The sequence below is a fragment of the Cebus imitator genome, unplaced genomic scaffold, assembly GCF_001604975.1.
Source record: "Cebus imitator isolate Cc_AM_T3 unplaced genomic scaffold, Cebus_imitator-1.0 Scaffold701, whole genome shotgun sequence".
Lineage (NCBI taxonomy): Eukaryota > Metazoa > Chordata > Mammalia > Primates > Cebidae > Cebus > Cebus imitator.
In genome coordinates this window covers 385,762-457,850 of record NW_016108016.1, presented here as the reverse complement: position 1 = coordinate 457,850, position 72,089 = coordinate 385,762, and the positions used below count along the sequence as shown (strand labels likewise).

General features: G+C 45.6%; 1 long non-coding RNA gene across 1 annotated transcript; it reads left to right on the top strand.

Annotated features, from left to right (window-relative positions):
- The first annotated feature begins 32,276 nt into the window (after positions 1-32,276).
- LOC119469541 lies at positions 32,277-44,656 on the top strand. The gene is made up of 3 exons (XR_005198365.1): positions 32,277-32,771; positions 39,742-39,941; positions 44,585-44,656. It is a non-coding gene; the product is annotated as an uncharacterized LOC119469541 (long non-coding RNA).
- The last annotated feature ends 27,433 nt before the right edge of the window (positions 44,657-72,089 follow it).

Here is a 72,089-nt window from a genome sequence, read left to right as displayed (position 1 = left end):
TAGGCAGTGGAATAACATGTAGAGCTCAGGAGAGAGGTCCCACACAGAGAAATAAACTGAGAGTTCATCAGCAATTGGAGGTAGCTGAAGTCCACAAGGAAGAAAAAACATGCGGGAAGAAGAAGACCCATATGGCATGATGAGAGGCGAGAACATGGGATCGAATCCTGGTTAATGCCAACATTTCATGGTTGGTCAGAGAGGCAGGAAGAGAAGCAGGTTTGTGATTATCTTAGAAACTAAAGGAGGAAGAGAGAAAAGGAGTAATCGTTACACATGTTCTATGTTCCTAAGACTCTGTGATTACACTCACTGCCTAAGAACTATGCAATTATGTGTAGAGAGCTGAGAACCTACCTACTTCTTCATTTCAACTGAACTCAGGGATAGGGATTTTCTCATTCATAACTATGTCCTGTGCTTAACAGAGACCTTGAAATATAAGTGCTTTATACATATTTGTTGAATGAGTGAATTAATTAATGATCTTTAAGATTTATTTGGAGAAAGCATTATGATAGCTTCAAGAGCTGAGCAGGATGATGGAAAGGATCAGGATAAGCTTGAGGACCATCTGAAACGTTCCCCAGAGGAGGAGATCAGCAAACAACGTGTCGACTCCCAGAAGACCCAGCAGCCCTGTCATGCCCCCCCCCACACAGGGCAGGACTTAGGAGGAGCCGTAGAGGCCAAAGGAAGCCAGCCCAAGTAGGCGTCATGCCTCGGATGCACAGCTAGACAAAAACGCATGGAACAGAGCCAACAGGAAATGGAAATTACTGGATGTAATTTCCTAAGAGGACCTAAAATAATTAAAATAGAAATTCCAAGTTGGGTCCTTACTTCGCTCTTGAAACTGTATTTAAGAAGGGAGACAGACAGCCCTGTAGGGAATGAATACTGTGAAATGCCAAATCGGCACCAGAGCCACGTTGCCCCTAAAAACCAGGCTTGCTTTCATTCTTTCGCTGACCCCACAAGCCAAATCTCAGCTTCAGTAATGTTTCCTTCTTCCAAGCAACCACAGGTAGCAGGAGAGACTTGTACCATGGTAGGCAAAGCTCCTGAAGGGGATGCCCATCCAAACCCTGCCTTGGCAGAACCTCTCGTACTCAAGGGCAGGAAGAGCACCCCCTCTGGAGCAGAAGATCACTGGCTCCACAATCATCAATTCATCCTCTTTTTTTTTTTTTAATGTAAAGTTGGGGTCTTGCTCTGCTGCCCAGCCTAGTCTGGAACTCCTGGGCTTAAGCCATCCTCCTGCCTCAGACTCCCAAAGTTCTGGGATTACAAGTGTGAGCCACCACACCTGGCCTTAATTCACTTTTTATATTATTACAGATAAAGAATAATAAAACTGTACTCTATGATTAGCTGGATAATAATTAAAATAATATTTATATATAATTATTTTGCATAATCCGAGAGATAAAGGTAGAGCTACAGCAGGCTCTTGTTTGAGCAGACACGGGACTCTAATGTCCACAAATGTTATTCGTAGGCCAAGTATGCAGCTAAGCAGTTGTTTCCCCTGCCCTATAACCCATTAAAGAGGCTAGAATAAAGGACTAATCGCAGCCACTAAAAATTATTATTTTGTTCTCTGATATGGATTAAATCAAACACTGCAGATCCTTTCTTTGGCCACATGTCTTCAGACTTCTGGGAGCAGCATGCTGAAAGTTGTCCCTTCCAACGCAACTTCCAAATGGTCTCAGCATGAATCTGAGCATTCTGATCACACATTTCTTGGCTTCTTTTCAGTGTTTTATCACTTCGCTTAGTTTTAGAAAGTGTTTCCCCCCATTAGATGGGTAACACTAAACTCTGGTATAGATGAGAACTCACACACACAAAAAAGGTGACCTCAACATTCCTGAAGAATGGAAGAGTATGGAACTGAATCAAAAGGGAAAAAAAGAAAGGAGGGAAATGAAACAGGAGAGAGACAGTCTAGAAGGACACAAGGTTTTAAATGTAGCTATGTCTAGGATAATGAATGTTTTATTTTTCCCCTTTTGGTTTGTCTACTTTTCTACTTTTTCTTCAATGAAATGTTATTTTTAAATAGTGAGACACATAATCAAAATTATTTTTAATGAAACAATTCAAATTAACAAGACCTAAATATTCTAAAATAAGATTTCTTACATGCATAAACATTTTTCCCTGTTGTGGTTAAATACATATAACGTAAATTTCACCATTTTAACCATTTTTAAGTGTACAATTCAGTGGCATTAAGCACATTTACAAAGTGGGGCAACCGTCAACACCATCCATTTCTAGAAAAAAACAGAAATTCTGTCCATTAGATAAGAACTTTCCATTCCCCTCTTCTCTCATCCTTTGGTGATCTGTATTCCGCTTTCTTTCTCTGCGAATTTGCCTATTCTAAGTACCTCATACAAGTGGAATCATACAATATCTGTCTCTTTGTGTCTGGCTTATTTCACTTAGCATAATATTTCCAAGGTTTGCCCATGTTGTAGCATGCATCCGAATGTCATTTCTTTTGTAAGCTGAATAATATTCCATTGTGTGTGTATATATATATATATATATATATATATATATATATATATGTCACATTTTGTTTATCCGTTCATCTGTTTCATTTGTTGATAGACATTTGGGTTGCTTCTACCTTTTGGCTATAGTGAATAATGCCACTATGAACACTGCAGTGCAGGCATCTGTGCGAGACCCTGCTTTCAATTCTTTTGGGCATATACCTAGAGGTGGAATCACTGGATCATATGGTCATTCTATGCTTAACTTTTTGAGAAGCCTTCTTCTGCTTTCTATAGGGGTGGCACCATTTTACATTCCCACAGCAATGCGCCAGGATTCCAATGTCTTCACATCCTTGTCAACACTTGTTATCTTCCGTTTTGGGGATAGTAGCTTCCTAATGCCTGTGAAGTGGCATCTTGTGCTTTTATTTGTGTCTCCCTAATGAATAACGATGCTGGGTATTTTTTCACGTATGTTTTGGCCATCTGCATATCTGTTTTGGAGAAATGTCTATGTAAGCCCTCTGTCCATTTCTGAATTTTTGTTTCTTTCTTTGTTTTTAAGTTGTCAGAGTTCTTTACATATTCTGAACATTAATCCTTTATCAGGCACATGATTTGCAAACATTCTCTCCCATTTCTTGGGTTGTTTTATCACTTTCTTGATAGTGTCCTCTGATGCATAAAGGTTTTTAATTTTGATAAAGTCCGGTTTATCTCATTTTTCTTTTGATGCTGTGCCTTTAATGTCATATCCAAGAAATCATCATCAAATCCAATGTCATGAAGGTTTTCCCCTATGTTTCTTCAAAGAATTTTATTCACTTAACTCTTACGTTTAAGTCTTTGACCCACTATGAGTTAACTTTTTATATGGTATAAAGTCAGGGTCCAGCTTCATTCTTTTTCATATGGATATCCAGTTTTCCCAGCACGGTTAATTGAAAAGACTGTCTTTTCCCAATTGAATGGTCTTGGGCACCCATGTTGAAAATCTCACATGCTTCTTACTTTGTGAATGGCCACAGATTTCAATGTACTCTGTGGCCAAATGTGAAAAATAAAATATCAACACCTTACACTTGTGTAAAGTGGAGGAAAGGTAACATAGTTGTGTGTTTATATAGTGCTTTTTGGTGTGCAGCAGTTTTGTGTAGATAAAACAATTCATGGATTTGGGAGTTGGGCTGTCTGGGTTTAAATTCTGCCTTCATAACTTCCTAGCTGTATAACCTCAGGCAAGCCACTTAACCTTTCTAGGCCTGAGCTTCCTCATCTGTAAAATGGGCATATCCTATCCACTTCATAGTATTGTCATGGGGATTAAATTAGAACATTCACATAAAGCACTTAATATACTTCCCAACATACAGTGACTGTGTGGTACATGATAGCTATTACAATCATTATTGTCACCATTAACATCATGCAGTAGACTGGCTTATACTCATTACTTCTTGTGGTTCCCACATTAACCCTGTAAAGTCACCAGGATAATAACAGTAGTCTCATTATAGAGACAGGTCAAATTGGGCTCAGAAGGTAGCTTGCTAGACGAAGGCCATATGGCAAGGAGATGGCAGGACAAGGTAAGTATTTTTACCATCACCCATAAAAGGGACAATATCAGAAATAAAGCAGGTTTTACACAGAGGTCTGGTTCCTGGGCCAACATTCCTTTTACTGAGAAGCTTGTCTGTCATCACTCTTTTTAAGATAGAGATGGTTTACTGTTTTCTAACAAAACAAACAAACAAAAGAAGCTATGGCATGGCAAGGGTCAGGGTCCCATGTACGGCAGACCCAGAAATCAGGACCAGACCAGGAACAGACAACAGATGTCCTCTATAGAGCTGCATTGCACAGAATCAGCATAAAGTACCATGGGCTCCTCGGAAAATTTCTTCAGTAATTATAAAAGTCTTAAATGTGCAATAACAAATTCCTGCAACACCACCTCCTGGCCATATAGACTGAATGAACCACTATAGGTAGGAACTGCTACAAGTGTGGGGCACTTTCTGCCACTCCAGACTTCAGAAAAGATAAAAGACTGAACCAAAATGAATACAAAGATGGCTGTTTAAATTCATTAAAGAGATAGTTACACATGCTTTGAAAACAGAGTTGTCAGGCACCTACCATGGGCAAGATGAGTAGAGATGTGTGGATGTAAAGATCATAATCTTTGAGAAGTTTCAAAACAGAGGAAAAAATGCAAATGAAAAAGAACTTCAGGCTGGGTGCAGTAGCTCACGCCTGTAATCCCAGCACTTTGGAAGGCAGAGGCAGGTGGATCACTTGAGGGCAGGAGTTCAAGACCAGCCTGGCCAACATGGTGAAACCCCGTCTCTACTAAAAATATGAAAAATTAGTTGGGCGTGGTGGTATGCGCCTGTAATCTATTTGGGAGTCTAAGGCAGAAGAATCGCTTGAACTGGGGAGGTGGAGGTTGCAGTGAGCGGAGATCTTGCCACTGCACTCCAGCCTGAGCAACAGAGCAAGACTCCATCTCAGAAAAAAGAAAAAAAGAAAAAGAAAGAACATCAATTTAAAGCAGCAAATATTAAGTGCCTTAACAGTTTCTTTTGGAACTTCTATAAAGCAATTTCTGTCGACTAAGTTGAAAGTCTTAAGTTCCTCAAATCCAATGTCCTCTTGATTACTTTCAAACAAAAAAACTGCCTGGTGGGTTTAGCCTCTCTGGAGGCTGCCAGTATGCAAAACTTCTTCCATATCTTCAAGCAGTAAAGGGAAACACAGCTGTCCTGATGTAACAATGGGATGGATGGGGAAGCTATAAATTTATTTGGATTTACGATTTGGCTGTCTCCCTCACCTCCATCTGTGCCAAACCATACGGGGACGCTCCTGATTAATCATCTGTGGAGAAAGTACATCACGGCAAGGTGCATGTTCTCATTCAAGTGCTTTCAACCAGACCCTGGGAAGTTAGCGAGAAGCTTTGGGACAGGAGCTGCACAGAGGATATCACATATTTGGCGTCTCCTGTACCTCGCTGCTGTCTAAAACTGGAATGGAAAGAAATGTTTTCAGGATCTGAGAGAATACAAAAGGGATGCAGGTTTGAGTCTAAACTTCAGTGTGAGGCTGAGCAGCTGTCAAGCAAGCCACCTGAACAGGTGAATCGGGGGTGGTGCCTCACCTGCCCTGTCCTGAAAGACTTCAGCCAGCCACCAGGGGCAGCCTGATGTCATGGAAAGAGGTGGGCTTTGGAGAACCGCTGGTTCTCATTCTGGTTCTGCCACTTGGTGTATGAACCACAGCAAGGCTTCGGTTTCCTTTTCTAAAAGAGACAGAATCCCTATTCTAGAGAGTGGTTGTGACAGTGAGCTTCTACATTGGCTCCCATCCTAGGATTCATGCCCTTATCTAATCTCCACCACTTGGGTGTGAGATGGACCTAGTGACTCACCTCTGATGAAAAAAATATGGCAGAAAGGATGGGGTGTCGATTCTAAGACTGGGACATAAGATGGCTCTAAGATGGCTATGACTTCCATCTTGCTTGTACTTCCTCTTGGCCCTTTCCCCCTGCTACTCTGATGATCAGGCTGCCTTTCTGGGAGCTGTCCAGCAGAGAGGATCATGTGGCAAAGAACTAAGCACCGCCTCTAGCCAACAGCCCGCAAGGAGCCCAATCCTCCCAGCAACCCCATGAAGGAGCTCAGAAGCAGATCCTCCCCCAAGTGGAGCTTTAAGACCATGTGGCCCAGGCAACACTTTGATTTAGCTTAGGAGAGACCCTGAGACAGAGGATCCAGCTACATACCCTACATGCAAATTCCTGAATCACAGAAACTGTGAGATAATATGAACATTGAGAATGTAATAAGGTACTGTACGCCACAGCTAGTGCATGCATGTTAGCTGTTATCATTTTCAAGAGATGGACTGTCTTCCATTTGTAGAAAGATGATGGCATGGAGGATGGGAAAGGGAAGGAGATTTTCCAGGAAAATTTTCCAGGAAGGGGAAAGGCATTTTCCACGAAATCATGAACTAAGCAGAAACTCAAAAGAGAAATACAACCAAGTGCCAACACCTTTTTGACAGGCGATCAACTCCCTTCTCCATAGTCCCAAAATATTTCCTTTGCGCCATGACTGTGGAACAGCATGGCTGGCCAGACACTACGCCATTGTCTCTTTCTCCCTGCTCCTGTCCTCAAAGGTAAGGATCATTTTCTGACTCCACCACAGTGCCAAACACGGTCCTCTGCTGATGAAAATAGTGTGTAATTGTTCTTTTCCCCATTTAAAAAAAATTTGGTATATTTTTTCTTCCGTCTTATTTCCTATTGGAATCCTCCTCTTCTCAAAGTCCAATTCACAGGCACCCTTCTCTCCAGTCTCCCCAACCTGTAGCTCTCCTTCAAGATTATTTACTCCTTCTATGTTTCCCTACAGATCAGCACTGCTGTTATCCAGCTCTTTATTTGAATGGCTGACAGCCTCCAGAACGGCAAGGGCAATCTGTCTTATTCATTCTTGGGAGCTGCAGTGGCCACTTCAAGTTCGAAGTAGATTCTCAGAACCAGAGACTGGAGGAATAAATTATTTCAAACACTTCTCTAAGATTCGAATACACAAACCTCTGAAGGCAAAATGAGGGGAAAAGCTCAAAGGACAGGTCACAAATTGCAACAGACTTTTTCAAACCCACAGGGGCTGTCAAGTCCCTTCCAAGCCAACCAAGTTTAAGAACTTGTGGGATCTTGCAGGTTTCTTTTCTAAGCATGTTGTGGATCCTGCTGACACCAGCCCCAGGGCAAAGAAAATGGCACTGTTAACACTGCACCTACAATGACAGGAAGACCAGGTGAGAGAACATGCACATACATGGTTAGAAACATAATTCAAGAGGGTACAATGAATAAGAACTTCTGGAATTCATTAGCAAAGTCAAAACCCAACTCATATTCCCCTGACCACTTCCCTGGATCCAGTACACAATTAATCAGAACCCGAGTCCAACAGGAATTGCACCTCCACACAGAACATGGTTTTGTGCTCAGAAGAGCAAAGCCTCTGGTGATTTCATGGTTCTCCCAAATTCCTTCTTTTGCAACAAGACAGGGGCAGCCAGTGATTCCATAAACAGGTGGGGAGGGGGAGTGCCAAGGATGAGGCCTGACAGCATTAAGGCCATTGATGAAGATGAAGTGGGACAATAACTCCTGAGAACTTGCTCACCAGAATGCCTGCTGCCTTGGCAACTCCTCCTTCCTGAGGGTAATGTCAACTCACAGCTGGCCCAGCACCAGGCTGAGAAGGACTCAGTGACTCAGTTCCTGGACATAGGACATAGGCCTGCCCTGGAGGAACCAAACAGACCAAAGATAGGTCTGAGCCTGGGCCTTGCTGCTTTAGGTGCCCGCATTTTGAAGCATTAGTCAGCATCCACCTGGTGGCAATTGGTAAGAATAACCCACACAAGCTGGTGACTGGTCATCACCTGTCTGCTTGGCAGTGGTTACTTAGCACCTACCTGCTTAATGGTGGTTGGTCAACATTTGTTTGCCTGGTGGCGATTGGTCAGGACCTAACTTCTTGGCTAGGACCTACCTATTGGGCAGTGGTTTGTCAGTACCTACCTACTTGGCAGTGACTCATCAGTATTCATGCCTACTTGGTAGTGGTTGGTCAGTACCTGCCTGCCTGGTGGTGCTTGGTCAGCTCCTGCTGCCTGGTGGTGCTTGGTCAGTACCTGCCTGCCTGGTGGTGGGTGGTAAGCACCTGCCTCCCAAACAGGAAGGTGATCAGCACCTTCCTGTTGCTGCTCAGCACTTGTCTGTTGGACCCAATTGGCCAATGCTGTCCATAAGCAGTTCTGTGATTTAAGTGAGGACACTTGTCAAGGGGATCTAGGTCTGGAAGAAGGGTGAGGCAACAGAGGAAAGGAACATTCATTCCATACCTTACATTTCATGGGCATTTTATCACCTTTCTTTCTTTTGATCTTTACCAAAACTCTATCAAATACATGCAGCCAGCCCACATTTATAAGTAATTCATTCGTTTATTTAAGAGATGTTTTGGGAGCACCTATTCTGGGCCCAACTCTTGGGAAGTTCTGGAGAGAGATGAATAAAATGCACCACTTGCTCTCAAAGTGCACAGACTCCAGTAGAGACAAGGACATCATCACGCCCGTCCTAATAACAGCTAACATCACTCTGGATGTCTACACACAGGGCACTGTTCTGAGCATTTCACGGGCAATAGTTCACTTCATCCTCACAAAAATTCTTTGAGGTAGATACTATTACGTCCATTTTACAGATAAGAAAACTGAGACCCACAAAGTTAAACTAAATTCCCCAGGTTCCCACAGCTAACAAAATGGCAGTGGTAGAATTTGAACCCAAGAGGTCTGGCTCTGAAGCCTACACCCTTGGACCCTGTATTCTAGCCATCTAGATAATCAAGACCAGTGTGACATGGTGAGTATCAGCTTAGAAATGTCAACCTTGCTATTATGAAGAAGAATAGGTATGGGAGAAGAAAGGATAATGTGGGAGAGCGGCTAATTTAAATAGGGCCTTTCCAGAGCACAAAAGACTCCTATCACTTCTATCTTTAAGGCTTAAAATAAATACATAATGTCAAAGTTATAAAATCTTGGTATATTTTGCATGTTTATATTTAACAAGTGATTCTGGTGCATATGTGATATAATGGAATTATAATTGTAATTGTGAGATTCACAAAAAAATTCCAAGATTACAGAAACATACGGATTCATTGTGCATTTCAGTGGTGATGGTCCTATGACAGAACAGACCACATTCCAAGAAAACATCATCCTCTTCCAGTCCTGTCAATGTACCTCTGTGACTGGGTGAAAGTTTTCACTTGGAGATAATGTCAAAATTTTACATTTCTTGCCCTCTGCGATTGATGGTCTGGGAGCTAAACGGTCTTCCAGGTCTCCTGTGACTGGCCTTGACTTTTAGCAATGTCATGAAGTCCAAGAGGCAATGCTGTGCACAGCAACGCTACATGGATTCAAGTCTCAGTTCTGTTGCTTACTAGCTGTGTGATCTTGGCCAGGTCATTTAAAAATGATCTTTGTCTCAGTTTCCCCATTCATAAAGCAGAGATAATAATACTGTCTGTCTCCTAGGTTTGCTGTGAGTATTAAATATGTGATTAGTATAGAAGGACATGTACACACAAATTGATTCCTTAAACATCTATTATCCTACCCTGAGCCATGTCCTATGCATGGCCTTAGGAGGTACAAAGAGAAACACAAGACATCAGCCCGGGGCAATGGTACCATCTAGCAGGAAGTCAGACTCTGCAATGAATTCCTCTGGAGCAGTTGATCCTAACCCCACCTGTGAGACTATCTATTGGATGGCAGAATCTGAGCTCCAGTGCGGCTGTTCCCCAACTCAGAGTGAGGTGACTGGAAAAGAATGGGAAGTCACCATGTGAGTAGAGTCACACACCACATAATACGCCACGTGACTCGGGACTCAGGCCCTACTAGCGAACTGCTCTGACACTTTCAAATTGCTTCAAAGCCATGATGCATTTGGCTCTCACTCCTTAAAATTATATGCAATCCCACATTCTACCTTGGAATTAAATTTAACTTAACAAATTTTCTAAAGCCACACTTTTTATCAATTGCAGGAAATTTGGGGAGAAAAAAAACAAATGGAGAAAATCGAAATCACCCATCACCCCATCACCCAGAGGCAACCACTGTTCACTTCCTTCCAATCCTTTCTGTATACATTTTTAACACAGTTGAGATCATACTGTATAATCAATTTTGTATCTTGCTTTTCAGAAATGTGAATTTAAAAGTCAAGCACCCAAGAACCCCAGCTATCTCATCAACACTTCAGATGCCTCAGAAACACATTGGAATTTTTAAAAATTGATTCTACAAATCTCCCCCCCTCCAGTTCTCTTCTGACCACGTGGGGTTTGCAGCAGAATACACACAATATAGACACATTCCCTGAAGTGTAATAGATTTGAATTGCACACAAGTTGGAGAATGAATGTCCAAATAATTAGGAGGTTAATTAATCTAAAATATTGGAGGATGAAAGAAATTTGAAGCTACAGATTCGACAGAAGAGGTCTTCACAACTGTCTTGCTAATGAAAATAGAGGGAGGTGGGAGACTGAGGCAATTGAGAATGGCTCAGAGCCAGCTGACCACAGTTGGCCACGCCCAATGTCCTCCTGGCTCTTTACAACCGACTGATTTGACTATATGATTCTTGTGGTCAAGAGGCCTCCTGGTGGCCAGGCACGGTGGCTCATGTCTATAATCCTGACACTTTGGGAGGCCGAGGTGGGCAGATCACCTGAGGTCAGGAGTTCAAGACCAGCCTGGCCAACATGGTGAAACCCCATCTCTACCAAAAATACAAAAAAAAATACAAAACAACAAACAAAAAAATGAGTTGGGCATGGTAGCATGTGCCTGCAATCCCATCTACTCAGGAGGCTGAGGCATTAGAATCGCTGGAACCCAGGAGGCGGAGGTTGCAGTGAGCCGAGATCATGCCACTGTACTCCAGCCTAGGTGACAGAGCAAGACTCTAGCTCAAAAATAAAATTGTATTAACAAATAGAAGCCTCCCTCATGGCATCTCAGGCAGAAATGTTAAGAAAGAGGCTAAGTGTGCAGGTGCTCTAATCAGTCAGTCTAGGTTCCACGTCAGGCATTGCTGCCTATTAAGTTTTGGACCACGGGCAAATTATTTCAACTCTCTGAACCTCAGTCTTCTCATCTATAAACAGGGATGATATTAATAGTGCCTATATCATAGCGTTGTAATGATTAATTCAGCTCATGTACTTAAAACACTCCAAACACATAGTAAAATCTTAGTAAATCTTGGTTCCTACAAGCTGAGAAGCAATGCATTCTAGGGCAGTGGCCTTCTCTTATTTTTGACTGTGACTGCAGTAAGAAATACGGTGTACATCATGACCCAGCACATAAAAATATACACGTCACTGTTGTATATATGTATATACATATGTGTACATAAACACACAATGCACAAACACACATATATATTTCATTAAATGCTAGTTACCCTTGCCTATGCAATGCAGTCATATTTTCCATTCTAGTCTATTTCACGTTTTGTTTGTTTTTTGAGGGCATATGATCAGATCTATGTCATCTTTGAAGATACTAGCTGCAACTTCCTACACTGATTTAATGACTTGCTACTGAGTCTCAGTCAGCAGTTCAAAAGATTCTGGTTTAATGAAAAACATATAGATGTTGGCACAAGAAAAACCTGGCGTCCAGTCTCAGCTTTGCCACTTTGTACCTATGTAACCACAGATGGAGTTTTATTGTTCGTTGAATCAGTTTCCTCATCTGTAAAATGAAGATACTGTCCGTCTTACCGGTTTGTAACACGGCCTAGGACCAGGCACTTAGTAGGTACTCAGCAAGCTGTAGCTTTCGTGATTTATCTGCTTTGCTATGCAGACAGGACTCTGAGACAATCTTGCCTCCATTACCAATGCCTTTGGGACCTCCAAATGCAATTACCACGAGGCTTTGTCTCAGGACTTGGTATGGAAGCAGCTTCGAGGTCTGTGATGCCCTGGCTTAACAGCACGCCTCCAAGTCCTGCTATTTGGATTTGATTTTTTAAAGTACTTCCTTTATTTTAATTCAGACCCCAGGGACCTGGAGAGTACACCGCTGCTTTTTCCCAATAAAAATCAGACCAGCAATAAGCATATTGCATCTGAAATGGTGAAGCTGGGCGCGCCTTCAAAGGGCACGCATTAGGACTTGGCTCACTCCCAGGCTGGGTTAGAGCATCTATTTCCCTGGAGGAAATGGGAAGTCCTGCCACAGTCTTGCAGGCTGGTCGGGTATAAGAAACCTTGGCTTTAACCAACTGCTTTATGACGGGGCCATTGAGACACTAAGAGGAGAAATTGTCTGAGGTACACAGCATATGAGTGGCAAATTGGGACTTTCTGCCTACAACTCATACCCCATCTTGGAAATCTGAACAAGAAGAAATTATCTAAGAGGGTCAGCCCTCTTGGTCTCCTGAGCCTGATCATAAGAAAGCTCTCCTTTGCTCAACAGGCCTTAGTTATCAGAGACATTTTCATTCCTGGGGAGGACACTTTCAAGACTGATATCCTTACAAAAACAATTTCAGTAGTTAAAAAAACTTTTTAAATACATATCACTCACTAGATGCCAGGCATCATTTTAGCTGTTTAACTCATCTTCATTCATTTAATTTTCTCATCCCTATAAGATAAATCCTATTGTTATTATCCCTGTTTTTAGGAATATATTTTAAAAAACAGGCACAAGGGGATGAAGTGATTTGCCTGAATTCCCATAACTAGGAAGTGACAGATCTGAGATTTGAACCCAGGTAGTCTGGCTCCAGAGTCCTTCAATGGCACAGTCCCTTGGGACAAGCACGAGTAGCTACCCCTTACTGTGGGCTCCCCGAGAGCTAGGCACTGTTCCAAGCCCTTTATATGCATTCACTCATTTAATCCTCTCAACAACCATATGAGGCAGATGTTATTATTTACACCCATTTCAAAGAAGAGGAATATGAGGTTCTGGGCTATAATGGCCTATGCAGCTCTCTACCTGTGCCCCGAGCTGTCTTTCCTGGAAGCTTCAAGGACAAAAACTGTGAAGGACCCTTTATTCTGAAACAGCATGAGGAAATAGCCTGAAAGGAAAGAAGGGGTTTGTCAGTGGCACCCTCCTGTTTGAGAGAGGGGTGATGGCTCCTGACCCATTCATCGAACACACATTTTCTTACTTCCTTCCTTCCCTCCTTCTTCCTTCCTTCCTTCCCTCCTTCTTCCTTCCTTCCTTCCTTCTTTCCTTCCCTCCTTCCTTCCATCCTTCCTTCCTTCCTTCTTCCTTCCTTCCTTCCCTTCCTCCCTCCCTCCCTCCTTCTTCCTTCTTTCCTTCCTTCCTTCTTTCTTCCTTCCTTCCTTTCTTTCCTTCTTTCCAGAGTCTCATTCTGTCACCCAGGCTGGAGTGCAGTGGTGGGGTCTTGGCTCACTGCAACCTCTGCCTCCCAGGTTCAAGAGATTCTCCTGCCTTAGCCTCCTGAGTAGCTGGAATTACAGGCATGTACCACCACACTGGCCAATCTTTGTATTTTTAGCAGAGACAGGAAGGGTTTCACCATGTTGGCCAGGCTGGTCTCAAACTCCTGACCTCAAGTAATCCACCTGCTTTGGTCTCCCAAAGTGCTGGGATTACAGGCAGGAGCCACCACACCCGGCCAAACACACATTTTCTAAAGACCATGCCAGGCACATGGCTGGGCTCTGAGGACTCAAAGATGCACATAGTCTCTGCCCTCAAGTAGGTAACCACCCAGGAACCAAAAGGTTGGTAACGACCATTTTTAAGCTCTTACTGTGGTCAAACATGGTGTTCAGGGCTCCCACGTACATCATCATCTCCTCCTATTGAGGCTGGCATTTGCTATGGTTTGAATGTCACCTCCAAAACTCAGGTTGAAATGTAATTGCCATTATTATGATATTCAGAGGTAGGACCTTTAAGAAATGATTAGGTCATGAGAGCTTTGCCATCATGAATTATCGAGGATTAATGTCGTTATCGAGGGCGTGGGCCAGCTATTGCAAGAGTCCAGCTGCCTTTTTCTCTCTCAAGCATGCTCTCTTGCCGTATGATGCCTTCCACTATGTTATGACGCAGCAAGAAGACAGATGTAGCCCCTCAGTCTTGGACTTCTCAACCTCCAGACTGCGAACCAAATAAATTCTATTCTTTGTAAATAACCCAGTCTGTGGTATTCTCTTACAGCAACAGAAAATGGATCAAGGCAGTATTAATATCCCTTTTTGTAACTGAAGTCAAAGTGGGTGAAACTAGGATTTAAACCTAGGCTTCCTGACTCCAAAGCTTTTTCATCAACCATGAAGTCATGCCCAATTCCCACTCCAGAGAGTAGAAATAAGCTAAGTGGATATTGTAGTTACTACCCCAATATCCAGCCCACACATCCTCTATTGTGAAATAGCTTGTGATTTGGCTGGGAGGGTTCTTGATCTAAACTAACCTAGATTATATCATTCCCTTCCATGGCGATCAGTTCATAAACCAGATTTAAGCCAGTCAGTAAATGGCATGAACACATGCACATGAGTTGGAGCAACCTAATCAGAGAGGAGCTCTGGCCTCTCTTCTGATCAGTGCAGGAAGGGTTATTCTTTCTTCCATTGTAAATGTACGTGGCAAGCACGAAGCCCCAGTTGCTGTTGGCCACCATCTTGCAACCAATTAGAAAGCCAGATTGAGGATGGAGTCAGCTCTTAGAAGAGTACAGAGGGGAGACCAGAGCTGAAAAACAGAAGCAGAGCCCTGAAAACCATGCCTGAAGCGTACATGACCTACTTCTCAATTTATTTATGTGAGTCAAGGTGTCCTCTTTAATGTTTAAGTCAGTTTACTTACTTGCAAATGAGAACATCCTAATATATAAGGTGTTTGAGAGAGATTGAGATTTCTGAAGTTCAGAGTCATCATCCTAAACTTCTCATCTATTTGCCAAGTAAATACAACAAAACTGCCAGGTAATTCATAAGTGAAAAAAATATATATAGATTTGGCTGATAAAACTCTTTAAAAGAATTTTAATTCTCCAAAACACAATATAAATGTAACAAAAGAATATGCAACAAATTAGAAAACATATTTGCTGCCCATTTGACAATTAAGAAGCATATCTCCATAAATTTGTATAAATTAATAAGAAAAAGAAGAGCACCTTTATAGAAAAGAAATGAGCTAGGTCATGAGCATTTCTTGAACTGGAAGAAAGAGAAATGAATAAATAAAAATGTATTCCAACAGTGTGATATCTTGATGTTTACCTATTAGATGGGCAAGTAATAGAAGGAATACTCAGAGTTGGAGAGAATGTATAAAAACTCACACTCTCATGCCCTTTGGATTAGGTATAAATCTGTACCACTTCTCTGGGGACAATCTAGCAATAGTTATAACAATTTTAGAAATATGCATATAGGGTGGGTGCCAGTGGCTCATACCTGTGATACCAGCATTTTGGGAGGCCAAGGCAGCAGATCACCTGAGGTCAGGAGTTCGAGACAAGCCTGACCCGTCTCTACTAAAAATACAAAAGTTATCTGGGTGTGGTGGTGGGTGCCTGTAATCCCAGCTACTCAGGAGACTGAAGCAGGAGAATCGCTTGAATCCAGGGGTTGGAAGTCATGGTGAGCTGAGATTGTGCCACTGCACTCCAGCCTGGGTGACAAGAGTGGAACTCTGTCTCAAAAAATTAAAATTAAAATTAAAGTATGCATACAATTAGAATCATCTAGTTCTCTTCTTGAAATTTGATCTAAGGAAATAATACAGATAGTATGTAAGAGTTATATATTTGAAGATATTCACGGCATTTTTTTGGTAATAATGAAAATTAGAAACAATAAAATATTTTACAGTAGGAGATTGGTAAAATAAATTATGGCCATCCCATATAATAAAGTTCCATGTTTCCATGTTGTATTTTAAAGGACAATATAGGTATGTATAAAAAAGAATGAAATACTGCTTAGTTATAAAAGCAGTTTGCAAAACAAAAATATACAGGTTGAGCATCCCAAAGCAAAAATGCAAAATCTGAAATACTCTAAAACCTGAAACTGATTGAGCACTGGGAGATACCACAAGTGGAAAATGTCACACCCAATCTCATGTGTTGGGTCATTGTCAAAACGCAGTCAAAACTTTGTCTCATGCACAAAATTATTAAACAATTGTATAAATTGCCTTCAAGCTATGTGTATAAGGTATATATGAAACATAAATGAATTTTGGGTTTAGACTCAGGTCCCCTATCCAAGTTATCTCATGTATATGTAAATATTCCAAAACATGAAAAAATGTGAAATCTGAAACATTTCTGGTCCTAGACATCTCTGACAAAGGATACTCAACCTGTATTTACTGTATATATGATGCATATGTATGTAGAAATTTTAAAAGATATTTTATCCCTGTTTAAAATTGGAAGCACCTAAAAACAAGGAGGATGGTCACTCGCCACCCCACTGAACGTGCTTCAGGTGCTGAGAGCAAAAGGGAATCTGTAAGAAAAGGTGCAGCAAGAGTGAAGAGTTTGACCTCTGAAGCTTTTCAAAAGAGCTGCAGTTTCTCAAAAGTTGTTACAATCAACCCTAACGATAAATGATTTTTGCCATAACTCCACCCATAGATCAGAAAAGATTTCCTGATAAATATAAATGTAATATACATTTTTATGATTACATAATACTTTTAAGATACTTTGCTAATTCTGATTTTCAGTGTGAACATTTATAAAGAAAATGTCGTATTGTGTTTGCATCATTCAATAGCTAGGTTTTATGTAAGGTTTTTTTTTTCCATTTTTTGGTAAAAAGCGACATTTTTGACAAATACAATATGATGACATTTGCAATGCATACATCAACAGATTCACAGGATACATTTATATTAAATTTGTTTACCTTTGTTTCTTACCATATACTACAATATCATAGCTTCCATTTTAATGTAATTTTCCCTCATTGTGTTCCTTTGAAGTTAAAAATCTAAATCCTAGAAATATTGTTAATGTAAAATAAGTCAGAATGTAGATCTGGGTATCTTATCTGTGTGTGTGTGTGCTCATGCATGTCAAAATATTAGCAGTGGCTAACTGTGGGTGTTGGATTATGGGTAATTTACATTATTATTTTTTTTTGACTTGCCAGCATTTTTCAATATTTTTTATGCTGCTAATACTAGGAGTAAAAACTCAGATTAACGAATTCAGATATTTATGAAATGTTACTTTCTTTATCTATTTCCTGTGAGTTTAGCTCCTACTTCTAGCCGCTCTTCCTCTTTGTGCCAGAAAATCTTATTCAAATCAGAGAATCCATTCTCATTTTCCCAGGTTCTCTGGGAGCTTACAAAGCACCGAGGCACAAGAGGACAAGAGTCCTCTGGTTTACGCACACTGGTCACTGCTACACAACGCTTGTCAGGACCACACGCCCCTCCAGGACGGGCTCCCTGCAATGTCTTCCACGACGCCCTGCTGGACCAGGGAGATCTCTACAAAGGGTTTCTCAGGCCCCCTCACCTCCAGGCAACTGCTCCCAACATGCAGGAAAATTCTGTAAGATTTGCCTCCTCCCAGGCTCTGCTCAGAAGCAAGGTAAGAATCCGTGCTGTTCTTGAATCTCCCAAGCCCATTGGAAATTGTTGCTACCTCCACGACTCCTAGCACTCAGCCTGGGTGGGACGAAGGGCAGGGGGTACTGAGTTCCTTCCACCCCTAGGTCACTTAGCACTTTTGCTTTTTCTCTGTTCCACTCCCACTTTGTCCCCTAACTGCTTTCATCCAGCAAATTTTATGTAATGTCAGAGGAGTGTGTGCGCGCAGAGATTTTTTTAAAAAGACACTGACTCCAAACAATCACGTGTGCTTCTAAATCTTTTGTTTGTTTTGTAAGTGAAACCTCAATAATTTGACTCATCTGTTCTCCGATTATACTGGGTCATATGTCCAATTATATACACATTTAGTTAATTTAAACAAATAAGTAAATAAAAACAGAAAACAACGAAGTTCTTTCTTGTTCTGCTTTTATCTTGCACGATTATTGTGAAACTCAGTAAAAGAACAAATGTGAGCAGTAATTCAATACTGCGCCGTTAATGTATCAGGTAGTATTCTTGGTGCTTTGCCTGTATTAATTCTGCAAATCCTCAAAATAACCCTTCAAGTAGGTGCCATTATTATTCTTACTTTGTAGATGGGTAAACTTTATAGATGAGCTGAAGAGAGATTATGTAAGCTACCCAAGGTCACCCTGCTTACTAGCATCAGAGCCAGGATTCACACCCAGGAGTTGGATTTCAGGGTCTGGACATCTTCAGATTGATAAACTTAACCTGTTTATGATGCTATGTGCTAATGAGAGGTGAAGCATTTTTCCAGATTGATAAACTTAACTTGTTTATGATGCTATGTGCTAATGAGAGGTGAAGCATTTTTCCAGAGGTCACCCAGCTAATTTAATAGATTCAAGCCTGGGACTAGATTCCAGTTCTTCTTATTCCAAGTCCATCTTTTCTTTTTGCATTTCTGATTTTTGAGACTGACAAAGCTGATGATTTTGCAAACCAAGGCCAGTGCAAAACTCCCCATCACTTCCACACAGGATGTCTGGGAGAGTTTTGCTCTGATTCATAGTGTAATCCAGAGTGGGACTGTCATTGCTTAAGATTCTTAATAGACACAATTGTCAGGTTGAGCTCTCAGGTTCAAAAAGAAAACTGCTCAAGAACAAGTCAGGGAAGGAGAGGCTTAGCAGCTACAGCCAATGGGAAAATTCCCAGCAGAGATTTTCACTGGCGTGGAGCTCAGAATGAGTCAGCATCCTAGGTGGCAGTTCTTAGATACTCCTGGGCTATGTTGACACACGTTTCCTGGTGTCTTAAACAAGGGATGTGAGGGTCCTGTTCTCATCTGTCACTAGCGCCTAGGCTCACTTTGGGACTCTATGCTTCAAGAATGGCACAACCAGTTACAGCCCCTGAGATGGGCTGCAAGTTTGATGGGAGAGGGTTGGAAGCCACGTCAAAGGAGGAAGACAGAAGGATCTGAGCTGAGGCTCTTATGGATGGAAAAGTACACAGTTCAGGAACATGATTGCTGTTTTCAGAGCTGGGAGGGGCTGTCACGGGAAAGAGTGAGAAGACTTGGACTGTGAGGCCTGAAAGCGCAAACCTAGAGTCAAGAAGCAGAAGAGAAAGTGAGAGTAGAATGGGAATTGAGAGAGAGAGAGAACTCAGAGAAGGTGCTTAGGAGCACAAGCTCGGGGTTAGACAACTTGGATTTAGATCTCCACTTAGCTGTTCCTCAGCCCCTCTGGAAGCATCAGCTTCCTTGTCTGTAGAACAGGAATAACAGCAGCACCTGCCACACAGTCCTTGAGAGCACTGACTGAGATAAGCCAGGTAAGGTGCTTAGTCCAGGGCATATGGAAGTGCTCTATAAATGGTCTTTGTAATCATAATTATTATCAGAGTGTTGCTGTTACTTCTATTGCCAGAGATGTTTAGCAATGGGTTGTGTGCAGATGGTAGCAAGCACCCCTACTCCTACAGATCCGTGTAAGCAGGCGTTCCAAGACTCAACACTCAGTGAAGACGTGGTGAAGTAGATTCCAGGCTTAAGGTGAATTCCAATTCTTTCAAATGGAGATTCCATGAATTCTGCCTCTTTCTGCGTTGAGCCAGAAGTCCGCTTCAGAGGCATATCCCCTCCCCATTTCTGGAGTCTGGGGAGCAACCTCATGTACCTGATGTTCCTGTTTCCAATGAGAGTCACCAAGTCAATCGCTGGAAATAGCCTGGCCTTGGTCCAGCACAGATGAGCAGAGACTGCTCATTTCTTGGCAGTGACCACCAAAGGTGATGAAAACAAAGCACTCAGCGAGGGCCATAGCTCTGCCCACAGGAGGCGTAACAATGAGCCAATAAACACCTCTGGGGTGCAGTGAAGCAGGTGCAGACCGTAAGTCTCAAGCAAAATAAACTAGCTGCCGAAGGCCCTGCTGGCAGGGGCTCCCTGTGTTCCATGCGTATCTGTGTAAAGCTCAGGGTTTAGCACAAGTCTGAATTGAAGGGGCTCCTGGTAGCATCCTGGCGGAGGGTGGATAAACAAGGAGATGGGTTGGGGTGGTGAGACCACATGCACCCTGAGTGGAGAGGGTTAGGGAGGACCATGTGCACTGGACCAGGCTTACAGATGTGTATCCAGCCAGCCCTCATCCATGCAGGTCAGAGGTGGACAGCAGAAAGAAGCTGTAATGTGGTTTGCACAGAGGAGCTCAACAAGACATGGGAGTTCGGGGCAGCCTTCTTTTTTTTTTTTTCGAGATGGAGTTTCGCTCTTGTTGCCCAGGCTGGAATGCAATGGCATGATCTCGGCACTGCAACCTCTGCCTCCTGGGTTCGAGTGATTCTCCTGCCTCAGCCTCCCGAGTAGCTGGGATTACAGGTCCATGCCACCACGTCCAGTTAATTTTTTTGTATTTTTTTGTAGAGACAGGGTTTCACTATTTTGGCCAGACTGGTCTCGAATTCCTGACCTCAGGTTATCTACCTGTGACTGTGGAAGGAAAATATTCTCCCCACTTTATCAGGACAGCTTCTGCATGGGTGTGAGGGTAGCCAAAACAGGACCCTGCACCTATTGTGAGAAGCAAATCTGCAGCAATACTGCTTTGCTCATTAATGAATTAACTAGTTAATTAATTTGATATGGTTTGGCTGTGTCACACCCGAATCTCATCTTGAATTGTAGTTCCCATAATCCCCATGTGTTGGGGGAGGTACCCAGTGGGAGGTGATTGAGTTGTGGAGGTTGTTACCACCATGCTGCTTTTCTTGTGATAGTAAGTTCTCACAAGCTCTGATGGTTTAATGAGGCCTTTCCCCTTTTGCTCAGCACTTCTCCTTCCTGCCAACATGTGAAGAAGGACATGTTTGCTTCCCCTTCCATCATGATTGTAAGTTTTCTAAGGCCTCCCCAGCCCTGCAGAACTGTGAGCCAATTAAACCTCTTTCCTTTATAAATTACCCAGCCTCAGGCAGTTCTCTATAGCAGCATGAGAACAAACTAATACATAATTAAGTGATATTTTACTGATTACCTAGTGTGATGGTGAATTTATATGTCAATTTGACTGGCCTGCAAGATGCCTAGACCTTTGGTCAAACATTATTCTGGGTGTGTGTGTGTGTGTGTGTGTGTGTGTGTGTGTTATGGTGTTTCTGGGTGAAATTAACATGTGAATTGATAGGCAGAGTAAAGCAGATTGCCATCCGTAATGTGGGTGGGCCTCACCCAATTAGTTGAAAATGTACATAGAACAAAAAAGGTTGAGTAAGACAGAACTTCTGCTGCCTGACTGCATGCGCTGGAACACTGGTGGTCTCCTGCCCTGGGACTGGAGCTTATGCCATCAGCTCTCCTGGTTCTCAGGGCTTTAGACTCAAACTAGAACTACATCACTGGCACTCCTGGATCTCCGGCTTAGCAGCTGCTCATCCTGGGACTTCTAAGCATCAATAATTGTGTGAGCTAATTCAGTATAATACGTCTCTTTATTATACTGTGTGTGTACATATGTGTGCATATGTATATGTGTGCATATGTATATATGTATGTGTGTATATCTTTTATTGATTCTGTTTCTCTGGAGAAGCCTGACTACATAGACCTATCATGCACTAGATGCTCTGGTCTGTGTGCAAACAGCTTCAAGCAACAGCCCCTTTACCAGTGGACATCAGAGACAGAAGAAATAGGTGGATACCACATCAAAGTGACAACGTTGTTCTTGAACCCATGTAAGGCTTCCAGAAATAATTTGAGGAATGGTGATGATCAAGAGACTGAGGATTCTAAATAAGACACAAAGGCCAGAGCCAGTAAAAGACAAATTAATTACTCTTAATGGGATTGCATTTAAAACCTCAGGATTGCTGAGGGTTGGGGAAGTGTGTGTGTGTGTGTGTGTGTGTGTGTGTGTGTGTGATCTGTAACTGGGAACAGAACCCAGACAACCAGATGCCAGATCCTGTTCACAAACATCAACATTACACACCACCTTTAAGAAAAGTGACAACCACAGGCTTGGATTTTCAGCAAAGGATGAGAAAACATGTTGTCATATACTGTTTGTATATGCATGTCTTTCATATGTGCACAGAATGTGTATAGGTACGTTCACACAAACAGACACACAGAGAGTTTTTAGGTTTCTTCAGGAAATGAATCTTCTATCAAAACAAAGTCCCGGGCTTCGGGCCTGGTGAATCCTGAGATCCCTGTGACCCATCAGAGACAGCCCATGTGGGAAGAGTACTGTCCTGGGTGCCAATCCCACCTCTGCAGGCAAGACCTGTGCAGGGCTCCCCAGCTCAGGTGTGTGTGGAGTTTCTTCCTGTTTGATAAGGATGCCCTGTTCCCCTGGAATAGACCTGAGCTCAGGGCCAAACTTGCATGGACAGGAAGCACAGGCATCAGGGCCTGCTGGTGTGCAGAGTCTCCATGGCCCCCAGCACACACAACCTTTACAAAGGCTGCTGCCCTTATCTCTTGCCAAATCTCCAAAGCTCCTGAGTCAGGAGTACTCAGGCCTTTTCAAGCTCTGTCCATTGTTCTGACTTGCCTTCCTGGGCCAACTGCCGTCTTTATTTATCCTACAAACACTCTCATTGTACCTATCATGGACCAAGGACTGTATTCGGTGTGAAGAATTCAGATGAAAACAAGACATGAACCTTTTCACAGAGCCCTGGAAATCTGTCTGCTTTTTTACATCATAAGAAAGCAGGAAGGCAAAGGACTGGGGAATTCAACACTAACCTTCATCCATTCATATGCAGCTGATTATTTCCTGAAATTGGATTTTTGGAGTGATCATTAATTTTACCCTTTTCTGCCTTTCCATAAATAAGTTTGAAGCCGACCAAGAAATAAAGTAGGGGACATAGATAGAAATCAAAATACCAAGATATCATCTCTGAAGGTGATTTGAAGAGCATGGCTTTAGATCTTATGGCCACAGTGGGCTTCCCAGCACTTCACTTCAGGTTCCCATCTACCCATCCAGTAAATGGGCTGACCACAGTGTGCCTGTTTCCAGGGCAGGGCTTGTCCTGGAAAACTTACCACCTGGTACTTGTTCCTGAATGCATCCTCCCTGAAGGTGGGTTCAAGAAAACCAGAAAAGGCTGAGCTGAGCATGCCTAGTTCCTTCTCTGAAACTTGGCCATTAGATACATCACTCCTCCTCTGGGGACTAATACATGAAGCTGCATGAATAATGGCGTGTCACTTCTGCTGCCATCTCTTCCGTTAAGAACATGGGACACAGGAGGAGGTTCCTCTCAACACCTGACATTGCATACCCATGTTTTAGGATGCTAGTAAGGGGAAAATAAACTTAGCATGCACAGGCTCCTGGTTACCATGGAGACCACAACAGAAAGAGCACTGGACCTGGTGTCCAGATGTCTAAGCTTAAATCCTGACTTTGTCACTTAACTAACCAGGCCACCTTAAGTTAATTGTCTTAGCGCTCCAGGACTTAGGTCTGTCCTCTGAGAAATACAGATACTGATGCTGAGTCTATGGCAGAGGGTTATCAGAGGACAACATTTGAATTTGGATATGGACAGGAGGGATTGTGCTTATTATTATTTCTGATGTCACCTAGCCTCAGTGTTCTTGTCCCTGAGGGGAAAAGTACAGTGTGTGAGCCTGCCTCATAGCGTAACCTGGATCTCATCTTGAGGCTCAGGCATCGTGGAACTACTTTAAGAAAGGAGGTAAGTTCTAACCAAAAGACCTGTTGGATCTCCTCTGTTTTAGAAGGTCCATCATAAGCCTGTCCAAGACCAATTCAGAGAGCTGGACACTGAAGATTCTCCATGTTTCCAGCAACCTCTAAGTCCTTGGGTAGCTCAGGGGAGGTTTTGCATCTCTGTGTCTTCTGGTCAGCTATACCACACTACACTACACACACACCCCCACACACCACACACACACCAGAGAATCCGCCTCAACTCTAATAGTTGTTTTTCAAGTACAGAGAGAATTTATAAACAACTCCTCAGAAGTTAAAGGAGAGAGAGAGAGAAATCTTGTATCCTGCTCAAAATGGATTTAAAAAAAAAATCTAAGAGTCAAGCTTTTTCTTCCCCTGAGATATGATTATGATTTTTCTCTTCTTTTCTCTCAACAGTTTCACGTGCATTAAATTCCCAATGTGGAGCTCATTGGTGCTGTGTGTTTCTGTCCGGCTCTCCTTCCAGGCACAGAATGGGTTGCCTTTCCTGGCTCCTTGTGTCTAGATGCAGCTGGGTGACCAGTTCTGGTCAACCCTGTCAGCAGAGGTGACACGCATTGCCTCTAGGCCAGGGCATTTAACTGTTTAGCTGCCATCGTGAATCCTCTGGAATGCGCACTCTCTCCTCCTGCGTGTGGCTGCGAGGTTCAAGATGGTAGCTGCTACACCAGCAGACCAGGTCTCTCGTGGAAAGACAAGGAGCACAGCCTCCCACTGACCCATGAGCAACATGTAGTTGAGCGAGAAAGCAACCTTCGTTGTCATAAGATGTTAGAATTTGGGAGTTTTTTGTAACTGCAGCTTAACCTAGCCTCTCTTGTCTGATACGCCCGTAAGAAGTGAAAAAATACATATTCAGACCAAGTGTCCTGATGTTGTTTATAGGTCCTAGAGAATCCAAGTTGGCCACAAATGGCACCAATTTGTGGGACACTGAAAATAACAAGCTCTGCAGTGTCTACTTTTGTGGCCTGGTTTAAAGAGAAGACCATGCTTCCCAGAGAGCGGGCTCAGCCTTTGCATTAAACATCAGGCTGCTTCCTCTACTGCGTGGCAGGTTTTCATCTCCTCTGAATAATTTTTTAGCAACTTGAGAAACTGCAATCCAAACATATAGTATTTTTGGCTGGAAATTAAAACACGTCACTTTTAAAACATAAGCAGCATGCCCTGAATGTTTATGGTAAAAAGCTCACTCCTGGCCAGACTGCAAAGCTCACATTACCGAGAGGCAAACCCTGGAACATGCTAGCAGTTTGCATCCCAGTTCGTCCTTCCTACACAGTGCAATGACTGTGAATCATTTCTCCCCTGGCACATGAACTCCCAGGCTTTCTGACTCCTTCCATATCAAAGAGTGACTGGCTAGAATTTCCCCTTGCTGTAAAGGGACAGCCACAGAAATGGGAAAACAGGTTTCTGTCCACCATACTGCCCTGTGATGAGCCAAAGATATCCACTCGAATCAAATTTCCAATGACATTGCACTGAAGGTGCTGGCCATGAAGTCTCCTGTTGAGGGCAGTCACCATATGGCTCTGTGCACACATTTATTTATTTCACTTATTCATGCGTTCATTTTTTAATGCCTATAAGGAACAAAGATCAGTGAAAAATGTTGTGAGGGACCCAAAGACAAAGATGATCTTTGGCTCTTCGAGGCCTGCAGCTGAACATTTGGAGCATTTGGTAATAATGCAGGTCATGAGAGAGACACAACATATTTTGCGAATTTAGAGGAAGGAGATGCAGCAGAGAGTTCATGAAAAAAAAGGGAATGAAATGAATATTTTTGACTGCATATTATCTACCTTGTTTTATTCCATTTCTACCATACTTTCACGAGGTGGCAATCTATATATTAGGTGAAGAAACTAAGCCTCAAGTATTAATGTCAGAAAACTGTTAGTTGGAAGAATTACATTTCACAGGCCTGTCTGATTCCAAAACTGGTGTCAAATAACTTCACCTCTCTGAGCCACAATTTACCCATCTATAAAATGGAAATGAAATAAAAGTACTGATCTCACAGAGTTGTTCTGAGGATCAAATGAGATAACCTATGAAAATAAAGTTCTTTGGCACACAGTAAGCACCCCGTGTTTGTCAGGATATTCTTATTGTGCACCTGCTGTATTAGAAACCTCTGCTCAGTACTTCATAAAATTATTCTTATCATCTTCCCTTTAAGGATAAGGAGGGTGAACCTTGGGTAAATTAAGGAACTTGCCAGACGTCAGCTAACTGGTAAATAAGAGCACTGGAGAAAGGACTGAGGTCTGCCTGATTTTGAACAACAATTCCCTTTCCACCATGCCAAGGTGTCTTCCAAGGCCAATTCAGAAGATTAAAAGCCTCCCAGGAGTGAGTGAATAGTGTTCATCAATGCATTGCATATTGTGCAGTGCTCACCAGTGGAAACTGCTTTGCCCAGGTAGCTTCACATTTTAGTAACCCTATGACCTGGAACAAGCAATTTAACCTCTTTGAGCTCCTCATAAAGCTGATGTGAGGATTAAACAAGATAATGCATATGAAGTGTTTAGCAAGATGCGCTGGCACATAGACAGATCTCAATGAATGTGAATGTTGATGATGACAGTGGTGGTGGTGGTAATGACGATATTGATGACGGTGGTGATGATGATGGATGACAATGGTTCCGGCATCATTGACCCAGCCTGTGTGATAGTGACACACCCATGGAAGCTGTCACTAAAGTGAGGGAAAGGTGGTTGCTCCAGGATTATTGCCCTGGCCAGCACACACTTCTGGTTAATCAAAGAATGTTCAGGATGCAACAAGTTAAGGAACTATGCAGAATGCTGATCCCTACCAGAATTAGTGCACTGAGAAAATGTATTCTCAAGACATTTATTCTTTATGTGACTTTTTCAAATGTTGGTTGGTGATGAAGCCAGAATTCTCTTATCAAAATGAAATCTGTAGAATACAATTTTCAGCTCAAACAATGTGGTTTATACGAAGTGCCACCCTTGCAAGTCAGATGAGGAAATATAAAACTGTTTGAGAATGGATATATTGTTTGCACACAAAAGGCCCTGTGAATCCATGTTTCATGCCAGGCCTCATTTGGCATCTTTAGTAAAGGGGAAAAACTCTTCTCCAGAGGAAACTCCAACAGAGACCTCAGCACCACATTAACTGCACCCTGTGCTCCTCACAAAATGCCAGAAGTCCTACCTCTTTGCTCCGTGGCACTCCAGGTTCCTGGAAGGCAGTACCTGGCATGGATCACCATCGGTCCTTTTTGTTAGACTGAGATGACTCTGGACTGCTTCCCTCAGTGGTGGATTCCATGCTACAGAAATCCATTGACAGCCAACGAAATGCTGCTCTTGACGCCATGAGGAATACACAGGTGAATTAAGATTCAGCCTTGACCTCAATGTGCTTACCATCTAATAGTGTGGGGAGAAGGAAAAAGCAAGTCCATGAAGGCAAGGCAGATTTTTACTGTCACAAGATAATGATCCATGTAACCAACAGTCTTTCCTCACTCCTTTGCCTGCTGGTGTCAGGTGCAGGGCTAAGCTTGGAGGAGGGAAAAGCAGGAAGGCATGTTTCCTGGCCTCAGGAAGATCAGAGTCCAAGTGCTTTAGGAACTCATCTGAATGAGAGAAAGCATCTAACTGGGAACCAGAAAAGAGTTTTTGGGAGGGTCTTAGAAGGCTGGTAAAATTCAGTACCTGGACATGGGGGACTATCCAAGGACCAAGACCCAAAGTCACAAGTCAAGGTCTGACAGGTGGGTTGTAGTCATGGACTGCTCCACGGGTTTGTTACCTACCACTGCCATAGCCACGGCAGAGCACTCTGCACATTTGGGGGCTGATCAGCACTCAGTGCGCCTTTCCCTTTAACTCCTTTGTTTCCTGTGAGAAGTCCCTCTGGGATGAAAACCTGATTGGGAAAAGGATAAAACTCCCTCCACGGAAGTAGAATGGGCTTCATTCTCCCTTTCCCTGCTCAGGAAAGGCCTTTCTGAGGAAGTGGTATTTGAAGGATCTCCACCAAGTTGAGAACAGGAAGAAGAGTCTCCCAGGGTGAAGAAACAGCAGGTCAAATGCCCTGGGGCAGCAATGCATTTGGCACGTTCAAGAAACCCAGAGTACAGGGTGAAGAGTAGAGGTGACAGCAGAGAGAGAGAGCATAGGTGGGCTGGACCAGATCCTGTCAGGTTTGGAGGCTATTGCGAGGGATTTGGAATTTATTCTTAAGCTGCTAGAGAGCTGGAAGCAGGGCAGTGGGGTGGTCTGTCTAATTTTTAAAATATCCTTGCTGCTGCTGAGTAGAGAATGGACCGTGGAGAGGCAAGACAGGAAGGAGGGAAACCAGCCTGGGCTACTGCCGTGGCCCAGGGCGGAGATGGTAACAGCCATCAGCGACATTGGCAACAAGGAGATAGACTTGGGATATAATTTGCAAGATTAACGTCCAGTGGACATGTGTTCTGATGTCGTGGGCAAGGAAAAGAAGAATCCAGAGTGACTCCTGCGTTTGCAGGTTGCACAGCTGATAGTGCTGCTTTAATGAGCAATAGTGGGCAGAAGATAAAAAGCTGTTACTGGGGACATCACAAGGAAGGCCACGTATTGCCAGAAAAAAAAAAAAAAGCAGTATTTTGTTTTGAACATTTAAGGTTGAGATGTCTATGAGGTACCCAGGTAGAGACATCAAGCAGAGAGTTGTGATATGATTCTGGAGTTGAGCGTTCAGGAAATGGTTAGAGACACAAACGTTGATGTGCTTAGCACATAGATGGTATTTACAGCCAAGGGATGGATTGAGGTCACCTAAGAAGGGAAATCGAGTAAGAAGGTCCAAGGACTGAGCCTCAGGGTGTTCCAACAAGCCCTTTAGAACAAGAAAAATCCTAAATGTGCCCGCTCCCTTCACACTTGCATGCCCTGCTGCATCAGGATAAACTGCAGAGGGAAAAGCCGAACCTGTTAATACCATTTTTAACCTCATTTGAATACTGTATGTACATAATTAAAAACATTTGGCCCCAAAGATTAATAACTCCTTTTACATCTTCCTTTGACAGTCGCGCTGATTTGTCGGGCGGGGCGGGTGGGGTGGGTGCTTTCTGAGTTGATTAACACCTCCACGTTGCTTTGAGAAAAGTGTGGGGTGGCGACAGAAAATGCCACATTGCAGATGCCTGACTTGGGGATGGGACTCTGACTTCACGCCTCCCGATAGAGGCAGAGACTCACTTCTGACGGAGGGAAAGTATTACAAAAATATATATGTAACACATATTCTATTCCTGATTTAGGTCTATAATCTTATGAGCCAGACTGTAATGAATAAAGTTATAATTAGCTGTAGATGAAGAACACGCAGCCGTGTTTTCTAGGGTGCACTTTAGGGCTCCGGTCCAATCTGCACATTTACAAGCTGTGCTATTTGCATTGACTTCCACAGACTCCACTCTGAGACAGAAGAGGCTGCATTATTGATTACAGCGTGTGCATCCTGCTTAGCACTCTACTACACCCTGTGGGGTGTGGAAATGCAGGAGGAGGGAACAGCCAGGAAATCCGGAAAACACTACCCCATCCTCACGGAATAGTTCCCCAAATAGCAGCATCAACGTTTAATCTACGCCAGAAAACCTCTGGCATTTCCCCCCAAGGAGATCTACCAGCTTGGACTAAATGGATGTAAATCAACTGTATGTAAATCAACTGTACGAGTGGCTGAGCCAGGAGCTGTGTGATCTTAGGCAAGTCCCTTCTCCTCTCTGGGCCCTGGGTTTCTATCTTTGAAATGAGAAATTGGGCTAGATTATCTCCAAGGGCCTTTCCAGCTTCAGCATTTGAGGATCTATGGGTCTATCAAAAGACAACCACATCAGAGGGTCACTGGACAAGCTTCTGCAGGACCAGGGCTTACCCCAAGCCATCAAGGAGCCTCGCCCCCAGATACACCTTCTCCATGTGTTTGATGTGGTGTGAAGTAGTATACTGGTAAATGTTTAACAACTGGCTCTCCAGTGAAAAAGCTCTGATTTATGGTGTTTTCCAATATCTGTGGTGTAAACACTCCCACTATGGTGAATGTCAACCTACCAACATGATGTCACTGAGTAAAGTCGGGAAAAGATGAACATAGTTGGCTCTCATGAGCTGGCACTCCTACCAACTGCAGTGCACCACGCATGGTTTGTGTTGGGTGTAACTGGCAAGTGACCCCCTCTCTCTTCTCCATTTCCCCTAGACAAAAGAGTTTGAGCAGGAGGCAACACCACGGTCGCAGAGAGAGTGACTTTGATTCTCTAGCTAGTTCCCCTGCTATGTGGTTCTTGAGGTGACTTTCGCCTCCAGGTTAAGAGCAGGGACTCATGAGCTAGACATCCAGGGTTCATATTCTGGCTCTGACACTTACCCGCTGTGTGGCCTTGGTCAAGTGACTTAATCTCTCTGTATAAGATGGAAAGTAAGAATTATAAGCATACCTAGTTCCTAGGTGTGTTCATCAGCTCAGGCTGTAGGCTGCAATAAACTGGGTGGCCTAGACACCTCAACTGTATTTTCTCACAGTTCTGGAAGCCAAAATCTGAGATCGAGGTGGCAGTGTGGCTGGGGTCTGGATGAGGGCTACCCTCCTGGCTTGCAGACAGCTACCTTCTTTCTTGCTGTATCCTCATAGGGCAGATCAAGGCTACACTGTCATGACTTCTTTTCATCTTAATCACCTTATTACAGACCCGACCTACTATACAGTCACATGGGGAGTTAAGGCTTCAACATATGAATTTTGGGGGACACAATTCAGTTCATAGCCATAGGGTTGTTACAAAGACTGAGTTAATATGTGTAACAAGCCTGCTACATGGTAAGCACTCAATAGATGTTAGCTGTTGGTATTTTTTTCCCTAACATAATGGCCCGTTGGAGTTTGACCCATGGAGTCAAAGATAAAACAAACAAATTTTAAAAAGCAAAACTTTTGTAACTCTAAAATTCAATTTTCTTGCAAGAGCCAAGGGCTCACCCTGAGTCAACAAATGTCTGATCTGATGGTCAATCAATCCAACTGTTGGTCTAGATGCTCTGCACTTAGATTTTGGATCTGAAGACCAATATTTGGAAACCAATCAATTTTCCCCTTTGTGAATCCATAGCTAGTCACTAATCCAGCAGAGAAGCCAGGAGTATTTTCTGTTTCTCTTACCTGCAGTTCCAAGACGCCCCATTTCCCATACTGAAATCCGGACTCCTGGTACCTACCAATCCTTCCAGCTTCTGGGTGAGCCCCTTCCTAGAAAACATCTGAGTCTGCTTCAACTTGTGGCTGCGTTCCACCGCTGCCCTCCTGACCCTCCGTAAATCTACATGTGCCTTAGTAAGGAATAAGGAATAAGCAAAGGCTGGATGAGAGGAAAAGTGAAAAAGGAGAGAAGGGAATGCCCATTTCTTGAGCACCTTCTGGTTGTCAGGCCTGACGCCACATGTTTTGTGTTCATCCCAGTGTTGATAGAATCTCCCAACAATCCTCAGAAGCATTCTACAGACAAGGATACTGACTCTGGGACTGTCACCAATGCACTGGCACACAGCTGGTAAAGGCAGAGGGGCTGGAATTAAAGCCCCGTTCCATGCAACTCCAAATTCCTTCAAGCCCAGTTCTTCGCAATTCCAAACTCCTTCAACAGGTCTCTACTCTGCCTGCAATGCACGAATACAAATAAAAATATGATGTCCAGGCATCTTGATTTGGCCAGAATGGTCCTGTTTTTTGTTCTGAGACGGAGTCTCGCTCTGTCACCCAGGCTTGGAGCGCCATGGTGCAGTCTTGGCTCACTGCAACCTCCGCCTCTCAGGTTCAAGAGATTCTCCTGCCTCGGCCTCCCAAGTAGCTGGGACTACAGGCATGTGCCACCACACCTGGCTAACTTTTGTATGTTTAGTAGAGATGGGGTTTCTCCATGTTGGGCAGGCTGGTCTCAAACTCCTGACCTCATGATCTGCCCACCTTGACCTCCCAAAGTGCGGGGATTACAGGCGTGAGCCTCTGCGTCTTGCCTATAGTCCTGGCTTTGACAACTGAGTCTAATGGTGAGGTGACCCTGAAAGTTTTGTTCTAGATATTACCCACTACCCATTATTCACCAACATTCCTTAGGGGTGTAACCAACTCAAAAACAAAAAAAGACAAAACAGCCCAATTCAAAAATGGAAAAAAGACATGAAGAACCATCTCTCCAGGAAAGATACATGAATGGCCAAGAAGCACATGGAAAGATACCCAACGTCATTAGTCATTAGGGAAACGCAAATCAAAACCACCCTGAGATGCCACTTCACACCAACTAAGATGTCCATAAACATGGTAACTAGTAAGTGCTGGTGAGGAAGTGGAGAAACTGGAACCCTTGTACATTACGGATGGGGTTGTAGAAGGGTACAGCCTCTACGGAAAACCGTTTAGTGGTTGCTCAAAAAGTTAAAGATGGGATTTCTGTAAAGCCCAGCAATTCTATTTCTAGGTATATACCCAAAAGAATTGAAAACAGGCACTCACTAACCTGTACATAAATGTTTATAGCAGCAGTATTTACAATAACGAAAGACAGAAACAACCCAAATGCCCATCCATGTATGAACAGAGAAATCGAATGTGGCATATCCATACAATGGAATATCATTCAGTCATAAGAAGGAATGAAATACGGATACGTGCTACAAGGTGGGTGAACCTTGAAAACATGATGTCAAGTAAATAAGCCAGACGCAAATGGTCACAAACGGTAAGATTCTATATATAGATGAAATATCTGGAATAGATAAATCCACGGACTCGAAAAGCAGACCGGTGATTGCCAGAGGCTTGCGGGTGACAGGGAGGAATAGGAGTGACCGCTGAGGGGCGAAGGGTTTTCTTTTGAGGTGACGAAAAATGTTTGGAACTTGATGTAGATGGTGGTTGTACAACATTGTGAAGGCATTAAATGCCACTCAACTGTATGCTTTAAAATGGTTCATTTTATATTATGTTTTATGAATTTTATATATAATTCATGTAACATATGAGTTATGCTAATTTTTTTAAAAGCTATTAATTTTTAAAAAGCTATTCCATACTCTGGGTATTTTTTAGTTTTACTTAATTGTTTTAGGAAAATGACATTAACTATTTACAAGAAACTCAGACTCTACTCAAAAGGGCACTCAGTGGCCAGGTGTGGTGGCTCCCAGCACTTTGGGAGGCTAAGGTGGGAGGATCACTTGAGCCCAGGAGTTTGAGACCAGCCTGGGCAATGTAGTGAGACCCCATCTCTACAAAAATAAAATAAAATGAATTAGCAGGTCACGGTTGCACAGGCCTGTAGTCCCAGCTACTTAGGGGGTTAAATTAGGCAGGAATCGCTTGAGCTCAGGGGTTCAAGGCTGCAGTAAACTGTGACTGCACCACTGCACTCAGCCTGAGTGACAGACCTAGATTCTGTCTTAAAATTTTCAAAGTGGGTGTGAGGGAGGCGGGAGGAGGCTCCCAGGCTCTTTTCCTAATACTGAGGTTAGGTCCCAGGCTGGGAAAGGAGAGCCAGGAGAAACTCAAAATTAATGAACTCCCTAGATGTGCCAGGAGCAGTGCTGGGTCTTTTACCTACGTTATTTCATTCAATTTTCCCATTTGGCCAGACACGGTTCCACTTGCTTTATCTTTATCACAACGCTGGTTGATTCTCCCAGCTACCCTGAGAAGCATATGGCAGGGTCATTTTTCCATTTTATAGATGGGGCAGCTGCGATTCCTAAGTGTCAGGACCTGGTTTGGAACAAAGGCCTGTCTGACTGCAGAGCCTCCGTCTCTCACATGAGCAGGTGTCCCTGAGGGCATCGGTGGAAGTCACAGCCAATACTTTTATAGCCACAGCCACCACCAGCATGGTCGCTGGAGGGAGAGGGGAAGGAAAGAGCAGTGTTGTGTCGCTCATTCACATTTACCTCTCTCAGCTCCCCTTCCCTGTCCTCTAATCAACAGGGTAGAAATATGGCCCCTTAAGTGTAAGTGTCATCCTCCACAGCAGTTGAGACAGCAGCTTATTCATCTAAATAAAACTTCCCCTGGCAGCCTGAGACCTGGGCGTTACGTCAGAACTTTCAGAATGACTGGCAGCCCCTTTGCCTGCGGTGGTCCGGGTTCTATGTCAACTTGGAGGATCTTTTTACTGCATCCACTGGGGTGCTGTGATCTCCTAAGGGATGCTCTGATTCCTCAGAGGGAAGCAGGATGTGCCCGCTGGAGCACAGCAGGGGTCAGAAGGGGCCTCTTTGGCTTCCGTGGTGGCGGTGAGTGAGGATCACTGTCCTTCACAGGTCTCTCCTTGCAGGGCCTCAGTTCGTCCGTGTGGAATGAGGGGGGTTGTACTTCCAACTCTGAAATGTCGATGATTCTCCCTCAACACCTTGACATTTGCTGAGGAAGTTGGCAATGGGAGGCGGATATAGGTGTCCCTAAAAGCTGTGCATGAATCAGATCCTTGTTATGAAACCATACTTGTGTAAAGCAGAGAGCCATGGTGTAATGTGAATACCTAGCCTCTAATTAATCACGAGCTTGTAGATGTTTATGGAAGTCCAGAAGGAAGAGAAAGAAGAAAGGAAGAAAGCAAGAGATGGGGGAAAGGGTGGACGGGGTTAGGAGCAGGCTCTTGGGAGTCAGAGGTCGTCAGTTTGGAGTTGGGGTCTCTGCTCTTGCAGCATGACCTTGGAGAGGTCACTCGACCTCTCTCGTCTTCCATTCTCTCATCTGTGAAATGGGGATACGAGTACCCACCAAATGAGATGACCTATTCGAAGGGCTTACCACTCCTGGGCACTTGATAAACTCAATCAACTATAAATTATTAAGCAAAGAAGGAAAGAGTGAAAACAAATAATCAAAGGACCATTTTGGGGAGGGCAGGAAACCCCGGCTGAACCACACTAAGCGTGGGCCAGGTATTCCCAGCCACACAACCACATGGAACATACCCAGAATCAAAGAAACGTTGAAACCGAAGGACTGATTTCTCTTTTTCTTTCTCAAATTTGGGGACGTGAAGTGAAGAGGGAAACATGGGGATCCTTTTTAGGCCACCCCAGATCCCAGTTGCTGCTGCTTATATTGCTTTGAAATATACCCCAAAACAATCAGCATGCATCCCTCAGAAAAGCACATTCCCTGCCCCACACAGACATAAGCTCAGGTGTATGCACTCTCACAGGCGTTTCAAAACGCTCACTTGCACCTCCTGCACACTCACACGCAGCCCCAGCAAGGTTGGGGCACCAAGGTCAATGCTTCTCCTTGTGAGTTACCCTTTTATCGCGTTGTATTGATTATCTTAGCATTGTTTCCCTCACCCGCCCCCACCGACATCCCCACTCTCAGACTGGGTCCCGTTCCTCTGTCCCACGCCGTCAAAGCCCCACACTCCTTTCTCACATGGCATAGTTTATCATCACACACGGATGTGCACAATTATTTCATTCATGTCTACGTCCCCTCCTAGCCTTGCTTCTGCTTCAGGGCTTCAGGAATCAAGCCTGTTTGACTCAGCCTGCACCTAGCACCACACCTGGCAAACAGTAGCAGTTTAATAAACACAAGTGGAATGTTGAATGAATGAGCACATAATAAGAAGTCTCTTCAAACTCAAGGTCACGACACCTCAGACCCCAGTCCCTGACCCTGCCTCGCTGCAGGGCCCTTGACCTTGTATGATGCCCCAGCCTCCGCTCTGAGTCTAGGGCCTCTGCCCTCTGCCTCTGCTCCTTACCCTCCTTGGCCAGGTGAGGCCCAGTTTCTGGAGTACAGACAGTTGCCTCTTTTCTTCAGCAGTGACGTTTACGACCTCTCTTCCAGAAGCACGGGCAGGGATCCCACCTTGACATTCCCCGCCTCTGAGCTGGGGTCACAGTTAGGGTACAACTGCTCAAAAGTGGTCTTCAGGCCCGTGACCCCTCTGACCCTTTTCTGACCTCCCTGGCTTTTTCCACCTGCCAAACGCAGCACTTTCCCTCCCTTCCTTTATGCCCTTGACTCAAGCCTCTGATTCATTTTTTTTTAATATTTACATTTCCGCCCTTGTTCAGGGGACTCTGTCTCTCTAATAAATAGAACATGAGCAGCTGCTCTCACCTGACCCCGCAGCGGCTGGGGTGGTGGGGAGCCCTGGATGCTGCCATTCCTTTCCACGCAGGCGCCCTGGTCAGACCCACTCCTTCCACACTGCCCTGACCGCCACCCACCCCCAGTCATTGCCTGATCCCACTCCCAGGAGCCCGGCGGAGCCCTGCCCTCTCCCTCATTAAATCAGTGGCCCTGGCACTCCTGGAGATGTGACAGAGGCAGCTGCCCGGCTTCCCAGACCCGAGTGGGCCCAAGGGGTTGATTAGCATATTGTCGTAGGGAAAGAAGCCTGGAGTGATCCTTTTTCCTATTGACACTAAATAACATGACCTAAGGTTCCTCCACCCCTCCAGCCGGCCAAAAGCAGCCAGAGAAAGCTCTGATTCTCCTCTTCTGTCCTCTCCCTCGTCCCCAACTACACCCCCCGACCCCGACCTCCTTTCTTCCCCTCTATTCCTCTTCTCCCCGGCCTCTTTCTATCTTCACCTTAGCTCCATCCTCTTTTAAAAAATGCAAACACAGGAACCACCAGGAAGCAGCTCCTCGTGGTCTCTGAAGACGCCAGGCTTCTGTGTCCCTTACAGCTGGGGGTACCTTCGCTGGACCAGTGCTTTGCTCTGCCTGGAAAGCCACCAGAATGACAAATCTTTGGACAAATTACTGATTTCTCATCTAATTTACATCCAATTAGTGTGAGTGAAATGAATCATGTGGTCAGCCCCTCAGGGGAAACATTGAGATAACAAATGCCCAGGGCTTCTTTCCTGGGGAACTGGCGGGCCCTGGGGGAAGTCCATGATTTACCCCTCGGGTCAGAGGCCCCCTCCCTTCCCCCAGGCAGGTTACCCAGCCCATAGATCAACCCACCCCCTCCCAGCCGCCTGGACAGGCCCCAGTGAGTTCAGCCCGGGTAAATAGGATGGGCCGGGTGAGGACCAGGTCTCACGTTGCACCCTGATGGTGGAGATGCACTTCAGATCTGAGTGTAGCCAGGAGGTTTTGGAGCAAATGCCATATCCTGGGCTGGCGGCCCTCATGCCTTGAATCTCCGCCATCCCCACAAAGACATGGGGAGGTAGGCAGTCCCAGGCTGGTGATCCTAACTGGTGTTTGCTGCCACTCACCGCGTCTCAGGCCCCCGTTTCAATACTTAGCATGGAGGACCTTAACCCTCACGGAAACGACAACATACTCTAGAAGGCAGGCACTACTAGGACCTCTGCTTTACAGGGAGGGAAACTGAGGCTCACACAGGACTTAGCCAGGAAGCTGCAGGCTGAGAGCTTTGGACACTAGCAGTGTGATGCCAGAGTCCAGGCACTGAACCATCAAGGCTCTGTCTGAGACATGCATTTTGCAGAGGAGGAAACTGAGTCTCAGAGGGGTGTCGGGGAGAAGTCACAGCCCAAGGTCACGGAGCGCTTTTTGGCAGATCATGAAGGTCCGGTCCAGGGTGATTCTTCCACATGCAGCTTCGCGTGGCTCGGTGCGCAGGGCAACGTCAGCGCACCTCTGGCTCCAGGGAGGTGGAAGTGGCTTCCGGGGTGAATGCGGATGGATCGTGCAAGGCCGTCACCTCTGCCAAGAGAAAAAACAAACCACTGCACACCTTGCCATCCCCGGTCACCACTTCCTTCTTCGTGTACGAAGAGCAGCAGACGGAACTCAGCAATGTTTTTCTAAAACAAGAAAGATGACTTTCCGAAATCGTTTGAAGTGGGAAGACAGGGGCGAGCGGGCGGGGTGGGGCGGGGGGCACGGGCTTCTTGTCTGAACAGTGCAGTAGCTGCATGTTTGGGATGAGTTTGATCTTCCTGTGTAAACTTGTTTCTAGTCTGCTATTTAAAACCTGGCATATGGATGGGATCTCAGCTTCCAGTACTGGCAGTTCTTAACATTCACAGCGACTAAATAAAAAGGGAATTTTAAAAACCAAATGCAGTTTTACCCCATAATGAGGCAAAGAGAGAAGTACTAAGAAGTTAACAACTCTCGAACTTCGGCTCAGCCCGCCCTGAAAATGTGGGGGCCTCTGCAATGCAGCGTGGGGTTAGAGAAAAGGAAATGACATTTTCGGAGTACCTAAGGCAGGCCTTAGCTTTCTGTGCTGGGGCTTTAGCCCCAGGATTAGGATCAGGGGTAAGGGCACGGCCTTCATAGTCAACCACTAGGGTTTGAAGCCCAGCTCTGTCACTCACTACCTGAGTGACCTTGGAAAAGTTACTTGACCTCTCTGAGCTTCCTCAACCATAAAACAGGCCTAAAATAGGACCTGACTCACAAAGATGTCATCAAGATTATGTGAGCTAATGTTTGTAAAGTGTTTGGCTTGATGCTCTGCACATACTAAGTGTGGAAAAAAAACAACAACAAAAAACCCTGTAGTTATTACCTGCACATCTGCTGAGGCCGTGAGGATGGCTCTCCCCATTTTCGGCTCTTGAGGTTGCAGATGATGCTATATGTGCATGGAAGGGGGTGCATCCCTTTCGAGGGCTGAAAATCACCTGTTATCCCAGGAATGGTGAGCAGAGTAAGAAGAGAGGCCTGGGAACACTGAGAACAGGTTCTGGAAAGAAGGAAGGGGCTCTAGCGGGCACATGACTTAGGTCACTATGGGCAGCAGCGGAGTCACAAGGCTCCTGGGGCAGCACTCAGGTAGATTCCTCGCTGAGGCAACAGAGAACAGCAATTATTAAGTGCTTACTATGTGCCTGGCACTGTTCCAAACACTTTACAAGTTTCGTTTGTTTGTTTTCAGTCAGAATGGCTCATTGAAGTGGCTGTTATTATTTTTGAAGAGGAAATCAAGGTTCAGAGAATACAGACCCAAGCTCACACAGCTAGAGTGAGTGATGGGGCTGGGTAGTCAGGCTCCTTATGTAAACCTGCTTGGTTTACTGCCTCTACCAGCACAGGTCTTGGCACCAGGGGCATTTTGCAGCAGAGAAGAAGTAATTGTCCTTGGGGAGAAAGTAGAAACAGCCCCTTCTGTCTAAGATGACAATCAAGTTAGCTGTCAGCCTCATTCATCTCGTTGGGGCAGGGGCCCCTCAGAGTCATTCAGAACTGCTGGCAGGGTATCTTGACAATCGGATCATGTCACCTGAACAACCAGCAAGAGCCTGTTCCCTGACCACCCACAGAGGGGACCACCACTCCCTAGATGTGTGACCTCAGTTTCCTGATCTGTAAAATGGGAAGATCAAGGTGACTACATCCTAAAACTGCTAGTGAGAATTAAGTAAAGCAGCTAGAACTGTACCTGGCACAGACTTCTCGGTTCTGTTGTTGTAACCAATGAGGAAACTGAGGTTCTGAGTGGTGGAAATGGTTCAACTGCGCAGCAGCAGATGAGATCAATATCAGAAATATTTCCTTTGAACACTGCTTGGCCAGTGGGGTCAGAAATGGGGCCATGGGTGTGGCTGGGGGAATTGTCTGGGGTGCCTGCTGGGGGAACCTAGTGATTTGAAGGACCATGACCCCAGTGATGTCTTGGTTCATCTTTGACTGACTTGTCCCAAAACACATTGACGGACACCCCTGCTTCTCAGAAGCTCCTCCAAGGCACATCCCATCCCGACTCTCCATTTCTCCAGAGCATCCCTTGGGAGGAAGAACTATGTCCTGACTCAGAGATTCGCCCCAGGTGCTGAGGACGTGTGGGCTCGGACCTCCTGCTTCACAGCCTGCCACTGTCAAGACTTATGGCCGCCTCATCTCTCCCCCTCACTGGGTCTGGCTACATCACTTATCTCCCTGACGCTGACCTGCCAGCAGCTGCAGGAGGCTCTCTCCGGTAAGATTTGATTAATGAGGTTCAGCAGCAACAAATCAGTCTTATGGAGCAGCCCTCCCCTCTCTGGGACACACTCTTACAACGCCCGCTGCATACAAACTGCCCAGCGGATGTGGGGCTGCTCCTGGCCCTGCCTGTCAGCAGCCCTTGGCTCTGTGTCCTAAGTTCCGTGGGCTGGACCTGCCTGGAACTCACAACTCATCCAGCAGTATCCACTGCACCCATGTGCAAGAGGTGCTCATCTTATCTTCAAGAGAATCATATCTTGAAGACAATGATATAACAGTGTGAAAGATAACCACTATGAGGTGGCAGGATCATCTGAGCCCAGGAGGTCACGGCTGCAGTGAGCCACTGCACTCCAGCCTTAGCAAGAGAGTGAGGCCTATCTCAAAAAAGAAGAGAAAAAAACCCCAGCTACAATTTATTGACTATATGCAAGGCGTTTGCAATCTTATTTAATTGAAAACCCTATTGAGTAAGGATTTTATTATTCCCGTTTTACAGATGAGGTCACGGAGATGCAGGTGGGCTGGTAATGTGCCCAAAGTCAAAGTTAGAAAGGGGCAGGGCTGGGATTTGAACCTAGGCATTCCGGCCTGTAATCATCCTCCTTTGCATGCTTGAAATCTTACAACCCTTTGGAATTATGATGAAAGTGATAGTCCTTCTGGCAAAAGAAAAAAAAAAGCTCATATCTATACACCCATTGCTATACAATTTCAGCACATGCAGATGCACCCACCTTCCACCCCGTCCACAGTCCTGAGAACCCCCGCTCTCGCTCACTGTAAGACTTAGACTTCATCACAGCCTTTCCTCCCCTGGCCCTCAGTCTCCTCTGTAAGGAGAGATGCTGGGGGATCCTACCTCCAAGGGTTCATCCCTTTCCTACCCTCTGTGTCAAATGCACGACACTCAAGTCCTGCTTCCAAGTCTCATCTGCTCTCTCACATTGGGAAAGATCTCGGCATTGGAAAGCAGAATGCTTCTCCCCTCTGAATTTCCAACCACTATATGTGCATCACCCATCCCACCCCACCCTTTCTCCTAACCCCCAGTGTTATTGGAACTGTTTGTTTCTCAAGCAGTTACAGGAAGCCCATGGCGCGTCGAGGTCCATCCATTCCTTTGCAGCATAATCGACGCATCATTCAAGTGCATGCCCCTCCAGCCACTGGCCACCCCGTGTCACCTTCCTGGGAGCTTTTCTGAAGTGAGTGCCTGCTTGGCTGCTCCTTGTCGCACCCTCCTCCCCCACCATCTCCTCTTGGCCCTGGACCGCCAGGTCTCCGGCCACACCCTTTCTTTGGACACCGAAAGAACTTTGACTCTCCCCTTTCTGTTCCCCTCTTTACCTTCCCCAAAGCCCTCACATCCCAGAAACATTTGTCAGAGATTTGCCAATAGTCACTTTTTCATCCGCTGGGGCAAGAGTCATCTTTGCATATAGATGTTTTGTAATAGATGCTGCATTGATTATGTAAAGTTCTTTTGGGAATCGCCTGGCCATTTCTGGGTCCTTACTGACCAGTTCCACCTCCACCACACATCTCAGATCTCCTGGGTCAGGAGTGCTAAGCCACCTGAACCAGAGGCTAGGGGAACGGGCACAGCCCCAGCAATGTGGGGACAAGTGGCTGTACCCATCCAAGATGAAAAGGCATGACCCACTCTTCTTTGGATAGGCTGGACAAGGAAGGTCCATTTCATGTGAATATGGCCTGTTCCTCAGTTGGAATTACAACGATGACCCTGGCGATGAGCATTTTTTGTACTTTGCGGTGTAGAAAGCAAAGCACACTCCTTCGTTAGTTCATTCTGTCCTCACAATCATCTAGGTGCAAGGGGTTACTTTTAGGCCCACTTTAGAGATGGGGAAAGTAAAGCATGGAGAAAGGACTTGCCCAAGAATGCGTGGTTCACCTGGCAATTCCTGCCCTTGAGCCCAACGCACAGAACTGTGAGATCTGTACTTTTTCTCTTATACCATTTGGCTTAAAAGCTCATTTGCAGAGAGTGGCATTTCTAAGGTCATCTCAGATTTCCTCCCTGAGTCTCAGTGTCCCCCAGGAGCGTGCAGGGAACAGCCTGTGGTTATGTGCGTTTGTGCTGGGGAGAGGTGTAATGGTCCACGTGCGGGACATTTGGGAGGGGTGGGAGTATGTGGGTACACGGCCTGTGCAGGTGGAGTGTGCATGTGTGTGAGGAGGTGGGTGTGGGTGAGTGTGAGCTTGTTGGATGTGGGGAGGTGAGAGCACGCTCTCCACACCCGTGGGGTGTGCAGTTGTCATGGGTGTGAGCTTCTGGCCTGCTTCTTCCTCTGATGGCTCACTCTGCACTTTGTTTTCAGAGCCCAAAGCCTGTGGGTTCAGCATCTTAGGACAAGGAGACTGGGGCTGATCACTGTTTGCAGACTATTTGGGGAAGACTCTAAAATAAACAGTTTAACGAAAGTGCTCAGCGCTCCTCAAAACAGGCTCCCCCTGCAAGCTGGGGTTGTGGTCCAAATGTTTAGAGTTGGTGTCTCCAAAAGGAAGTGCCTTTGAAGTCAGTGAGCAAGTCACCCTGAAAGGAGGCATAAGCATGTCTTTTTGTAAGTGTGGGATGTGGGCACAGAAGGGTCACTGTGGAATAAGGCCAAGAGTCTCAAGTGGCAGAGGTGGAGGGAGGAAGGATCAGGTATGCAAATCCCTGAGGGATGCAACACCTCCAGTCACTGTGCCCGGTGGTCACAGGGAAGTTGGCAGGGAAGTCAAGGCAGCTCAGCTGGGCTGCTGAAGAGCTCGTATCCCAGGCAGGCAGACCCGTAGCTGGGCCTAGCAGTCTGCCTACCATCCGAAGGCATAAAGGCCCTCAGCCCTTCCTCTGGCCAACCTCGGCTAATGAGGTCCAGAGGGGCCTTCTCGTGGAGTGGGCACTGGGACAGCTCACAGAGAGGCCTGGATGTCCCCCCGCCCACCCCCAACATGGTCTCTGCACTTGCTAGCGTTCAAGTAGACCCAAACACTCTGAAAATGGCCTCTAAACCATTATAACACTGAGTCTGTAACCGAGCTGCAGGCAGGAGACAAATTCCAGTCAAGCTGGTGGGGTGCCCACCGTGCCCAAGCCAGAGGATGGCAGAATTCCCTTTCCGCCTGCCCCCAGGTTGGCATTCCCTGCAGCAACTCCGGAGCTTCCCCTGGAGCTTCCTGCTCTGGCTTCTACCTGCCCTTGGCACCCCCCTGTGCCAATTAGAGTCACACCTCCCATTTAACCAGAAGCACATTTTCCAGCTTGTTCTTCCACCAGGCTGGGCTCCAAATGCCTCTTGTGGTTGTTTCCCGAAATCAAATCCAACCTCAAAGCATGAAGATTTGCCATTATTAAAGACGAGCAAAAGCATATGCCCCAGGCTCTGGAGAGAATTTCTAATGAGGATTCCAAAGATCACAGCCGGCTCACGAGCTCCTGGAATCCGATGGGCCCTTAGCAGTCATGGAGCCCTCTAATTACGCTCCCTGAACATCCCAGCTGTACCCGCCATCATGCCTGTGCCACACTGCTCCCACGACAGTCGTCTGTGTGATGTAGAGATGGTGTTTAAAGTCGGCGAATAAAGGGAAAAACCAAGCATGGTCAAAATTACCCTTACAAATCCCTTAGGAGAGAGACCGATATACCAGCTCTCAGTAAGTCCAACACAGCTGGGTTTTCCTTCAGCATCAGAACAAATCGCTTTTCTTTGGGTTAAGCACCAGATGAGGTTGTTGGCTTGATTTGAGGGGCCACGTTACATAAAGGATGCGTGTCTTTGAACACTAGAATCACCCTCAGGGTGATGCTCACAGGAAGAGAGGCACAGAGAGCCTGAATCCACTGGGGAAACCGCAGGGTCTATCTCCCAACCTGTGCTTCTCCTTGAGTGAAATGGGGGTCAGAATCCGCCGCTTCATTCTCCGTAACACACCTTGTTGTTGTTATTGTTGCCGTTGTTACTATTACGCTGTGTGCATATACATTATGATGCTGGGTGCAGGTATCTGTGACCCGTTCAAATGCATCGAGTACAATCTCCCTGGAAGACTCATCTCCTGCACCTCAATATGTTTACATCCGGCCAGGCACGATGGCTCACGCCTGCAATCCCAGCACCTTGGGAGGCTGAGGCAGGTGGATCACTTGAGGTCAGGAGTTCGAGACCAGCCTAGCCAACATAGTGAAAACCCATCCTACTAAAAATGTAAAAATTAGCTGAGCGTGGTGGCACATACCTGTAATCCCAGCTACTGAGGAGGCTGAGGCAGGAGAATTGCCTGAACCCGGGAGGCGGAGTTTGCAGTGAACTGAAATCATGCCACCGTACTCCACCCTGGGTGACAGATCGAGACTCCATCTCAAAAAAAAAAACAAGAAGGAAAGAAAAAACAAATCATATATATATATATATATATATATATATATATAGTTTACATTCTTCCTGGCTGCTTCTGCATTCTAAATGCCACCTCTTCCAGGAGGCATTCTCTGATTGCCTGGAGCGAAAGTGATGTTCCCCAACTATGAACTCCAGCAGCACCTTATCTGTACCCATCTGATGATGACTGATGCCACCCTGTGCCTCATGTTATAGTAACTATGTGTGTATCTTATTTCCCCAGGTATGTCGGGTCCTTGTCTGCTTCGCCTCCAGGGTCCTGACAATATTTGACCCAGTGTCTCCTATATATGCCTTATCAATAAACATTGATTCAAAGACTAGATAGATGAATGAATGAATGAATGAACAATGAAAATGGCTCATTTTGGGACATAAAAACATCTCTACCTTCTGATACAGAAGCTCTGTACTGCTGAACACAGCATAAGCTAGAGCGAGGATTTCCATGTGACCTGGCCCCATAGATTATATTCTTTTCCATGCCTTCTCCACTCCCTTCCTCTGCTAAGCTGCCTTCCCTGACCAGATTCTTCACATTTTTTTTTTTCCAAGATGGAGTTTTGCTCTTGTTGCCCAGGCTGGGGTGCGATGGCACGATCTTGGCTCGCTGCAACTTCTGCCTCCCAGTTCAAATGATTCTCCTGCCTCAGCCTCCTGAGTAGCTGGGATTACAGGCACCTACCACCATGCCTGGCTAATTTTTGTATTTTTAGTGGAGGCAGAGCTTCATCATGCTGGCCAGGCTGGCCTTGAACTCCTGACCTTAGGTGATCCACCCCCCTTGGCTTCCCAAAGTGCTGGGATTACAGACATGAGCCACCATGCCTGGCTGGATTCTTCACTTTCTGGTGCATCCAGTGGCATATATTTGCACAGCAACAAGAGCAGAGGCCTCCCCCTACAAGGCCCTGCTAGGCAGGAAGAGAAAGCCTTAATATCCCCATTTTATGCACCAGAAAACCGAGGCTCAGAGGCGTGTGCCTGGCCTACGGTCACACAGCTAATGAACAGCAGGGCCTGAATTTGTATGAGTCAAAACCTTTTTTTTTCCTGTTTCTATTTCATCACATGCTATCTCTAGATAGAGATGCCGTTCTGTTTATAATGACCATTCAGTTACTGTGGAGGTTCTACCCCTCCCAGCCCAAAGGCAGGCCTGTGGACAGTGTCCTGGTGACTCTTATCCCATTGGGGTGTGTCGTATGGAAATCATTTAGGAACTCCCTGCTGAAGGGCTGAAGTCCAAAACATGTCTGTGATGTGTGTGTCGGCAACTCCGAATGCCTCCTTATATATGACAGGTCACCTGCCCCTTTGCCCAGGTCTCTCAGAGTGCTGGGATTTCTATGTTTTCTTCCAAGACCCTGGCACCCAGCTCCAAACTGCATATCTTTAATTGGCTGGGTCCCCTTCCTTACTTCTCACCTATTTCCCTGTGGCCAAGGTCTATCACCACTCCTCCAGAGGAAGGCACAGCAAGGGAAATGAGGCTTTGGAGCTGGCAGATACAGGTTCCGACCCTGGCTCAGCCTCTCTAATATTTGTGTGGCTACTGGCAGTTGCTTAACTGCCCTGACCTCAGTTTCCTCCTCTGTAAAATCAGGATAATATGTAGAAGGTTGTTTTGTTTTGTTTTTGAGTTTTTTAGACATAAAGTTAATGACCTATGAGTATCAAGATCTCCACTGAGGCCTCATTTAGCTGGAATTCAGACCGATCTGAAGGTCATGCTGTACAGTGGTCAAAAGCCAGTCAGACCACCTGGGTTCAACTCCCAGATCCTACACTTACTCACCTGCTGTGTGACTCTGGAAATTTTACTTAACATCTCTGAGCTTCAGATTCCTCGCCAGTAAAACAGGGATAAAAACTGTGCCTAACTCGTGGGGCTGCTTTGCACTGAGAAGCCATCACTCACATTAACAGTTTAGCTCAGTGTCTGGCACTTGACCGGTGCTCAGTAAATGTTTGCCATGAATTATTAGCCATTAGTAATGCATTAGTGAATTGGTGGGCAGTTCTAGAAGGAGCAGATTTGCATAAGGTTTTGACTATAGGAAAGGGAAGGTAAACAAGACATTTGTCTCAGACCTTGGTCTTTAGGGCTGTCCAGCATCTAAGCCCTGTTGAGGGACTGAGCAGCAGACAGGATTAAGGTAAAGGACCCATTTTCACCTGTTGAGTCACAAAATATGACACAAGACGGTTTAAGACAGTGGCATTTCCAGGGAATATAAAGCACTATTTATTGAGCAGCTATTATGTTCCCGGGCCTGCATTTGGTACTAAGAGTTGAGTGGTGAGCCGGAAATACAGTCCTGCCCTCATGCAGCACGGAGTCTGGTGCTGCTTGTGTGTCTGCACACCAGGGCATTTCCCTCGGGGTGAATTCTAGCATTCTTGTGGGGGCCCAGCAGCCTCAGCCAGTTCCAGGCTACAGATATTCCTGGAGGAGTTTTGAAAAGTGGAACATCAGAGAACAATGACCCACCTCACAGAAGACATCCCAGGGGCTTCTGGAAGGAAGAGGGTGAGATTGTGAAAGGGCAAGTGGGAGTGTGAGCGTGCATTCAGGGCTGTGATGGTGGAAGGGTGGCATTACAACCTGATGACCAGTGAAACTTGGGGCAGTTAAGGATGGGAATGTGGAGCGCCTGGTGCGAGGCATGGCACTCCATCAGGAAGTCTGCTTTCCGCCCCTCACAGGGCCTGCCCACAGACACGGATGTGCTCAGCACCCTCCACGTTCATTCTGCATGCGTATCTTCAAAACACACAGCCAGCACACATGGAGCTTTCCACAGGGTACACACACGGACACACCTCACAGTGTACCCAGAGACACACACCAGAGGAGCCTCTCCCATCCCCATCTCCACACACCTCTGCCTTCTCCCTTCGCCTCCCTTCAGCATCCTGTGAACTTTGGGGGCTGGACAGATGTGGGCCCCAGTCCCAGCCCTGCCACCTAGTAGCTGTGTGACTTGGTAGAGTTCAACTCTTTGAGCCTCAATTGCCCTTTCCTATAAAAGAGGAATAGCAAGAGTCCCTGCCTCACAAGGCTGCTGTGAGGATGAAGTGAGCTCATGCATGTTAAGTCCTTAAAACTGTACCTGGTAGATATCAGGGCTTAATAAATATGAGCATCGTGTGTACACCCCACACCCAGGCATGTGCACACCTACACCTGCAAACAACGTGCTCCTCTGTGATAAAACACATATGAGCATCACAGATTCTAGCCTGGAGACCATCTCACCAGGCCAAGACACTCCCTAACACACACGACCCCAAAGATGGGCAGCCCTGTGGAAAGGTCCCACAAAGCCAGCTTTTCCAGGGATGCCCTTGGAGCCTGAGCTGTCCTGAGATGAGCATGCAGCCAGGAGCAGCTCTGCAGGGGGAGGCTGGACTGGGCAGCCTCAGACCCCGAGGTGCTTCCCCATCCTTCTGTTCACCCCAGCAGGACTCTCCAGCCCCGTGGTCCAGTGGAGATGCAGAACCCAGCCCGCAGCTGCCTCCCCTCCTTCCCCCTCGCGCCTCCACAGCCTTTGTTATCTCAACTACTTTGAGAGAGTTCTCTTTTCTCCCCCTCGACTCCTCTGATGCTAATCTCTCTCCATAAATCATACCCTCTAATCTTTTCATCACCTTTCTCTGATTAAAGCAGTCTCGGGGGCTGGGAGCCCCAGTCCTCAGTGACTAAAATGCTTTGATGTCCAAAGACAGTCCCAGAGGCTGCAGCGCTGGCTGGTGGTCAGGCCCTACCCACCGTGGGGCAGGCCGGGTGCAGGCGTCTACACGGACACATCCCAGAGTTGTCCTGGGCTGCCAGCATGGCCCGGCACCTCGAGGGTTTCACAGATCTCTTCATGAATATTTCTCACTACACACTGGATGTCATTATTCTATTGAGAATCAATTAGCCCAAATGTTGTTATGACAGCTACAGAAAAATGATATTTTTAGCTTCGTTTTATGCTGCTCTGTCTCTTCGCAGAATTATTGAAAACCTTAAAACTAATCTAGTGGCGTCGCGGGCCTCCGTGGCAAGCCGGGGGGCAATTGATCTGGGAATGTGAAATTGTGGGAAATGCACGGCTTTTCTCAATGAAGTGGGACCACCTCAGAAATAACATCCAGGATGGGAGGCAAAGCGTAACCTTCGGCAAGGTACTTTACCTCTCTGAGCCTCAATGTCTGCACCTGTCAAATGGCAGTAATAGCCATGTCTGCCCTTAGTGTAATTCATGAGGACAAAATGCAGCGATGCAGGAAATGCATTCTGCAAGGTGCGCCGCAGCACCATGGGAGGCGCCCAGCATGTCAGTGACACTGGTGCTGGTGGCTTAGCTGGGAGACCCTGGAGCGAGGTTCCTAGGCTCAAGTCCCAGTTCTGACACTTCACAGGTATGTGACCTCACACGCATCACTTCACCTCTCTGTGCCTCAGTTTTATTGTCCATACAATGGGATTCATCATACCTTTTTCTCTTTTTTATTTTTGAGATGGTCTCACTCTGTCGCCCAGGCTAGAGTGCAATGGTGCAATCTTAGCTCACTGCAACCTCTGCCTCCGGGGTTCAAGTGATTCTCCTGCCTCAGCTCTGGAGTAGCTGGGACTATAGGCATGTGCCACCATGCCCAACTAACTTTTGTATTTTTAGTAGAGACAGGGTTTCATCCTGTTGGCCAGGCTGGTCTTGAACTCCTGATTTCAGGTGAACCACCCACCTCGGCTGGGATTACAGGCGTGAGTCACCGTGCCTGGCCCATCATATCTATTTTATAATGTGAGAATTAAATGAGCTAATACAAGTAAAGCACTAAAAAACCTGGCCTGGCTCCAAAAAAATGTCAGCTCATTGTAATGTGAGATGGCTGTCACTGTCATCTGCTCCCCACCTTTGTTTGTCCTGCCCCTTTGCCTAAAATCTTTCCCTTCCCATCTTTGCAAGTTGAACTCCTCCCAACTATAAAATCTAGCTCAAATGTCACCTCTGCCACTACGGCGGACAGACTGGGGCTGGGATGCTGGTTTCAATAATCATCACCGGGAGACCTCGCACGAGGCATTTAACCTCCTTTGCCTTAGTTTCCTCATCAATAGAAAAAGGCTAATAGCTTCCTCCCTTCAAATGAGGGGCTGGCCGCAATCACCTCTACAGCCCCGTCCAGTTCTGAAGCTGGGTCAGCAAGTCCTCATTCAAATGCCAGCTCTTCTTGGAATCATTTTTTCAACACTTGCACAATTCTTTCTCCATCAGGAGAGGTTTTACAGACTTACAATAAACAAGGAAGCTGTTTTATAGTAAAAAGAAAAAAAAAAAATTCCTCTTTGGCTTGGAAGCCCTAAAACAGCGTTGAGGGAGAGGCAGTTCCAGGACAGTCCCCCGAAGCCACACGCTCTGCCAAGACAGGAGCTGGTGTCAGAACAAAGGCTGAACCCTTCCCAACACCTCTGCTTCCAGCCAAGTCACGCCCCACTCTCCCGTCCAGCGGCTTTTGTCCAGCTGGAGTTTAACAGCACCTGACGGCTGACATCTTTCGGCAGGGAAAGGGCCAGCGAAGCAGGCTGGTAGAGCACCCCAGGGCCCCCAGTGCACCCTGTACCCTGTGCCGGCCACCCTTGGCTCTCTGCCTGAATAAATTCTTGCAGTGCTCCAAGACTCAGAGTGAATCAACCCTTATTATACAACCCCCCCAGCCCCTTCATCTGGGATTACTTTCCGTCTCTCACCCCTATCCCACATTGCACTCTTTCTGGCCGCTGCTGGAGCCTTTGTCGTAATAGCCACCTCTGACCCCACTCGTGTGCAGGCCTCTCTCCCCTGCTGGACTGTGATCAAATGGAGAACTAAGACCTGGCTGTCACACACTGAGTGTTTCCCACTCTGCCCTCCTGCTCTTGTCGCTGCATTGTCTCTTGGGTACAGCTGTCCTCCCTGGAGACTACCTTGTTCAGTGCCAACTCTTTGGCTTCTGAAAGAGCCCCCTGCCCAGCATTGTGTCCAGGGTCACCTTGTACAGCCATGTAGGCCGTCGTGCACTGCACAATCGATGGCGCCATTCACATAGCCCAGAATGGTTCTGTACAGATGTAAAAGCATGCTAAAACCATCTTGGATGTCGGTGAAGGACATCCCCAAAGTTGTGCGCCACAGTGCCCCTGCCTGTGCTCGGGACCTTTCAAAGACTTTCACTGGGACCAGGTGTGATGGCTCATGCCTGTAATCCCAGCACTGTGGGAGACTGAGGCGGGCAGATCACCTGAGGTCAGGAGTTCGAGACCAGCCTGACCAACATGGAAAACCCCCATCTCTACCAAAAATACAAAATTAGCTGGGCATGGCGGCACATGCCTTTAATCCCAGCTATTCGGGAGGCTGAGGCAGGAGGATCGCTTGAACCCAGGAGGCGGAGGTTGCAGTGATCCAAGATCGTGCCATTACACTCCAGCATGGGAAACAAGAGTAAAACTCCTTGTCAAAAAAAAACCAAAAAGACTTTCACTGACTCTGGATATACTTATTTTTGAAGGCCCCATTGCACATAAAAACATGCATATGAAAACACACCCATATATCCTCAGTTAATAATTTCTTGCTATAAAAATATTTTGAAAAGACTTTTCTAATTTGACTTCTGTAATAATTTGGTTATGAGCAACTGATTTCTGTTTGGCTATGATTTCTCAGCAACCACTGTGCATTCTTCAGGATCCTTGAGAAAATGGAAAATCCAATCTGCAAACTTATTTCAAATGTAAAGTAATTTTTATGAATTTAGCCATTAACAAAGTTGAACTAGTGTTTTAGAGGCATTTAATTAAACACTTTTTAAAAACTCTTGTAGTTTTCTTTTTCATATTTTGAAGTCAATAATTTCTTCCAGAAGTCAAATATTTTCATGAGCTTCAAGCATCAATACACTTCCTTCCCAATCTCCCCTCAAATGGTAAAGCCAGTGTATAACTTTAAGACATGTTACTGAAGGGTTAGGGACAAGGACGTGGTTGCATGTTCCCATTTATTCTGGCAATCTGAGGGTAATTATGACTAGCACCCCTTTCACTCTCTAGGGCGTGACGATTTGGACCATCAGTTGTATGGTCACCTGGCAAATAAAGGAAGGACGTGCCATAGAAAAAAGGATGGCCCAGACCTAGACCTGCCCCAGAGTCCCTTCCAAGCAGGCTCTAAGCCTTTCCCTGGCTGGCCCCAGGGACACTCACCCTCTACCCCACCCTACCACCTCTAGGAATGTTCTAGGATCTCCATACCATAGAGTCCAGAACAAATTGCCCCTAGTACCTGAAATAGAAAAGTCTTTTTCTTATGCCCACTGAAGCCTGCTTACCAAAGTCCTCATTTCCTGCTGCAGGAATGACATCTTTCTTACAAGGCTGACAATGGACATTTTCATTTCCTTTTGTGCAAACCCTACTCCCATCTATAAGGGTGTGCTCTGGCCCTATGACCCCAACCATAGAATTGCAAAACAGTTTCACATTGATAACTGTCCCAGAGTCTTAATCTATATATCTTTAAATCTTAAATCTTTATGGAACAAGGCAGAGTATCAGTTAATCAACCAATCAATTTCTCTTTTTAGCACCAATCAGATTGGATCATGATTAAATCCATGGGTCCCCCCTCCCTTTTGGAGAGGGATGTGGCTGCCTCATTCATCTCTGTATCCCCAGTGCCAAGCCCAGTCAGGCACACAGAAATGTTTGCTGAAGGATGAGAAGATAAATAAATGTGGCTGCAATCTTCTGTCCGACTGTGAGCTCCTTGAGAGCAAGGACTGTGCTTGTTCATTTCTGTCTCCACCACCATATGCAAAAGCTCCATGGCAGGTGCTCACTGGAGGGCAGAGGCCACGGAACATTGAATTGGATGGATGGATAGATAGATGATAGCTGGAATAGTTGCATAGGTGGATGGCTGCTGCATGCTTAGAAGGATGAATTGTTAGCCTGGGAGACTGGGTGGGGTTAAGGAAGAAAGGAGAGCTGCTTTGACCCCCTAATAGTTTCTCAGGTCTCAGCTCCAATTCCCATTCCTGGCTGCCTTATGGTTCCAATCCTTGAATTCCAAGAGAAGTGTGTGTGTTTTTACAATAAACTTTCTTCTATTTGAGACAGTTTGATTTGAGTGGATCTGTTTTTACTAACCAAAAGACCACGACTCAGATAGGAGCCCTCCCAGGTGGAGCTGAAGTAGGGGGGAACTAATAATTTTTTTTTTTTTTTTTTTTTGAGATGGAGTTTCACTCTTGTTGCCCAGGCTGGAGTGCAATGGTGTGATCTTGGCTCACTGCAACCTCCACCTCCTGGGTTCAAGCAATTCTCCTGCCTCAACCTCCTGAGTAGCTGAGATGACAGGTACCCACCACCATGCCTGGCCAATTTTTGTATTTTTAGCACAGATCAGATTTCACCATGTTGGCCAGTCTGGTCTTGAACTCCTGACCTCGGGTGATCAGGCTGCCTCGGCCTCCCAAAGTGCTAGGATTACAGGTCTGAGCCTGATGTGGGAATGCAGATCCATGCCGAGCGTTGCGTGGACTTGTATAAACAACTCGGTCCTTGGCCCTTGCCCTTGGAGCAGACCACCAACTCCTAGCATCACTTCCAACAGTTGCTGCATCATCTCAGGTAAGTCACTCCCTATTCTGGGCCTCAGTTCTCCGTACACAAAATGTGACACTGGAAGGAAATCACTGCGCTCTGCCTGCTTTAACATTTTAAGGTTATGAGATTTGACCAAGGTCACCAATATAACCCTGCTCTAAAAGATCCCTACCCTTTAGGTGGGATAACAGGGTTTAGCTCACCAATTCTGATGCAAAGCCTACCCCTTTTACCAGCTTTCACACAAGCATAGAGAACATGGTGCTGATTCTGCCGTTTTTCTGAAGATATGGCAGTTCACACGCTCCTCTAACTCACATTCTTCCTGACACCCAGAATTCCTTCCGCTTTTTCCCAGGTTTCAATCCAGCCCACCCTTTTAAGCCAGTCCTCTCCTCCAGGGTACCTTCCCTATTCTCTCTTTTGGAAATGATGTCTCCTTCCTGGCTCCCTCCGCAGGGTCAAACACCTGCCTTATGTCACAACAGGTTCCATCCCCGTGGTGTGATTGCCTTTGCAGGATGGTGAGTTCCCAGGAGGCAGACAGAGCTCAGCCTACTCACCCCTTTCTCCCCGAGAGGGGCTTGCTCAGGGCTCTGCACATAGTAGATACCACTGAATGTTTAATGGTATCGACAGCCAGGCAGTGATTTTTATGATATTGTAGAAGGATAGTGTGTGACCTAGCAAATATTCACAGATGATTGTTAGATTTTTTAAAAATGCCGATTACCACAGCAGATATTCTATAATATAACAATTAGCTAAAATGTATTAGAAGGAGCGTGAAGAGATGTGTGTCTGCTCAAGACATTCATTCGTGGTGGCAGGATCTGGGTTGACTCTAATTTTCTTCTTTCAGCATACCTGTATTTCTGAACATTCTAGAATGAGCATGTATTTTCAGAATGGGAAAAAAGAGAAAAGCTATTTAAAAATAAATAAGTAAATGTTTGTTTAGTGAATGAACGTGCCGGGCTCTAATGTGTGATAGGAGACTCTAATTTGGAGCTGGATCTTGGAGCAGAAGTCATCCTCTGACAGCAAGGCCCCCTCACCACTCAGCCATTGCCAGCGGAGCTCCAGCATGCTCCTGACTGTAGAATTGCTCCTACAGAGTTTGCAATGATCACTCACCGTCCAGTAGGAGTCACGGTACCCTGCTTTCGCTGACAGCGATAACCACAACCCCTCCATACATGCAGCGCTTTGCAGTTTACATACTATAAAGCATTTTACATACACCTCCTGATTTGCTCCTTGTAATTCCTCAAGGGACGGTTTCACGCCTCCTAGTACCTACATGGAAACTGGGTGAATAACTGGTGAAATGCAGATGAAAGTCACACAAGCTAGCAAGGGGCAGAGCTGGGATCTGGACACCTGCCTTTCACTCAAGCCAGGTCCTCTTCCTCCAGTGCATGCAAATCTCCTGGTGTGAAAATCAGAAAGGGCGTCGAGGGTGACAAGGTACCTATATTTCTGTGTGCACCAGGATGGTTCAGTTCCCAGGAAGGCAAGTGGAGGGGACAGCCATTTTCTGCCTGGAATCTGCAGTGCTGAGGAGCTCTCCAAGCAAGGCCCCTGTGGGAGCAATCCCTCTCTGGAGGGAGCTTAAGGGAGTCTGTCTGCTGCCACCTGTGTAAACCACTGCCTTGGGTGCCACAGTGCCACACAGGGCAGCAGCAGGTGTGGACAAGCAGCGCTAGTGCTGGCAGAATGCTGGGCACATTTCTGCTGGGAGAGGTGGCCTGTGTCTGGAACCCATGGTGGAATCCATCTCTCTCAGAGTGGAATTGGGGCTGGGCTTGGGCTGAATTCCAGCAGGGAGAGGCACAGGGGGGGCCGCAATTGCCAGAACCTCTATCTTTCTATTTCCTGGAAGTGGGGGGGAACGTCTATCCCCAGAGATCACACAAGTCCTCAGAAATTTTCCGACTGCTGTCACCAGCTCACCACAAGGCCAATTCTTCCACTCCTCTACAGATCTCACATAGATCCATTGAGAAGTTTCTAAAAATTAATTACGTTTTTTTAATGAAATAAAATTATGGTAAGAAAAATAAAATACAAAATACCAGGGAATATATTAAATATTGACTTTGTATATAATGTCCAAATTAAATCACTTCAAATGTTTTAATGAGAAACTTGAGTTTGCTTCTGGAAACTTTTAAAAAATATATCAGGTTTTATACTGGAAGTGACTACACACAATTGACCAACTGACTCCACAGAAATAAGCAAAACTTTTAATGAGGAATTGTTCAAGTTCTTGACAGGCAACATCAATGAGAAAGTTTGTGTGATAAAATATTTAAAATCATTTTTATGCGAGTATTTAATGCAATGATTGAAATTAGATTTACAGAATTGAATGGCTCATTTCTTTATTGACAAAAGTAATGTTGGCATTTCTTTTGCTCAAGCCAGTGGGTGTAGGAACCAATCAAACTTTTCCCCACCAAGTATTTCTAAATAGCCATGCAGCTCTGGTCTGCAGACCAGAGACGCACTGTTGGGGCAGTCAGCCTACAGTGGCCGTGGATGCCTCTAAATGGGCAAAGAAGGAAACCAAGGGCAGAAATACTCAACTGCATGTGAAATCAGATCCAGGGCCACTGGATCTCACCCCACCTCCACCTCCTTGACCTCAGCCTGGCCTGAGGACACCCGGAACACACACTGCAGCCACTCTATGGGGCCCTGTTGACCTACCTGAACAGCAGTGTGCTCTGCAATCCCCTGCTGTATGTGTCCAAGGATGAGGGAACTTCTTTGACCACACCCAGCGCATTCCATCAGAGCAGGGAGTGCCAGATGCCACGCATCCTGCCAGACGCTCTTGGGAAACTCAGGGTGCCCTCTTTAAATCCCTCCAAGAAGCCCTACTCCAAGCTGCTCCCTGCCAGAGACAACCAGCCCAAGAACTCCAGATGTCCCAGGGGCCACCTGGCTGCTCGGCAGGTGAGTAAGGATGGGGCATCAGTATTTCCTGGTCCATCAGAAAGGAGAGTCTGGCTTGGAGGTGCCACCTGCTAAGAGAGGCTGAAGGTCTGGATTTTCCCAGGAGGAATTATCAGCCAGCTTTGGGACAGTGTTGGAGAGCTGTGACTTGGAGAAGGGGGCCCAGTGGCAAAAGAGGTAGTGTCCAGAGTTAATGCCATTGGGATGGTCAGCCAGCAAAAGCCACGTGGATAATGGGGGCTTGGCCCAGATAGGACCTAAGGGCCCTTCCCCTCTATTCTCCTAGATCTCCAAGAACCCTCTGAAAGGACCTGACAAGTACATGGGACCAAGGCTTCGCTCCAAACCACCATGCAGGCATCAACCACAGGAATGCGAGGCCTGAGCTGAGACCTGCATTCTTCTTGTTGAGGGAGAGGAGGAGGGAGAGACAGGAGGAAAAATGGGGGCAGGAGGGCTAGAGAGGATCCAGCCAGGACGGAGAGAGTGAGATTGAGAGAATGAGAAAAACGAAGTAAAGACAGAGACCAGGAGAGAGACAGAGGGCTGGACCTGGGAGAGACACGGACTGAGAGAGGTGGAGATGGAAGGAGCAGAAGGGACGAGAGACAGCGTGGACCGGAGGAAGACAGACGCGAAGAATTTAAGAGGGGAGCGCGCCCAGGATGGGAGCGAGCCAGAGAGGAGGGGGCGGCGGCGGCGATATCGGGCGAGGGACACGGGGACCGGGAGACGCGATCGGGCGAGCGGAGGGAAGTATTCGCCTCCGTTCCTCAAACACAGGATGCGAGCGCCCTTTGGAGAAGTCGCGCTTGGCGGAAACGCTAACTCCCCGGCCAAGTGCAAATGTAAAGAGGCCCTGAGAGCACTTTGTGCAAATATCAGGCCGGGAAGTGCTGCGCCCGCTGAGCTGCCGGGCACCTCGGCGCCCCCGTGCCCTCGGCTGCGCGCTAATTCACTTTGCCGTCACCTCCCGGGCGGGGTCGGGCGGGCGCTGGCAGCCGGAGCGCGCAGAGGGCTCAGAGCGCTTCTCGGGGCCAGGGGCTGCGGCCCTGCCTAATGGAGCAAAAGACAGATCAGCAGAAGCAAGGCAGGTGGGGCGGGAGCGGGAGTGCGGACACCCTGCACGAAGTCAGAGAAGAAGCCGCAGACGCTCGGAGGGGAGAGTGCTGGGCTGCTCAGGACCCGGCCTCGAGTTTGGGGCTGTCTGGTGGTCAGGGATGGAGACTCTCAGCAAGACCTCCGCAGCCTCCGTTTCCTCCTGTATAAAATAGGAAAATAAAACCTTTCCCATTCACCTCAGGGGGCTTTGGTGAGGCTGGAATGTGAAGGGATTTGGAAAGCAATAAAGGTCACATCTGCCAACTCCTAACAATAGCTAACCCTTTCACACCTGTGTAGGTGCTTGACACTGTTCAAAGGGCTCTGCAGACATTTGCTGGTGTGACCCTTACACCACCATTACTTATGTCCATTTTACAGATTATAAAACTAAGGCACAGGAAGGTGAAGTCACTCATCCAAGGTCACACAGCTGGCTGGTGAACCCCGACCACCTGGCTTCAGAGTCTATGCCACTCTACAGTGCTGGGGCAGGTTGTATTAATGCCCACACTTTACATATGAGCGAACGGAGGTTCAAAACGTTGGGGCCTTACTCTATGTCCTATGACAGTAAGTAGCAAGATCAGGACTTGGGGCTTCAAGCACAGAGGAATCTGTGGAAAGAACATGGATTGTGGGGTTAAGTAACTTAGGTTCGGTGTCTTGTTCTGCTGCCAGGTCACATCAAAGAGTTGATTTAGCATCAGTAATGGGGGATATTGACCATCTCCGTCAGATTACTGTAAAGATTAAACGAGGAACCTGACGCATAGTTGGCACTCAGTAAATTCACTTGGTCAGTGTCTATCCAGACTGTGCTGGGTCCTCAGGACGTGGTGATGACCAAGATAAAGAACAGCCCTGCCCTAGGGGGACTTGTCTTGTCATAGGAGAGACAGAGGACAAGTAAACAAATCATTATAGATGGTGCCTAGGAAGGCTAGGAAGGAAATGAAGAGCATGCTAGAATAAATTCGTATAGGGAAACGAACGTGCACAGGGCATCCGGGAAGGCCTCTCTGAGGTGGTGATATCGAAGCTGAAAGATGAGATGAAGCCAACCAGGAGGAGAACTGGGGAAGATGTCCAGGATAGAGGACAGCAGGTGCAAAGGTGCTGGGGGAGAGAGGAGTGTTGCAGACTCCAGGAACTGGTAGAAGCATGGCGAACGGGAATACAAGGGCAGAAAAGGCATTCAGAGGCTTCATAAGCCAGAGATTTTATCCTAAGCTCAATGGAGAGTCACAGAAGACTTTTAGGTAGGGGTGACATGATCCAATTAAAAATCACCCTCGCTGCCAGGCGCAGTGGCTCATACCTGTAATCCCAGCACTTTGGTAGGCCAAGGCAGGTGGATCACGAGGTCAGGAGCTCAAGACCAGCCTGGCCAACATGATGAAACCCCCATCTCTACGAAAGATACAAAAAAAAGTAGCTGGGTGTGGTGGCAGGCACCTGTAATCCCAGCTACTTGGGAGGCTGAGGCAGGAGAATCGCCTAAACCTGGAAGGTGGAGATTGCAGTGGGCCAAGATCGCACCAATGTACTCCAGCCTGGGTGACAGGTGAGACTCCATCTCAAAATAAATAAATTAATTATTAATTAATTAAAATAAAAAATCACCCTGGCTGCCACGTGGAGACTGGAAAGGAGCAAGAGTGAAGACAGAAATTGTTTTAGGAGGTGAGGGTCTATCCAGGATGGAACCAAGAGATGTCAGGGGAAGAAAAGCTATGGATGGATGCAACAATATTTTATTAGCATGTAAATGCTGACTGCTGCCCACGTTTTCATCACTGATTGGTACTATCTGGTCTCAGGCTCAGTTTCCAGGTCTAGTGGAATGAGTTTCCCATATCCCACTGGAAACACAGGGCAGTGGCTCTCAGTTACGTCCTGAGCTGAGCTGAGGATCAGGCTGGCCCCTGCTCATTAAAGGTCATACATAGATAAAATGGCAGATCTTGGGACTGTGGGCACTGAGACCAGAATCTTTGGAGGCGCTCTCCTCCATCTGCCTTCTGACTGCTGGGTTAGGCCTGTGAGGGTGGAAGCAATGATTCAGCCATAATCATTACCTTCAAGGTAGAGTATTCCTTTGAGGTGGGGGGGGGCGGTCACTTTGGAGGAGATCTTAGGAGAGAAAGTGGGGATTTTCCTGTTGTGTTTCTTTAAGCATTTGTTGTTGAAATGGAAGTTACAATCCAAGCTAATTTGAATAACAGAATCATAGGAAAAACACCCTCTAACCACGAAAATGAATATTCAACATTCCCACCTTATCTTCTTTGCTTTGTAGGGCTGTTTCTCAGCTGCATATTAAATGGCCCCTTCATGTGAAGCTGGCAGAGCGGTGGTTTTGCAAGACAGAATGCTGCTGGGCTAAGGTGCTAAATTCAGAACATAAGTCATTCTAGGCCCCCAGAATTTCAAGGATCTTACAGGGACAAGCCTAGCGCCAAAGGGAAGGTGGGAGGACGGGGGAAAGTTTGGATCAAGACCATGGAGTGTATTGAGTGAGAACTCAGTGTTCCTGACCAGCTCTCACAAGCCCAGAAGTTGCCAAGCCTGTCCTAGCCCTTGGTGGAGCCCCTAGGGAAACCTTTCAAGAGAGGAGCATCTGCTGTGTGGATCTCGCCCGTGGTAGCCCTGATAAATGAGTACTGTGTGCCGGGAGGTGCCACTGCAGAAATCCCACAGGTTGTGTTGATATTGAAAACCGAGAGTTCCCTGGATTCATCTGGCCCCTGAGAAGTACTCAAGACACTGATATTCTCTGCCGTCCACCTTTTCCAGCCAGGCGGGGCTTCTACGTACTCAGTGGCCTGCTCCAGATGCTCTACGGGCAGTTCCCTGAACGCAACGCTAACTGTCCCGTCTCTTTGCCTTGCTGTGCTGTACTTTCTTCCAGGGATGCCCTTCCTCCCAGCTGGACTCCCAGCAGGTATCTGCTCCATGTTGCCTCTGCTTGCGTTTCCGGCACCCACCCGCACCAGGTGCCCACAGGACTTACGCACTGTGCTGTGCTAGAATGACCTGTTTTTGTGTCCTCCACCAAACTAGATTGTAGATTTCCCAAAGGGATCTCTACATCTGCAGCTCTTGGGCAGAATCTGACACCGAGCCGAGGCCACCCCAGGTAGATTTATGCACAAATGAGACACAGTGGCTTTGGAATGAGACTTGTGGGTGACCAAAAAATAGAGAAATAGTAAATACGTTGGGTGATGTAATCGGGACCTCATAAGGTCTGACTTGCTGCATTAGTGGACTTAATTCAACAAGAGGACTTTAACAGAAATAAATGTTGTGTCCTTCACTTATATTCTAAACCAGTGGCCCTGTAGGAGCGGAAGAGGAGACACAGGGAGAGTGATCAGAGCAGCCCCTTACATAATAGAAAACCCTGGTGTGATGAGCAGTGACAGGCATGTGATGGGCTGCCATCAAAAACAAACTCATCCCAAGCAGAATTAATAAGGGTATTGTGCCTAGAATAAAGGGAGTCAAGGAAGGAAATAGCCTGAAAAATTACCAAGCGACTCAAATAATCTACGGGATATCTCAAGGAAATAAAATGAAGAGCTAAAAAGCTGGCTTCCGATCTCCAAGGGGTTGGCCAGGAGAAGCGAGGGCAGATGGGTTCTGGGGGACTTCAAGAGGCAAAATAATGGCTCATCCTCAGCACTTTGGGAGGCCAAGGCAGGAGGATCACTTGAGGCCCGGAGTTCAAGACCAGCCTGGGCAGCACAGTGAGACCCCATCTCTACAAAAATAAATAAATAAATTAGCTGGGTGTGGTGGTACACACTTGTAGTCCCAGCTACTGGGGAGGCTGAAGGGGGAGGATTGCTGTAGCCCAGGAGTTTGAGGCTGCAGTGATCTATGATCATGCCACTGCACTCCAGGCCGGGCAATAGAGCAAGGCCCTGACTCTTAAAGTCCTGCCCAAATATAGGTAATGTCACCTCAGGTGGAAGTAAGCTCCCCATCCCTGAAGGTGTGCAAGCGGTGGCAGGATTGGCCACTTGACAGGGAGGCTGTAGCCCCTTGCTGCTACTTCTCCAGCCTCCTTTTCTTCCTGTTCTCCTCCCCATTCACTGTGCTCCAGCCACACTGGTCTCCTAGCTGTTCTTCAGTACACCAAGCACATCTCCCCCCTCAGGGCCTTTGCACTTGCTGTCCCCATAGCTTGGAAAGCTCTTCCTCTAGATATTAAAATGTCTTCTCAACCTAGGCAATGCCATTCAGGACACAGGCACGGGCAAAGATTTCATGACGAAGATGCCAAAAGCAACTGCAACAAAAGCAAAACTTGACCAATGGGATCTAATTAAACTAAAGAGTTTCTGCACAGCAAAATAAACTATCAACAGACTAAACCGACAACCTACAGAATGGGAGAAAAATTTTGCGAACTATGCATCCAACAAAGAATCCAGTATCTATAATCCAGTATCTAATATCCAGTATCTATAAGGAATTTAAACAAATTTACAAGAAATAAACAAACAACCTGGTTAAAAGGTGGGCAAAGGACATGAACAGACACTTCTCAAAGGAAGACATAACATATATGTGGCCAAAAATCATATGAAAAAAACTTGGCATCGCTGATCATTAGAGAAATGCAAATCAAAACCACAAGATACCATCGCGCATCAGTCAGAATGGCTATTTTTTAAAAGTCAAAAAATAATGGATGTTGATGAGGTTGGGGAGAAAAAGGAATGCTTAAACACTGTTGATGGGAATGTAAATTAGTTCAACCATTGTGGAAGACAGTGTGGCAATTCCTCAGTGACCCAAAGACAGAAATAACATTTGACCCAGCAATCCCACTACTGGGTATGTACCCAAAGGAATATAAATCATTCTATTAGGAAGACACATGCACTGGGCAGGGTAGCTCATACCTGTAATCCCAGCACTTTAGGAGGCCAAGGTGGGCGGATCATCTGAGGTTGGAAGTTCAAGACCAGTCTGACCAACATGGAGAAACCCTGTCTCTACTAAAAATACAAAATTAGCCAGGCATGGTGGCATGCATCTATAATCCCAGCTACTCAGGAGGCTGAGGCAGGAGCATCACTTGAACCCGGAAGGGGGAGGTTGCAGCGAGCTGAGATTGTGCCACTGCACTCCAGCCTGGGCAACAAGAGTGAAACTCTATCTCAAGAAAAGACACATGCATGCTTATTTTATTGCAGCACCCTTTCACAATAGCAAAGACATGGAATCAATCTAAATGCCCATCCATGTTAGACTGGATAAAGAAAATGTGGCACATATATACCATGGAATACTATGCAGCCATAAAAAGGAATGAAATCATGTTCTTTGCAGGGACATGGCCGGAGCTAGAGGCCATTATCCTGAGCAAACTAACACAGGAACAGAAAACCAAATACCACGTGTTCTCACTTATGAGTGGGAGCTAAATACTGAGAACAAGTGACACATAGAGGGAAAGAACAAACACTGGGGCCCATCAGAGGGTAGGGAGTGAGAGGAGAAAGAGGATGAGGAAAAATAACTAATGGGTACTAGGCTTAATACCTGGGTGATAAAATAATCTGCACAACGAACCCCCATGATACACGTTTACGTATGCGACAAACCTGCACATATATCCATATACCCCTGAACTTAAAAGTTAAAAACTAGAATGTCTTCTTCCCTCACTTCAATCATGTTGCTACCCATTTGTCACCTCCAGAGTAACACATTCCCTGACCACCCCATCGAAACCTAATATCTGTTTATTGTCTGCCTCTCCCACTATAATTTAAACTCCTTGAGAGCAGGGCCTTGGTCTTATTCATGGTTGTATCTCCGGTGCCTAGGAGGGCCTGTCACACAGCTGGTGCTCATTAAACAGTTGCCAAATAAAAAAATTAATTACCTCATTTATTCTCCACAATAACCCTTTCTTGTTTTAATTTCTCCAAAAGCTTCTCATGAGGATGTAGTGAAGAAAGCTCCATCACCGATGGCATGTGCAATAGACAAGTCATGGCAGCAAGGAAGAGGTGGGAACTCGCCCTGACAGTACCTGCCCTGCAAGGCACCATCATATACATTATTTCATTTAATCTGTACAGCAAAATTTGGGGAAACCCATGGTTTTCCCCAAATTTCAAAGCTTAAAGGGCTACATAACATTAGAATTCGTTGGTTGCAAGCAACAGGAGTAATATCTACTAATGTAGGCAAGGAGGGAATTCTCAGTAGGAGGAATGAGGTCATTCACAAGATTGAAGGAAAGACTTTTAAAAAGATGGAGAGCGGAGCAGCTGCAGAGACCCAGGGCCATGGTGCCAATGGTTCCCACTGGCATTTGACCTGCTATCAATCTGTTCAAGATTCAGATGCCTTCCCAAGGGAGAGTCTGATTGGCAGAGCTTGGATCATATGACTCCCCTTAGCCAGGAGAGGTGAGGAGAACTTGATTGACAGACTTCTTAGCACTGCACAGGATGGGAGATGGGTCTGCCCAAGGGAAATGGAGATGCTATTAGCAGACAAATGAGGACAGGGCTAAACAAGAGCAGGCCACTGCCAGGGATCAGATTGTGGATCCAATGCCCCGGTTGTGCAGAAGCTCAGAAGGGCAAGTGCTCAGCCAATGGTCACACAGGGCAGACAAACACAGGTCCCACACACAGGCCTCCTGGCCCCAGACTTGGTGGGAATGTCTAGTCTCATCAGAAGTGGGCATCCAGATCCCTTGTACTTCAAACAAGCCCACAAGGAACAACCCTTGTTCTGGTCATGCTTGGAGGTCTTAGCACCGCTGTGGACTTTCTTTCACAGTCTCTGAATCCAGGCTCTAAAATACTCCCACTCAAAGGCTCTTCTAAACTTCGTTAACCGCAACGCTGATGGCCACTGGATCTCAAGTGAGAACTAGCATTGCCGACTTCAGGAAGTGACTGTCATAACTAATTTATTTTCATGTCTGTTATGAAGCCCTCCTGGGGTGGTATAATCCACAGATACAAGCCTGCTTCACCTCTACTAGAAGGGTTTTAAAAATGAAATTAGACATGTTTTTGAGGCAAAATCTCTCACAGTTAACTCCCTGGTTTGGCACAAATTCTCTTAGCATTCGTGACCAAAGGAGACTCCTCCAAACCATTTCCTGTCATCTCCTCTGAGCTGTCAACTTTGATTACTCCTTTCCTGGTACTGTGCCTTGTCTTATACTAAAGGAATAATAAATACCTCCTTTCCCTTTTCTAAATCTAGGACGACCCCAGCACTTCTACCTCCTGCTTTACACAAAACTTTTCAGAAGAAGCGCAAAGGCAATGGCAGCAGTTGCTGTAATAAATCACTAGGGAATGAAACCGAGACTATTTCTAGGCAGTGACCCAGAAACGGGCTTGTTTGTCCAACATGTGGTAAGCCTACTACACACCAGGCCTTCCCCTGCTCTTCCCTCACTGAGCCATTGACAGGCAGTGTCTTCCCATCAGTCAACCAGAACTGCTCTCTGTGCCTCCCATGAAATCCCCCTTTCAGCCCTCATTCCCATTCACTTCTTGGCAACATTTCTTCACCTTGTTCTCATGTGTGCTCCTCACCAGAGTGTAAGCTGCCTGAGGGAGGACTTTTGTTTTGATCACTACTGACAAATCTGCCTCAGAATTCAAAACAGTGCCTGGCACATAGTAGGCACTCAATAAATAGCTGTTGTATGAACAGATGGATGAACCAATGAACCAATAAATGAATGGATCCCTCATTTCCTTGGAACTCCCTAAATCCCCACACACCAGTGTCTCTGGATTCTAGCACAGTGCCTGACACATAGTCAGTGCTTTAAAAATGTGTGTGTTTGAATTAAATTCTCCTCCCTATTCTCACTTTGCTCCTTCCCTTCCTTCCTCAGGAATTTATTTGTCCCCCCTCCACCCCTTGGCCCCTTATTAAGTGTCTGCAGTCCTCAGGGTTTGTCCTTGTTCCTCTGCTCTTCCCACTCTGCAGAGAATGCTCTGTGAGTGATCTCATCCACTCCCACACTTTCAACTTCCATCCCCACACCGATGCGTGAAGCTGAAAGTAGAAAAAAAAAAAACTAAACTAAAAACTGAAATTGTTGACTTGGAAGTCCTTAGGCACCTCAGAGCTTGGCAGGTTGAAGGTGTGGCAGAATCATGGATTGAAAATTTTATTTACATTTTGTTTTCCATGATGTAAGAGTCAGAGAAATGATGTGTATTTTACTCTCTGTAATTTTTCCTCACCAATTCTAAGAAAGTACCCAGGACATCTTGCCTCGGGGACAGTGGTGTTGGCTAGACTGAGGGCGAAATTAGCCTGAAGCCTGGTACTTGCCTTTGAAAACAAACTCAGCAAGATCATTCTGGCTTAGAGTTGCTCAACCTCAGCACTGTCGGCATTTTTTGTTGTGAGGCCGTCCTGTGCATCGTAGGATGCCTGGCAACATTGAGGGCCTCCATCTCCTAGATGCTGGGAACAGCCCTCCCGCGAGTTGTTAACAACCAAAAATCTCCAGGCAATGCCAAACATTCCCTGGGGATGGGCGTGGTGGAGCGTGGGGCGGGGGCTGGGGAAGCAATGTTGGGGGGGGAGTAAAAGGGGAGGGAAGGGGTGTAGGGGGAAGAGAGGTGGGGTGGGGGTGGTGAGGGGGTAGTGGGTCGGGAGGGTAATTATCCCTAGCTGAAAATCACTGTGCTAGATAGATCATCCCCAAGGACAGAAGAGGGGCCCAAGGGAAATGGCCAATCTTGAGAACTGGACAGCTTCCCCTATGCTGGGAATGGGGGACCCATGAGATTCCAGGAACCACAGTTGTCTCCTCCTTGTTACATGCTAGGTCACGACCAAAACACAGGCAAAATACAGGTGGCCCCTAGTCCTTCCAAGATGGCAGCAGTGTGTAGAGCGAAGGGAGTCTTGGAGCTCTCAGAGGCATTTGGGATGCTGCCTTCCTGGTCCCCGCTGTCCTGAATGCCCAATTGCAGACTCCTTGCGTGGTTCCCTGGCTGGCTCCATGGGCCAGTGATTTCTAGCTTCCCTGTCTACCCCAGGGCTGCTCTTGGCTGCCCCCTTGCTGTCAGGAGCCCCTACTGCAGAAGACGCAGATGAAATCTGTGGGAAGTTTGGTCCTTGTTAGGACAGCGTTTGACAAACTGCCTAAAGCATCCCCCAAATCCCCTCAATGTCTTTAGTCCTCTGAGGCTGAATCTTCTAGTAAAGATGACATCCTTTTTAGATCTCTGCTCACTCCTTGTCAGAAAGTTGTACTCTGTAGGTCACGTACCGTGGCTCGTGCCTATAATCCCAGCACCTTGGGAGGCCGAGGTGAGGGGATCTCTTGAGGCCCAGCAGTTTGAGACCAGCCTGGGCAATATAGTGGAGCCCCATTTCTACAAAAATAAATAAATTAGCCAGGCATAATGGAGCACACCTGTAGTCCCAGCCACTCGGGAGACTGAGGCGGGAGGATGGCTTGAGCCCAGAAGGTTGAAGTTACAGTGACCAGTGATTGCACCACTGCCCTCCAGCCTAGATGACAGAGAGAGACCCTATCTCAAAAAAAAAAAAAAAAAAAAAAAAGTGTTTTCTACAGAGCACCAAAGAATGAACACTGCCCAGTGACTATTTCAACTCCACCTCTTCAAGATGACTCTGCACTTTACAGAATATCCTGTTTCACTGAGTCCCTATAAGCGAGTGACATTGTCCAAACACATCGGGCTTCCCACTGGTTCCCCCCCCAACAGCCACTGGCAAGTGGCCAGGTCCCAGAGATCCAGATGTGTCCTCTCCATCTGGTGAATCCTGCAGACATATGAAGGATGCTTTCTCTTTATCCTTTTCCACCAGGAGTATCTGGTAATCCCACTCCTTCTCAATAACCCTGAACATCCCTGCATTTCTGCCAAGCTCTTGAAGGCATTCCAAACTCAGGGCATGCTGTCTGTATCCCTGTTGGTTCGTTTGGTGACCTGTAATGCACGCACCTTCTCATATAAGTTTCTTATGTGCAACCATACATGGAGTTACATGTGGAATTTTGGACCTGGGAATAATGCCATGAATTAACATTCTCCCCTAAAAGGAATGAATATTTTCCCTCAAAACACTTGTTTATAGAGAGATCTTTCTAAAATGCTCTCTCAAAGCGTCCTGTAACTCTCTTCCAACGATTCCTTTTTCCACAGCCCATTCATGAAGAGAAAACACCTTTCTCCTTGCCTGAGGTGTCCCTATCAATTTCTGTGTCCATTCCTCAAGTTCTGGGATCACCAAAGTCAAATGGGTTCCTCCGCCTCGGGGACTGCCTGCTGAGGCATATCAGAGGTCATCCTTCTGCTTCCCAGCTTCTATGTCATGATAAATACCAGCAAAGGCCTGCGCTGGCTGACTGATGGCCCATCCCTCTCTGCCCATTACTAATTCTGGTGCACAGACCATGTATGCAGAGACTGGAAAGGTGCTGCTGTCTGTCTGTGGACCGTGAAGGAAGCCTAACCCCCGACAGAGGGGAGACCTGGTCCCGTTGCATGACCCAGTTTGTCCAGAGGTGCTGCAGTGATGCCTCACCACAGCAGGGCTGCAACCTCTCAACCCCACCAACCACCCTGTGAAGTCTCAAGCTCCCACAACATATCCCAGGCAGGGTCATTCTCTGCACCTGGGCCACCGACATCAGGCCCCAACAGAATTTGTAAAGGAACATGGGCCAGGTGGTGGGCACAGAATGACTGAAAAATAATAGTGATTTCTATATTCAAGATGCTTTTTCCTTCATTTGCCTCGACCTCGTCGTCTGAGGTTTCAGTGGCCTCGGAGAGAAGGCCTGGGATTACAGGATGGTAGCTTCTGTGGGAGGGCCTTGGATCACAGGCAGGTTTGAACCTATGATTTCTTGGGCCTGTCTTGCTCTGGCCTTGGGCAGAGAACCACCCCATTACTCATACATTGTACCCCAATCCTACCCACTGGGAGGCCCTGGGACCTGGCTGGCAGCCAGGAGCCCCACCCACTCCTCCCACCAGTGGGTAGGACATGCAAGCTGTTGTGCCACTTGGAGCTCAGTTCTAGCCTGTGTGCAGGGCTCTGGGCCAGGGCCCCAGGGGTTCACTAAGCTGCAGTCTCCCCCAGGGCCCTGGGAGAGAAGCACTGTCCCGAGCCTCTGCTGGTGCACCCCTCTCACTTCCACGGCTTCTGCTTCAGTTAGATCACTCTGAACTTGTTCTGAAAAATCTTTGATGGTAAGAAGGAACCCAGCCAGGGGACCTCGCTGGCCAGGGGCCAAACTCCAAATCAGAGCATTCAGAAGTCTCTGCTGGTCACATCCAACCTGCTTCCCCTCTGGCCCGTGGACAATGACTCCTACGGATGAAACCCACAAGGGAGTGTATTTCCCAGCCTTGGACTGGCCTTGCTCAGATTTTCTCCTCTCTCCCTACACCCTCCACTCCCCCATCCCACCCCCAACACAGAGGTTTTAGCTGTCCAGGGTGGGCACTATACAGATGGACTAATTGGGACTGGAACCCATGGGTATGAAAATCGTTAACTGTTTATACAGATTAATGGGTTAGTGTCAACCTGGAGGAGTTTAAAGACTGCCCTCCACGTCTATTTCTAATGTCCTGAACCAGCACATACTTTGGTGGGGGGCAGCATCTGTGCCAGGTGCTGTGTACAGCACGTTCACAGACTCCGTCTTTCTGTGGCCTGGATAAAGTCATCCAGGGCTGATGGAGCAGGAGGCCAGGAGGGGCAGCAAGGAGGCCAGGAGCCAGAATTGGTACATGAGAAGACCTCACTGGCTAGAGCACCTGGACAAAATGGAATGTCCTGGGGATGCAGGGCAAATCCTGGACTTCTGGCCACACGGTGAATGGAGCTGATGCAACAGGGCCTCCCACCTCCCACAGCCACATAGAGATGCTAAGTAAAACACAACATGAAGATTACAAACACACAGTTAAGATTAAAAGAAAGAACTGGGATCCCCAGGCATCTGGTAGAGACCCCAAAGCCAAAGCCGTAAGCAGACACAGAGAGTATGGTGGTCCCAGGTGTCTTGGACCTAGTGACTTGGGGGCTGGGATTTTAATAATCCAGGGGGCACTGTGGCCTTCAGCCTGCACAAGGTGAGAGCATCAAGGGTCAAGAAAAACTATCTCCATCAGTTTCAGGAGGCATCAGACAGATTTCTAGGCCCATGGATGGAAACAAATTGTAAGTCATCTGCAAGAAATCAAAATCCTAGGTGACTCTTCTGTGTAGGTCTGAATTTATATTCCCTAGGTGCTGTAGGAGCCCCAGGCTGCCCCCCCCATACACACCCAAAATGATCTGACATAAAGGACATTCCACAATCCAGGAAACAATCTGAATATTCACTAACAGGAGAACTAATACATTATAGTATCTTCGTACAATGTAATAGTATTATACAGCATTTAGAATGCATGATGTTTAGCTATATGTATCAATATGGATAAATTTCCTTAAAAACACAATGTTGAGTAAAAGAAAGCAAATTGAAAAGAAGTAAAAAGGATGATGCTTGTTCTTGTTTATTTTTCTATATGAATTTTACAATTTCCTTGCCCAGTTTCCCATTTTCTTTCTCCCTCCCCAAAAAGAGCTATTGGTATTTTTATAAGGATAATGTTAAGCTTAAAAATTAACTTAAGCCAGGCACAGTGGATCATGCCTGTAGTAATCCCAGCACTTAGGGAGGTAAAGGTGGGAGGATCACTTAAACCCAGGAGTTTGAGACCAGCCTGGGCAACATAGCAAGACCCTGTTTTCCACAAGAAGAAAAAACAAAGACAAACAAGCAAAAAATTAACTTGGGAGAAAATGAAATAGTTATGGGGTCAAATTTTCCAATTCAAGAATTTAGTAGCCTTCTATGGCAGTTAAAGTTCGGTTTTTTGCTCAGTTTTGTTTTTCATATATACCTTGGACATTTCTTGTTAAATTTATTTCTAGGTATTTTATATTTTTATTAATTTTGTAGATAAGTTTGTTTCTTCCATTATATACTCCATTGTATTCATACAAAAAACAACTGACCATTTGTATGAATACAATGGAGGATATAATGGAAAAAACAAACTTATCTACAGAATTAAAGGGTATAATGGAGGATATAAGTTCATCTCTTCCATTATATCCTCCATTACATTTATATAAACAACTGGTTGTTTATATATATATATATATATATATATATATATATAAATTAATGATTTCTGTATGTTCTTCTTGTACCCTGCTACTTTTTTGAATTTTCCTATGTTTTACAGTAGTTCCAAAGTATATCTTCCAAGGTTTTTCAGATATACAATTGTATCATCTGAGAATGTAACTTTATTTCCTCCTTTATAATTTTTATACTTCTAATATCTTCCTCTTAATTTCATTGACTTCTTCTTCTTGTACAATATTAAATAATAGTTCTGAAAGTGGGAATTCTTCTCTTGTTCCTGACTTTAGCAGGAAATCTTCCAGCATTTCCCCATTATTTATGATGCTGATTTTTTTAGTTGAGAAATATTTTTTCATCTTAAGGAAACATTCATCTATTCCTATTTGATTGAGTTTTTTAAAAATAAAAAACTGATGGTTTCTTTTCATAGATGAATCATTTTAATATATTGAATCATTTAAATTGGTTTCTTAATGTTAAACCATCCTTGCATTCCTAGAATACATTCCACTTACGTATGATTTATTATACTTTTAAGTGCTGTTCTGTTGCCAATGCCTTATTTAGGATTCTAAAATTAATATTCATTAGTAAAATGAGACTGGCATTTCCTTTTGGGTTCAATCTTCACTGGGATTTGGCTCCAATGTATTGCTTGATGCATTAAAATAATTTGGATTTTTTCTCTCTCTCTTCAATGCTTTAGAACTGAATAATTGATATTGGAATACTGGAATTATTTATTCTTTAAAGTAGAAAAAATTATTTGTAAAACCATTTGGCCTGGTGCCTTTTGGAAGATAGCTCTTTGACAGCTTTCCCATGAATATGAGTACATTTAAAATGCTTTATGTCTTCTGGAATCATTTTGGTAAATTATATTTTCTTAGAAAATTTAATATCATTCTAGTTTTCAAATTTGTTTTTGTAGAGTTCAACAAAGTTTTCATGATTAATTTTGTCTGTTTTCACTCTTCTTTATTATTTATATTTTGTGTATATTTGCCTTCTGAAGTTTTGTGTTTTTTTTGATTAAGAATAGAAACTAATTGATTTTATTGTCTTTTAAAATAATTTTTGGATTTTATTCTATTCTCATTCTATTTTCTGTGTTTTCTAATTTATTACATTATTCTCGGTAGTTTATTAAGTTTTTCCTCTTCTTAGGTTCATTTTGTGATTCTTTTTTTTAACTTTCTAGGTTAGATGCTTTGTTCTCATTCTCGTTTATTGAAGTTAAGGCTAAATGTTTAAAACTATGCATTTTTTCTCCGGCATTTCTCACTTTTTCCCAGTACTTCTCCACCATGCTTCCATGTAGCAGGGGCTTTTTGTTCCCTGATTTTATTGTTCTTTTCTACCTAATTGCATTATGATCTGAAGATATTCTCTGTACTATATTTTTTGAGGGCAGAATTTACTGAAGGAAAAACTGCTACAGTTTTCCTTTAAGTGCCTATGGAAAATCTTTATATATATATATATATATACATATATATATATATATGAGTATATATATCATATGTGCATATATGACACATACATCATACCTTGCTAATTATATTTAAATTATAATTTATTTACATTTACTTTTAATCCACCTAATCTGTCAAACACAAAAGTAGTAAAATCCTCTATTAGTATGTTTCTCTTTCTCCTTGCATTCCCCATAAGTTTTATGGTTTTTCATGTAGATTATACTTTACTTGGCACATAGATAGTTCATAACCATTATATCTTCATTAAAGTACACATAACATACATATTTTTTAATATATACATATATTATTAGAATTTGAAAGTTAT